Below are 72,089 nucleotides of genomic sequence, written 5' to 3' on the forward strand. Positions count from 1 at the left end.
GCCAGGCCAATCGCCCGGGAGGTTGAGTAGTGAGGCCGAAATCATCTTAAAACTTTATTATTTTATGCAACAGCCTTACATTTAAAAGGGAAACAAAAGGGCGATCATAAGCAAAAGACCCCTAGTCTAAAAGGTGTTTTATGGATTATTCTATCTTAAACTGACCAGCTATATGGTTTTCTTTCCCTTATTTATTTATTTATTTGTTTGGCTCATGTACTCGTGTGCGATCGGAAAACTAGTGTAATGACGGCATGCCATCTTTACCAGACTCGGGCAAAGTCTGCCTCTCCTTTCATTCCACCCTGAAGCCCCAGCTGGCCCTCTTTGGCCCAAGGTATTCGGCGAGCTGAAAAAGGCCGGCCGCTGGCCCTGAGGAAGCTCCGCTTTAGCCCGATCAGGCCCCCGAAGTGACAGTGGAAACGCGACCGGCCTTGGCTCACCCTGGCTCACTCGCTTTAGGTGCGATAGTGGAAGCGCGGCTATTGTAGCAATGATGCATGTTTATGTTTACTGAGACGTATCATTTTAGAACATGGGATAGTGAACTTGTCAAGGATGACGTCAAACTCTGTGTGAATATTATTGCATGTTCGTGTTTGACATGTCTTAACTGTTGTTCAGTCTGACATTTTGAAAACTGAGATCTCACCGTGTGACGTGGGAATCATGTTCATGCAGTCTGACATGCTTCAATCAATTACGATTATTAAAACTTGCAAAGCGTGAGCCGGGCTGAAGATAAAGTTTCACTTTTATCAGTGTGTGCTACTGGTCTGCTTGATTTTAAGAGAGCAATCATGCTTTTGTAAACACATTGATCATGCGGCATCAGTGACTAAAAAATATTTAATAAATTGAGATCGTGAAGTGAAGAATTGGGGGGGGGTGATGGCAAATTGAAGACGCGGGTGGAAATCGCGAAGGGAAGATCCTGGTGGAGGGGGGGTTTGGCAGAGATCGCGAAGTGAAGAACAGGGAGAGGGGGTGATCGCGAAGTGAAGACGTGGGGGGGGATATCGCAGGGAAATGATGCCTGAGGGGGTTGGGTGGGGGGGTTGGGGTGATGGAGATTGCGAAGTGAAGACGGGGATTAACAATCAGTGAACAGCCAGGGGCAGGTCACGGACATGTTCGAGGGGGTACAGGCTGGGAGGCACCCAGAGGGGCAGTGGCACTAGCCACCGGGGCACCCCTCTGTGCACGGCTCTGGTCTCAGATCCGGCCTTTTATATTGTGCAAATGTGTGCAGGCTTTTCATGTGTGAAGACAGGTGCCAGTATCCATTTTTCACCTATCTCGGTTCCTTTAAAAAATGCTGAACAAGTGCCAGCTGCCAGAGTTCTTACCAGGTCTAGAAAATTTGACAATATCACCCCTAATTTATCCTCCTTACACTGGCTGCCTGTTAAGTTTCTTATTAAATTTAAAATATTACTTCTTACCTATAAAGCTTTAAATAATCTAGCTCCTGTTTATCTAACCAACCTTTTGTCTCGCTACAATCCAACTCGCTCTTTAAGATCTCAAAACTCAGTGCTTCTGGTAGTACCTAGAATAGCAAAGTCGAGTAAAGGAGGTCGAGCCTTCTCATTTATGGCTCCTAAACTCTGGAATAGCCTTGCTGATAATGTCCGAGGCTCCGACACCCTCTCGCAGTTCAAAACTTGATTAAAGACCTATCTGTTTAGTAAAGCATACACTCACTGCATCACTAAGCGGTATGATACATGAATGTGCTCCACACAGGATTCTGCATCTCGTTTATATAGACTATGAACAGCAGCTACGCTAATTATTCTCTTTATTCTCTATTTCCACCTCGGGATACTCATCTCGAGGCCCTTAGACTATGCAGCGCCACTGATTCGATCCAAGACCAGCGACGAGATGATCCCAAGGTTTCCATATCCTGGACCAGACCGTATCCTGAGCAGCTGCTGTGGTGGTCGTGGAAGAGTGGAGAGCATGAGACTGATTCCTGTGACACTACAGGGACATTTGAGTCTTTGCTGAGGTCTAGCTTCCAGCCTCCGGCACCTAGACTGCAGCTCTGCATGAGACGTTTGGCCATAGGAGAAATGGTCATGCCCAACTTAGCCTGAGTTTCTCTCAAGGTTTTTTAATTCTTCACTTTTGCCAATTAGTGAAGTTTTTTCCTTGCCGCTGTCACCACTGGCTTGCATGTTTCGGGATATGTAGAGCTGTGCATCGATGACCTTACTCTTCAGTGTTTGGACTCTCAGTAGTGATTATTAAACAATACTGAACTGAGCTAAACTGAATTTAAACACTGAAAACAGAACTACACATTCAATTTACTATGATCTTTTATGTGAAGCTGCTTCGACACAATCTACATTGTAAAAGCGCTATACAAATAAAGGTGAATTGAATTGAATTGAACAGTTAGCTTTTAGGCTCCCAGATGCAATATTTGTTTTATTTCATTTTCTTTGTCTCTGATCTATTTATATGTTGGTATTTCACTTTGGGGACACCAATGATTGTAACACTGTTGATAGAATAGCCCAGGCAAACATAGTCATTTAAGTTTACTACTCTCAGCCATTCAAAATTTTAGCCTAGGCACATATAGTCTTGTTTACTAGAGCAGTGTTCCCCAGCCCTGTTCCTGAAAGCCCACTAACACATTTTCAACCTCTCTCTAATCAACAACATCTGAATCAACTCATCAGAACATTAGAGAAGACTCCAAAACCTGAAGAATGGAAGATAAAGGAGACTCCAGGAACAGGGTTGGGAAACACTGCACTAGAGTTGAGCTGTTCGGCAAAGTAGCCAAGGCACACATAGTCGTAGTACCTTATGGCTCTTTCCACTGAGCGGTATGGTCCGGTACAGTACAGTACAAATACCCATTTACGTCTCTTTCTGCTGTCAAAGGTAACAAAAAAACAAATTGTACCAACTGTCAGAAATGGAATGCACAGGATTGCGGGATATCAAAGGCAACAAAGGACACATTTATGCTGCCTTTAAATGTAATAAGAAGAAGGTACCGAGATGGGAAGTAAAGCAAAATTTGAATTCAGACATTTTGAATTTCTTCCTTGGAATGCTGCCTCTGAAAGTAGCATTTCAGAGCTTTTGGGAGCAGCTCTCATTTAGGAAGCTGTTTTACGCAAATATCTGTCAAAATAAAGAAAAAAGTACAATCAAGTACAACTTCCATTTCATGCTTACTTCAAAAATTGCAGCTTCAAGGACCTTCACAATAGAATTTATGCAGTGTATTACAATGGTCATTGGCTCTAACCTGCTTCGTCACAAATTGCCTCATGCCACACTTTGGGTGATGTGCATTTGAATCTGAAAAGAGTGCTATTTTATTCAGGCAGAGAGAACTTTGACTGCAATGCAATTCAATATTGTAATTTACCTCCACATTCTTTTCTAGTAATTTTTACCGTTTTTAGAAAAAGGTATGCTAGTGTTTATGAAACACATATATATACACACACACACACACACACACACACACACACACACACACACACACACACACACACACACACACACAGTTAAAGTCAGACTAATTAGCCCTCCTGAATTTTTAGCCCCCAACGGAAAGAAGATGAAAGTTAGGCTAATTAGGCAAGCTATTGTATAAAAGTGATTTGTTCTGTAGACAATCAGAAAAATATATAAATATATTGCTTAAAGGGGCTAATTATATTGACCTTTATTTGTTTACTGTTTTAATTAAATTTCCTTTTATTCTAGCCGAAATAAAACAAATAAGACTTCCTCCAGAAGAAAAAAATATATATAGGAAATTCTGTGTAAAAATCCTTGCTCTGTTAAACATCATTTGGGAAATATTTGAAATAGGGGAAAAAACACAGGAGGGCTAATAATTTTGACTTCAAATTTAAATTGATTTAAGTTGCAGTTAAGTTTTTGGGTTCTTAACTTGGGTTCTTGGGTTAAATCTTACTGCACATTATAAATCATTCATTAAGCATTAGCAAATTTCATTTTTTAACCATTAACTCTATACATTAATAAGCATTATTAAGCAGTTGTCTACAAATGCTGTATTCTTGGCTAGTAAGCACATAATGTGCTTAATGAATGTATTTTCATGCTTTGTTAAGGATTTAATTACTATATTAAGTATTTCATAATATACAAATCAGTTGTTTAAGAGTTAGTTGGTGGCTTTTAAGATCCTTAAGAACAAATAGTCACCTTAAAATTATAAGGTTCTATCTGAAATTTTTGACATATACTTATTAAATGACAACTTATTTACATTATGTGATGTTTTTTTATAAGTTGTTTACATTTTAAGACTTTTTATTTAAAAAACAAAAAAGTTTTTATCTACAAAGTTGAACTCTCGCTTGGCTCTATAAGGTTCTTTCTGTGAGCCAATCAGTATTTTTAATGCATGCACAAGGACCAATCAGGATCAGCTTTCTTTGTCATTTTGCCGGACTGCTCCATTGACAGCGGGAAACACCAGAAAGACAAAATCACACAAAATCAGAGTCGAATAAATGATGCCGCACCACACAAAATTGAGATGTGTGCAAATGTGATGATTTAGAAGCATTTCTTGACATTGAGATTCATACATTCATTAACTTTCTTTTCAGCTTAGTCCCTTTATTAATCTGGGGTCACCACAGCAGAATGAACCACAATCTTATCTAGCATATGTTTTACGCAGTTGATGCCCTTCCAGCTGTAACCCATCACTGGGAAACACCCATACACACTCATTCACACAATTACACTTTGGACAATTTAGCTCACCCAATTCACCTGTACAGCATGTCTTTGGACTTGCGGGGGAAACTGGAGCACCCGGAGGAAAGCCACATCAACACGGAGAGAACATGCAAACTCCACACAGAAACTGTGTGACTGACCCAGTCGAGGTTTAAATCAGCGACCTTCTTGCTGTGAGGCAATCGTGCTACCCACTGCGTTACCGCATCACCGACATTAAGATGAAATGTTAAATTTTACATTGTTGAAAAACGATGGATGTATGATAAAAAATGTATATATTAAATGTGAAATATATTCATTTGTTTATATATATAGTGAGTGAAACACTTTTCAGTGTTTATTAAACTCATTTGCTCATTGTCAGTTTTTTTTAAGTCTTTAAATTTAATATTAAGCCCTGAAGGGCAAATACTTGAATTAATTCATGGGCCATATAATTCAATAATTCATATAAAGCATACAATTTTATAAATATTAACATATTAATTAGATAAAATTAAAGCTGCACTGGAAAAAATATTTAGCCCAGCCTTGTATGATTAATTTGAACAAGAAAATTATTCTAAAACATGAAATAAATGTTACAGAAAACAAAAATGTAACTTTCTCAAACATCAACATATTGTTACAACACCAACTTATATATTTTTATTGTATTTCTTGCAAAGTAATGCTTCAGTTAATGATCCGCCAGATAGAACCTTATAATTCCAAGTGGAAAATTACTTTTCAGAATTAGAAGGTTCTATCTGCATTCACCGTGGTTTTTTTACTCCAATTTGCAAATGTAAGATAACTTTAATAATTTACATTTAGAGAACCTTTAGGGTCTCTATCATGTTAATGTATGAAAGAGAACTGTTACACACATGTTGTTTGCTGTATGGAATGCAAAAACTTGGAAGCTCAATATTTCAAAATCATTTAGAACGCAGATAGAACCTTATAATTCTAAGGTGACGAAATAAGTGATCAATAAACTATTCAAATGAATCTTTACACATCCTTTTCTTCAGGAATACAGTAATAGTTACTTTGAACATTAATAAATATGACCTAATCTAAATTTAGTACTATTCATGCTTTGTAAATCCCTTATAAATAACAATTAATGGCTCAGTATCAAATGAAAAATAAATCTTTGCAGTATTATCTAAAAATAAAATGACTGTACCTTCTAAACATTCCTGCATAGTAGAGGAGTCAAAATATTTTTGTACATATTTTTTACAACCAATTTCCTAAAACAACAGCTATATATTAATTTAAAAATGTAGCAATATGATAAAACATTTCAGTATTATTCAGAAATATTTAAACTGTACAATAGATTTATTGTTAGATAGGATTGCAAAGATTCATTTTTCATTTGATACAGTTTTTTTTTTATTATATATATATATATATATATATATATATATATATATATGTGTGTGTGTGTGTGTGTGTGTGTGTGTGTGTGTGTGTGTGTGTGTGTGTGTGTGTGTGTGTGTGTGTGTATGTATATATAAACTTATACATATTTTGTTCTGATTTTCTGTTGTTGATTTATATTTATATATATATATATATATATATATATATATATATATATATATATATATATATATATATATATATATATATATATATATAAATAAATAAACATATACATATATTTTTCTGAATTTCTGTCGTTTATTTATTTTTTTCTCTTTAACTGTTATGTATAAAGGATTTACAAAGCATAAATAGTCATCGCTTTTGATTAGGTCACAAATGGAAGTTGTGTTAATAAAGCATTTATTAACATACAAAGTAACTATTACTAAATGTCTGAAAAACGAGATGTATAAATGTTCATTTGAATAGTTAATTAATCATTTGCTTCATCTGAACTACTCTTGGTTTTTAAATAATGCAATCCTTGTTACAATTACAATTTTTTACAATTTAGTAATGAAAACTGCATAATTAACAAAGTATGAAAATACAATCATTAAGCACATTATATGTGCTTACAAATCAAGAATACATTTGTAGCTGTATTCAAAGGCATTCTGGTGTACTTTATTCATTTATTCATTGCTTTCTGGCTAAAATGGATTAACAGTTGTTTGAAAAATTGTACGTTCAAACTTTTTATTGAAGCATTAGGAGTCAGCTTGTTCACGAGGCTTCAGGCTGGCCACAGGGCATGGAAGAACCAATAAAGCCTCTGTTCAAATTTTGAGATGCTGCCCAGCTTGCATTACAGACTGACATTTAACAATGCTGCCATGCAAACACCTGCTACTGCAATCAGACCAACTCGCATGTCAGGGCAAAGTTATTGTATTACTTCATGGGAGCTCTGAGGTACTCTGACACAAAGGTATTAGTACATGTAGATAAAAGATGTTGCTGTTACTGTACAATGCTTTTTTTAATTATTAACATTTATTACTAGGGAATTTCTGGTGGAAATATCTCTATTAAGTAGACTGTTATTTTACAGATGTTATTTTATTTGAAAATGGAACTCAATAATAAAATCTCAAACTAAAACCACAGCAAATAATTTTTCCTGGTTTAAACACTATTGCTGCTATATTATATAACTACATTTGAACAAATACAAGAAGATATGGTGGAACAAATCTTGCTCACCCTCTCCTTTTTGTATTTTGTATTTGAAAACTATTTTATTGCATGATATGATCTAATAGGATTTGTTGTTGTTGTTAGTTTATTACATTAAAATGAATCTAATTTAAACATATTTTTAAAATTAGTTAAATATTGGTTATACCATTATTAATAAATGTAGAATTATTCATAGTATATATTTTAAGATACATAAGACTACACAAATAGCATATATATATATATATATATATATATATATATATATATATATATATATATATATATATATATATATATATATATATATATATATATGTATATATAGTTGAAATCAGAATTATTTAGCCCCCCAACTTCTGTTTAATGGAGAGATTTTTTTTTTGCACATTTCTGAACATAATAGTTTTAATAACGCATTTCTAATAACTGATTTATTTTATCTTTGCCATGATGACAGTAAATAATATTTGACTATATATTTTTCAAGACAATTCTATACAGCTTAAAGTGACATTTAAAGGCTTAACTAGGCAGGTTAGGGTAATTAGGCAAGTTATTGTATAACGATTGTTTGTTTTGTAGATTATCAAAAAATATATAGCTTAAAGAGGCTATCAATTTTGACCTTAAAATGGCTTTTAAAAAATTAAAAACTGCTTTTATTGAAGCCGAAATAAAACAAATAAGACTTTCTCCAGAAGAAAAAATATTATCAGACATACTGTGAAAATTTCCTTGCTCTGTTAAACATAATTTGGGAAATATTTAAAAAAGAAAAAAAATATTCTAAGGGGGGCTAATAATTCTGACTTCAACTATATATATATATACTATATACCAATTTACAATATGTTGAAAATAGTGTCATTTTAATGAAATATAATTTACATAAGCTCATATATAGTTTATGTAAATTATATTATGTATAATGTAAATTATTCATTTAAATATATTTGAAATTGCATTAGTACTAATAAGGCTGTTAAAATGTTGCTTGCATATTATATACCCCATAGCTTATGTAATTGTAATGTTGTTAAATAATTTTTTTTTAAATCAAAGTAAATCAAACTTTATGAGAAAATGGTTCATAAAAATAAAAAGAAAGTCTTATAAATCTTTTCCCTGTGGCCGCCAACCTGCTGCTACTGTCCTAAAAATTGTTTAAGCTGCCAGTTTGTGACTGAATAATATTTTACTCAAAACAGCTAATTGAAAACACTAAGATATGACATGTATATTATTTTCTAGTTGCTATACGCTACAGTCTAATATCAGATAGGATTTATATTACAAATTCAGATAGGTGATACTGAATATAAGTATATTTAAAAGTAATCCCTCACTAGAGCTTGTGCTCCAGTAAATTAGGTCTGGCAACCATGAATGTGACCATTTCCCTGCTCAAAATTAAATCTTCGGGTGCATTCGGGCACAGTGGTCTACCTTTAAAGGAACAAAGCTGCCATCTAGTGGCATTGTGTGGTGGAGCAGAGAAAGACAGTGGAAGATACAGTTGAAGTCAGAATTATTAACCCCCCTGAATTATTAGCCCCCTTGTTTATTTTTCCCCCAATTTCTGTTTAACGGAGAGCAGATTTTCTTCAACACATTTCTAAACATAATAGTTTTAATAACTCATTTCTAATAACTGATTTATTTTATCTTTGCCATGATGACAGTAAATAATATTTAACTAGATGTTTTTCAAGACACTTCTATGCAGCTTAAAGTGACATTTAAAGGCTTAACTAGGTTAATTAGGTTAACTAGGCAGGTTAGGTAATTAGGCAAGTTATTGTATAATGATGGTTTGTTCTGTAGACAATCCAAAAAATATATAGCTTAAAGGGGCTAATAATTTTGACCTTAAATGTTTTTTAAAAAAATAAAACTGCTTTTATTCTAGCTGAAATAAAACAAATAAGACTTTCTCTAGAAGAAAAAATATTATCAGACATACTGTGAAAATTTCCTTGCTCTATTAAACATCATTTGGGAAATATTTAAAAAAGAAAAAAATATTAAAGGGGGGCTAATAATTCTGACTTCAACTGTATGTTGGATTACTGAGATGAAACAAAATCAAATAATTTATCTTTATATTTCTCTAGTTAAGACACTTGATACAATGGAATCAGTTGAAGAGAATGTTTCTGCTCAAAAGCCCTGTTTTTTTTCTGGGTATCTTCTCATGTGTATTGATGTTTTCAATTATTATATAATAATAGTATTTATTATAATTTATTCTTATTTATTAGTAGTTATCAATATTAATAATTAGTATAATGCGCTTAATTTAATTACATACAGTTGAAGTCAGAATTATTAGCCCCCCGTTGATTTTTTTCTTTTCTTTTTTAAATATTTCCCAAATTATGTTTAACAGAGCAAGGAAATTTTCACAGTATGTCTGATAATATTTTTTCTTCTGGAGAAAGTCTTATTTGTTTTATTTCGGCTAGAATAAAAGCAGTTTTTAATTTTTAAAAAACATTTTAAGGTCAAATTATTAGCCCCTTTAAGCTATATTTTTTCGTCGACAGAACAAACCATCGTTATACAATAACTTGCCTAATTCCCCTAACCTGCTTAGTTAACCTAATTAACCTAGTTAAGCCTTTAAATGTCACTTTAAGCTGCATAGAAATGTCTTGAAAAACATCTAGTCAAATATTATTTACTGTCATCACGACAAAGATAAAATAAATCAGTAATTAGAAATGAGTTATTAAAACTATTATGCTTAGAAATGTGTTGTAAAAATCTTCTCTCCGTTAAGCAGAAATTGGGGAAAAAAAATAAACAGGGGGGCTAATAATTCTGACTTCAACTGTAACTATTATCTATGATCTTAATGTATAGTTAAATGTGTTTCGTAATTATTTTAAGCCTGAGAATGTAAACCATAGCTTAAGTATAATTCTAAGTAATATTTCTGACTTAAATAGTACACAATTTTAATTTTAAATGTAGCTTACTACGTTTTAATACCAAGTTAATTTAAAACATTGTACGTTATCATACACAAATAAGTACACTTCTTGTTAACACTTTTTGTTTTACCTTTCCCCTCTGTCACTCATGCTGACAGGCAGAAACTGATGGGCTGGGTTTGTCTCTGCCAGCAAAAGAGTGATTTACATATTTGGGGCGAGATCCTGTTTAAAGGCTAGCGATGGATAATAGATGCGCCATCGCCGCTCCAGACATTGCAATCCAGGACTAATTAAGGAGTATGCTGCGGTTTGAGGATGGGTAGACAGCTAACAACAACCATTACAACAGTCTAATTCATTTATATGGCTGGTGAGGTAGCAGAGGGTGAGATGATCACTCATTACAGCTATTAACAGCCAATCACTGCTGCAGGAAACAGCGCAGAGATTTCCCCCAAAGCATCATACTTAAAGAAGCAAAAAAAAAGGGAAGCAATTGATTTGAAATTAATTGTTTGAAAGGTTTTCTCGTTGGGAGGCATCTGTCGAAACAAGCTGAACATTAGGTACAAAATGTAATCATAATAAATTAAAGCCCTAACAAACTGCATACATCATGGTTAACGTGGGAAGACAGTACAGCAGGATATATTATGAAACAAATTAGCTCCAACAATGAAAGAAAATGACCTCACATAACTAAATATTACGCTAATTTCTGCGAGACATATTTCATAATGAATTCCCTAATTAATTTAATTCACGCGTTCTGCATAATTTGACGCGGGAAATGTCACTGGGTCAGATTTAACTATAGTCATGCTGCTTGTCGATTTCAGCATAGGTGCATTAAACATGACCTCTATGCAAATGAAAGATCAACTTTTCTAATTTTAATTCTAGGTCCCTAATTAGCATGGAATAAATACACACTGCGGGATTGTTCCACTTAACTCAAGACATGACAGGCACTGTTATTTTAGGCCTGAAAAGATTTCAATGGGCAGTCTGCATTACAGAATGTAACTCATTTTCAGGCGAAGCGTGTTTAACAATACAGCAATGTGTCTTTTAAAACCTTTAGTTTGATGTACAGGAACAAACACCGACAGGTCATTCAGGTATTGTCTGTTGCAGAAAAACAGGTTCATCTAAATTCCAGCCTTTTTAAGGATATACAGACTACAATCATACACCATTATAACAGTGTTAATATCTTTAAATTCTATACATCTTAAAAATACAATTGTGACACAATTATGGTAATTAATGTGTGGTAAATACTCTGGAACTGAAATACTTGCTGAACGACATTTATTTTACAAGACTAATTGTTGAAATTTGCTGTTTACAATGTTTTAAAAAAGTTGTCATGTGAAATCTGTTGAAAAATAATAGCATATTGTTACTCGATACTTTAAAAAAAGATCACTATTTACGCCAAGCAAACTTTGTAGCATGAAGCTTAAACCTGATTCTAAATGCACTCTCTGTCATACAGGTGAAACTGGTACGTTCTTTCACATGATTTGGGACTGTCCTGAGCTTGGTTATGTTTGGATTATGTTTAAACAAAATTTTTCTTCAATACTAAACATTTCAATCCCTCTCGCCCTCTCTTATTTTCATTTTAAATGATTTTTCTGATCTTAACAAAATTCAGAAGCGAATGTTTTTAGCTGGCTTGACAGCAGCCAAGAAAATAGTTGCAACAAGATGGAAGCCTCTACATTCTCTTAATCATCATCATTGCATTGTAACTTTATTGATATTGTGTACACTGTAAAAAAAACAGTAATTTTACAGTTTATTTCCTGCAGCCTTGGTGCTGGAAAAAACAGGAATATAAAGGCCGTTAAATTACAGATATTTACTGTAAAAAACAGAGGTTCAATTACAGAAATTTACCAGAAATTTAAGGGAATTAAATGGTTTATTGGTTAAATTTGTTATTTTACAGTAAATTTCTGTAATTTAACGGCCGTTATTTTATGGTTTATTTCCAGTACCCCAGCTGCCGGTAATAAACCATAAAATTACGGATTTGTTTTACAGTGTATCTAGAAATGTATCCTGCTCACATCCATGGTGCAAGAGAGGACACCATCAGACTTTCGGCACAAACCTTGGAAAAACTTAAAGGTTTGCTCATTTGAATCAAAGAGACATCAAAAAACAAAAAACTTCTAGTTCAAGGCCCCATACATTATTTTTTTTTTTATTATTATTAATTTATCTATTTTTCCCTCTTATTATTTTAATTTTTTCCTTCTTTACAGTTATTGTTTAAGGTTCCCTGTTTGGACTTCTCATAACTTTTCGTCATTGTCATAGACCTCTTTCAGCACGGTTTTGAATACCTTCATCTATTTGTATATTACTATTCTTTTATTTATTTATTTTTAACTGGCTTAATTTTACCCTTACTTAACCTTAAATACAGATTTGGTTTATTGACTTTTTTGGTTTGGAAATTTGTTTTATGTGTATGTATGTGTGTGTATGCATATGTGTATATGTATAACTATTTATTTATTATTTTTATTTTTTTAGTATGTCTTTGTTATTTATTCTTCAGTTTTTCCTTTTTATTGACACCATTGTTGTTGGCATTATTATTAATAGTATTATTTAACAACCTGTATAATGATATTACATGTATATGCACACTACTATGTGCTGATCGTCTACTGCATGTTTATATGTGTTCAAATAATACAAAATAAAAGAAAAATGTTATTTAAAAAAAGATCATCCTTATATTATTAGGACATTTTTTGTATTTATACGTTATAACCTATGTTCATACTTTATTTTTAGGTAGCCACTCTCACTGTAAACTACTACTTGCTACTACTTGTAATAAACTACTACTTGCTAATACTCATATCTTATTAATAGGTGATAATATAGTAATTAATAGTGAGAATTGGAACCTAAAGGGTTATATATTGTATTGTGTGTAAAATATAAGGAACAACTGTAGTTCAATCTGTTCAAATGGTACATAGCCTATTCTACATGAAGGCTATTTTTTTCCTTTGAGTCTTTTGAACCACACCTGCTCAGGAAAACATTTCTCAGCGCAAACAAAATATCGTCCCAAATTGACACGTCGTCACAAAAATGCTTACGTGTGAAACAGGGAAGGTCTGATGTGTAGGACGCCAGCAGGAACTACAAGCTTATAGGAGGATGTAAACACAGTGAAAGGCATGAGAACAAGTGAGTGCGCGCGCGTTTACGAAAAAATAGTTCAAGTGACCCATTCGGAACATCGAAACGACTGTATAAATCAGTCATTCCAGGAGACTAAAGCAGCGATTTGTGAAGCAAAAAGTTTGCGACGACTACCTCACGAGGAAGATTCACAGCTCGCGACGTAACTTCTGTAAATCGCGGAAGTTTGTCAGGAATGTAGAGTTAAGGTCATACTTTAGAAATATCCGTCGTTTATGAATTCGGCATGTTTACAGATGGACTGTTCTCAATGGCTGCGTTCACGTAGCTATTGTTTGGAACTGATATTATTTAATAACACATTTAAAAGAGTTTGTTTATTGCAGTCGCGAATGGAATGTACGTAGCCAGGTAAGCTGCAGCAATTGCTGTTGTCAACGCAATAGCCTGAATGACCGCATGACAGATGGGTTTCATTTTAATTTCGCTTTCGTCCCTTCTATGTTGTTAACACTTTTTAAACCCAAACCGCTTGTTTAGTAGGCTACACCATTTCGTCGAACACACACAAAAAGTTACTACATTCTCAAGAATATGACTCCCATTCAGTAGTAAACAGTAAGAGGTAGAAATAAAATAATAAGCTGAAAGATGAATTTTAAGAAGTATTTAAGAGGCAGTGGGAGGGTCCTGGCGTTTGTGTTTATTGCGTCCGTAATTTGGCTCATCTTTGATATCGTAGCACTTCGAATATCCTTCAGTGATGTGAATCAAGACTTTAAAGTGAGAGAAATTATTCTAAAACAAAGGAGACAAGACTACGCAGATGATTTGATCAAATATCCACTGCAAAAAGCAAACTTGCACAAGAGAAAGTCTCTTAAAAACAGGCTTGAAAGGAAAGTGGATGAGGTTTACAGAAAATGGCCAAAGCCAGAAAGCCAAAATCCACTACATGGATTGGCAAGCAAATCTTTTGTAGAACAAAAGAAGGAAATTAATAAAAATAAGAGGAGTACCAGCACTCCTGAAAAACCAACTGAGACAAAAACTATTTTTAATGTCAAAGTGAGCAATTTAACTGCAAGGATCAATAAAATAAACACTGTTTTTAATCGTCAGACAGAAGTAAAGCTGAATGTTAATGCACATCAATTTTCAAAAGCACTGGCTGCTGTCCAACAGAAAGTTTATCCTGACAACACTTCAGTTTTGTCACATTATGAAATAAATGTAGATGTGGGTTTACAAAAAAACTTGAGTAATGATTTGCTGAAACCAGCAGAGACTGATAAACGGGAAAACATTACTGACAGTAGAAAAAAACATGCCGGTACTTTCAGGAAAACAACATCAGATATTACTCGAAAACCAAGTAAATCGACAGCTCAAGACACAGCAGTAGAGGCGTTACGGGTGCTGCCCTCTACAAGCGTAAAGAGATCAGGTGGGCATCACAAAGTCAAACTCCTAGATGTGACAGACCGGCCTAGAGATCCGAATGCTGTGGGACAGTTTGGACAGCCTGCAAGAGTTCCCAAGGATGAAGAACTGGAAAGTCGAAGACGCTGGAGTGAAGGATATTTTAATGTATTCCTGAGTGAACAGATACCAATTGATAGAGCCATCCCAGACACCAGACCCCAAACGTAAGTTTCAATCATTATTTATATATTTATTTATATATTTATTTATTATATTATTATTTATTTATTATTAATTTTCATGCACTTCATATAACAGGAAAGCACACCTCTAGTAAATCTGGTCTGAACACAAGAAGACAATCTTGCACTGTAACTACCAATTACCCATGAAGAAAAACTGAGGAAATCATCATTGTATTATTAAATTCTCTGTGATTAATACTAATCACTGTGGCTAAAGAGTGTACTCACACTAGGCACAGTTGCATTAAAACCGTGCTGGGGCACGCTTGTCTCCCCTCCCCACCCTCCCGACGGCCCACACTCACACTGCATTTTACCTTCCGAGCTGGAACACACTTGCATTATTAATAATGCGACTGTTTAGTTTCACAGGAAAAGTAGTGCTCTCGCTCAGCACAGTAGAGATTGCTTTAATGATATCAATTTGTACTATTTTTAGTCATTTGGGATGCAGTGACACAGTCAAATATTTTGCCGAACAGAAAAAAAAAACTTTTGACACTCATAAATTTTCATAAAATTTAGTGAGCTGCACGTATTAGGAGCTTTGCTAAAGTTGGCAGCTGACATGCAGCGAGGTATTTGCATCTTTGATCAACTACGAGTTTGCATTCATTGAATGTTTAATAAATCCATATGAAACAGTCCCTTAAAAGTGACGTCACATCTTTAGTTTCGCGCTCAGGAACGTTTGCACTCACACTACAAGTGTACCGCACCTAAGCCCAACCGAACCGAGCTCTGGCACACCTCTTCCGGGCTAGAGCCGCCCAACCAAACCCCCAACAGAACACTCACACTTGAACCGGGAAATGAAGCCTAGAGCAGGGTTATTTAATTGGCAGCAATTTGTTCCAGCCCTCCAAATAGTGTGACCAAGACATCAAAAATAAATTTAGTTCAGTCGAAAAGCGGCCGCTATAGTTATGAAGTGACGTGCGTCTGTTCAATACAGTATGAGCTGCAGTCGAAGGCTGCACACAGCGTGAGTCACCTGACATTAAGCGAGTGAGTGGCGCGAGCAGCCGAAAAACATTTGGATGCTTAACCATCGAGGCTTCTCAACACCGCGTTTCTGTTCCACGGAACGAAACTTCTGCAACTAAACAAAGTTATGCCACCTGTGCGCTAGTTAAAAGTACCGAGCTTATACACCAAGGCTATTACGCACGCACACGGTATTAACTCAACACAGGCTCATTCTGAAAACGTAGTACCACAGACTTTTCTGGAGACCGCGAATTATGTAGCCGGGGGTACGTATGGCTGTATTTAATTTTTTTAAATCGAACGCTACGGGGCGTTGTGACGCCGTTCCTTTTTGTGCTATACCGGCTGACAGCTTACCCTGTGTGGAGGGCTTTCCCGCCACAACCAGTTTGTCCAGTCAGCTCGTCGTGTACACCGTCGGACTTGAGACGGACTTGAGACGACATGTCCATGACAATGGGGTAAAATGGGGTAAAATCCGAAAACGTGGTAAAAATCAGACGAGGGCTTTTCTTTCTCTGGACGGCTTTTGTAAATCGTTGGTTGGGTTTTAAGGTAGTAAGTGGGTGGGTGGGTCAATCGATAAAATTAGTTGGGTTTAGGGAAGGAGGAGGGTGGGTCTGTCGATTGGTCGGCCGGCCAGTCAGTCATCCAGTCATTCAGCCAGTCAGACAGATGCTCAGTCGACAGTGGCCTCTGGTGGGTTTACGCGAGAACAGCGCGGGTGCGAACGCCACTCGCGAGAGAAATTTGAGATACGAAAAAGCGCACGCAGCGGCCTCTTGTGGATTCGCGAAAACAAAAATTGCAAAAATACGTACCTCCCGGGACATATTTCGCGGTCTCCAGAAACGTCCACGGGACTACGTTTTCAGAATGAGCCAGGGTTGGATTAACTATAGCAGTGGGCCATTCACATATCGTGTCTTTTCTGCTCGCGAGTTCGTTATTTACAATGTAAGAATATATGCCAATATGTGTGCCAAGCAGAGCGATGCATCTCACGCCGTAGCGGTTAGAGTTGTGACGTGCTTTCAGTGCAATGTAAACAAAAGATATGTTAGACGAATTATTACAAATTATTAAACTGATTATGTATGTGTGTATGAACACAGATGATAACAACAGTTCATCTTAAAAATTACCTAATATAAAGCTTAAATTTACATTAGACGTGATAACCGTGAAACCATGATTATTCTTCAGACTATATATCGTACAACCAAAATTTATAATTGTTGCATCCATAATTGTAACGCAGTTTAAAACATCACAGAATGTGTCTGAATGTAGAAGAAGCCTACTTAAGCAATGCACTGCTTTGTTGTGCTCTGAAACACAACTTTTGAATGTTTGTAAAAAATAAAAAAGCCCATCGTACAATGCACTTATATTATGTAGTTTCAAAATACAATCTATATACATTTGAATGTAGAAAAATCCAACGTGGGTGTCTTAATGAGCAAAAATACAGCATATGGGCTGATATATGCTGTTGTGTCATCACTCATATTGCAAGTCATATTTCTCCAGCCCCTCATTTGGAATGCTTTTCATATACTGGCCCCCATGATAAACTAATTGAATAGCCCTGGCCTAGTGTGAGTACACCCTAATAATCACAGGACTGAAGTTATGAAGTGAGTTTAGAGTAAAAAGGTAATTTATGTGGTGTTTTCACATGCTTTCAGATGTAGCAGCATTTACTACAAAGAGTGCTAATTTATTGAGAATGAACTCAAACAGTTGTCATCATCACAAAAGAATTATCTTTAATTCATTATTGTCTAATTAAATCAATATCAATTTTGAACTTATATTTGCGTAGCTTATCAGTGGAGTACAGTTTAGTGTAGTAAATGCTAATTATTCTGAAAGGTTGGAGTTATACTTCAAATGGCTTTACTGACAAAATGTGCATGAAAATCACCTTTGCTTAATTACCCAGGTCTAAATATAACATATTGATTAAAAAAAAGATATTTTAATTAGACATGGTATGATAACCGTTTTCAATGTATAGAGCGGTTTGGAAAAGTCAAGGTTTTAAAACTCCAAAATTTTCTGCAATACCGTTCCTAAGGTATCTGCATGATTTTTTTATTTACTTTTTTAAAAATCTTTTTAGGTCAACAGTATCTCCAGCAGAAAATATATCCAAAGATGCTGTTTTAAATTGTAAAGGAATCTGTGTTTTTAAAACTATTGAAGACAGCATTAAGTCAATGATTCATTTTCATTATTTAGCCTGACATGTTTACTGCTCCAAAATATTATAAATGTTTAAATTAATAAAATCTATTGTTTTCAAATGGGAATTGTTTTTGGTTTTTTACCCACACATTTAAAAATGATATATTTAAGAGCAGTAATCAGAATACCGTGATTTTTTTTATCCAAGGTTATCATACCGTCAGAATCTTCTACCAGCCCATGCCTAATTTCAATTGTTTTTCTGCCATATATAATGTGATACAAATACAATTTCACCAGATGATTGTAATAGTTCTATTTGTAAATAATTTATAATGTTAGAATGGGAAGTGCATCAGTATAAAATATATTAAATCACAAGCTTACAAATGCAACAAAGCAAAGGTACAAATGAAGTAAGCAGTGCTTTATGGATTTTTGTTGCAAAATACACGCAAATAATAAACGTTCAAGCTATTAGGGTTAAACTTTATTAACTAATATGTACTTACACTGAACTTAATAATTCATTACAGTGACCTTATTGTCTAAGGCAGTGTTTCCCAACCCTTTTCCTGAAGGCACAGGAACACAACAGTACACATTTTCAAACCTCTCCCTAATCAAACACACCTGAATCAACTTATCATAACATCAGAAGAGACTCCAACACCTGAAGTTAATGGGTCAGAAAAGGGAGACATCCAAAATATGTACTGTTGGTGTGCCTCCAGGAACAGGGTTGGGAAACACTGGTCTAAGTATGCTTTGTTCATATGCATGCATGTAATTACATCTGTAATTGATTTCTGTAACTATATCTTTAATTACACTGTTGACCATCGCTTGCACCATAACCTACACTTAAACCAATCCATACTAGGCATGGGCTGGTATAAGATTCTGACGGTAACCTTGGATAAAAACATCAAGGTTTCACGGAATGGTGATTTCTGCTCTAAAATAATTCCTTTTTAAATGTCTGGGTAAAAACAACTACTTTTTTTCTCCTTTAAAAACAATATATTTAATTTTTTTAAAGATTTATAATATTTTAAAGCAGTAAACATGTCAGGCTAAATAATTCAAATGAATCATTGACTTCTGCTGTCTTCATTAGTTTAAAAAGATAATTTCTTTACAATTTAAAACGGCATCTTTGGATATTTTTTTCTGTTTACTGTTGTCCTAAAAAAACAACAAAAAAATGTAAATAAAAAAATCGTACACATACCTTAAGAACGGTACTACAGAAAATTTTGGCGGTTTTAAAACCTTGACTTTTCCAAACCGCGGTATACCTTGAAAACGGTTATCGTCCCATGTCTAATCCATACCACCAAACCTGTCCCTAACCCTGCTCTTATCCCACCTCAAGAGCACCAGAAGTGTTGTGCAATACATTATGAACACAATAAGTACATTGAATTTTTATTTTTATGTAAGTAAACAGTAGTTAAGGACACTTAATATAAAGCGTGGCCTAATTTTGACTGATGTGACTATTGTGAATGCACACGTTGTGATATTGATGCTGAAACGATATGTTGTGCAGCCCTAAGGAGTGATCTGGCAAACATATTTCACAATTTATTTTCAGGAAAATAACTTAGGATTTTCCACAAATCTTTGTGATATTGGTTTTGCTATTCTGCAAGCTGTCTGAGCAGTACAACCAAACTAATTTCCTTATTTTATAAACATTTTAAAACGTAACTAAAATTCAAATGAAAAAATCTTAACATAATTTACTCATCCTCAACTGGTCACTGATCCCCACCAGTGTTGGATAAGTTTCTTTGTAAGAAAAACTCATTGATTCATTTTCTTTCCTGCTTAGTCCCTTTATTAATCAGGCGGAATGAACCGCCAACTTATCCAGCATATGTTTTACGCGGCGGATGCCCCTCCAGCCGCAACCCAACATTGGGAACACCCATACACTCTTACATTCACACTCATACACAACGGCCAAGTTAGCTTATTCAGTTCACCTGCACAGCATGTCTTTGGACTGTGGGGGAAACCGGAGCACCTGGATGAAACCCACGCCAACACAGGGAACATGCAAACTTCACACAGAAATGCCAACTGACCCAGCAGGGGCTTGAACTAGTGACCTCCTTGCTGTGAGGCGATCATGCTACCCACTGCGCCAGCCCTTTGAAAAATCATGTCTAATTACTAATCACACTATTAAAATTGTATTTAAATAGCTTCTCTCATTACTTTATTTGAAACTTAATAAGTAATTCAATTACTTGACTTTTTGTTTTAAACGCGTTTTAAAATCCCTTTTAGCTGTCAAAAATGTCAAACTTTATTATTATTTTGTTTAATTAATAATTATTTGTTTAAGCATGTGAAATCATCTTAATAAATGTAGGCTTTAGTTGAAAAATAGAATTATTCTTCAAAATATATTTGTATAACAAAACGTACAATTTCTCTTCTTCACTTAATAGTTTTTTTTTTTCCAGAACTCTTGACTTTATTTAGAGTATTTAAGACAAGTACATTAATCGCAATACAGTTGAAATCAGAATTATTAGCCCCCCCTTTGATTTTTGATTTTTTTTCCCCAAATGATGCTTAACAGAGCAAGGAAATTTTCACAGTATGTCTGATAATATTTTTTCTTCTGGAGAAAGTCTTATTTGTTTTATTTCAGCTAGAATAAAAGCAGTTTTTAATTTTTTAAAAACCAATTTTAAGGTCAAAATAATTAGCCCCTTTAAGCTATATATTTTTTTCGATAGTCTACAGAACAAACCATCGTTATAATACAACTGCCTAAGTAACCTGCCTAGTTAACGTATTTAAGCTAGTTAAGCCTTTAAGGCCCAATCCCAATTCTACCCCTTCCCCTTACCCCTACCCCTCGTTTTGCGCGTTCACGTCAAGGGGTAGGGGTGTCCCAATTCTCTTTAGCTTGAAGGCGTAGGGCTAAGGGGAAGGGGTGAATAGCCCTTCAAGTGAAGATTTTTCAGGATCACATTCGAAACCAAGGGGTACGAAAATTTCCCAGAATACACCAGCAACAACAGCAGTATTGCTGAACCCGGAAGTAAGGAGATCCACAAAGTAGTATTATTTAGTCATTATTACGAGTATTTACAACAAACAAACACATGTTTTAATATATTCATACCCACTTTCGTGTTTTACGGTCATGCTTTAAAAAAAAAAACACTAAAATAAAAAATGCTAAATTTCGCTATCTATAATCCATAATCATAACTCCTGTACAGCAGTCCCACAACATTCTGTCACTCGATGACACTCGAGTACCCTGTCGGAAAAGTCTAGTGGCTAAGAATGAGCTTTTTACAGTGTCTGCTATAATGTTAATGTTGTTTTCGTGTGTTGACATAGATGAAAATGGCCACTGTGTTAAATGCACAGTATGCTACGATCTTATTACCACATTATATCGTTATGATAACATAATATATGCCTTCAGTGATTTCTTGAAGATAAATACCAAAAAATAACACAACTGGAATAACTACAGCAGTCGCCATCGTCTGATCTCATATGAAGCAAGAGATGACGATGACATATGATGACGTATTCTGTAGTGCTGTCCCATTTCTTAGGGGTAAATTTTGAAGCCCTTCGCCCTCACACTTTTTAAGGGGCAAAGGGGTAGGGGTAGGGGTACAAAAATAGAATTGGGATTTGGCCCAAATATCTAACTATAAGCTGTATAGTAGTGTCTTGAAAAATATCTAGTCAAATATTATTTACTGTCATCATGGCAAAAATAAAATAAATCAGTTATTAGAAATGAGTTATTAAACTATTTGGTTTAGAAATTTGTTGAAAAAATCTTCTCGATGTTAAACAGAAATTGGGGAAGAAAATATACTGGGGGCTAATAATTCAGGGGGTTTAATAATTCTGATTTCAAGTGTACCTTTATACCTTTAATACATTTATGAGTGGAAGATTAATTTATTTACAGTGACTAGTTACTTTTTAACTAATTACACCCAACACTTGCATCCCAACACTTCCAATCATCGCCACTGACATTAATAGTAGTTTCCCTACTAAATCCAGCAACTGTTTGGTCACTCACATTCTTTAATACATCTTATTTTGTGTTCAACACAAAAAAAAATAAAAATTAAAAAATGAGACATCATCAGAATGAGCAAATATTGACAGAAGAGGCAGCATGCTTAGTCATGTTATATGCGATAACCAACTGTACAATATATCTTATGTAGTGTTGACCGTTTTGGTGTGATCAGTTGTAATCTAGTCCTGTAATGAGGCACAGGCGTGGTAGTTTGTGACTCTATACTATGTTCCTGCTTAACTGGGGAGACAGGAATGCATTTCAAGGACCCTCTGCATTACTACTGTAGGACCCTGTTGTTCTTGATGGTTGGCTTAAGGGCTAGGTGTGGGTTAGGGCCATAAAATATGTGAAGTTGAGCCCATGTCAAGTATGGATTTACCCATAGAATTTGATCCTCCACTATAAACCGACACATCTTGAGTGAGGAGTAAAAGCACACACACTAACACACACAGTGAGAGTACATCCAGAGCAGTGGGCACCTATTGCTCCCAGTGCCCGGGGAGTGATTAGAGGTTAGGTGACTCACTCAGGGGCAGACAGTGCAGTTCATTCACTCCCCAACCTCAATTCCTACTGGTACCGGGGAAAGTCCAACTCACTAAGCATCAGGCCAGAGCTGCCACCAGAGTCTTAGGAATGCGGTTAGGGTTATGCCTAGTTGACAGTGCATGATTTTATATATTGGTATGCCGTTCAGACTACATGACTTGATTTTGTGTCTTTAAATCACTGTGGTACTTAACTGGTTTGAAGGTATACCGCGATTTGGAATAGTCAAGGTTTTAAAACTACCAACATTTTCTGCTATATCGTTCCTAGGGTATGTGTAAGATTTTTTTATTTATGTTTTTTTTAAGGACAACAGTATCTCCAGAAAATATATGCAAAAATACAGTTTTAAATCGAAAATTAGGAGTTTTAAAAGAAATTAGGAGTTTTTGAAATTAATGAAGACAGCAGAAGTAAATGATTCATTTGAATTATTTAGCCTGACATGTTTACTGCTCTAAAATATTTAAAGTTTTTCTCAAAATAAAATATATTGTGTTTTTGTTTTTTACTCAGACAGGTTAAAAGAATATATTTTAGAGCAATAATCACAATTTCGTCAAACTGTGATATTTTTTATCCAAGGTTATCATACCATCAGAGTCTGGTTTAGAAAAGTCAAGGTTTTAAAACTCCAACATTTTCTGCAATACCATTCCTAAGGTATGTGCACGATTTTTTTATTGACTTTTTTTATTTGTTTTTTTAGGACAACAGTATCTTCAGCTGGAAATATGTCTGAAGATGCCATTTAAATAAATAAAAAAATCTGTTTTTAAAACAAATGAAGACAGCAGAAGTCAATAATTAATTCAGCCTGACATGTTTACTCTTAAAATATTCTAAATGTTTCTCAAAATTAAATATATTGTGTTAAAAAGGGGAAAAATGTTTTGTTTTTAACCCAGATATTTAAGAATAATATATTTTAGAGCAGTAATCACAATACTGTGATATTTTTATCCAATGTAATCATACCGTCAGAATCTTGCCTCTGATGTAGGAATTAAAGTCTAATAATTTTTTATTTTTTTTATTTTTTACTTTTTAGTAAGTTTTTAGGGAAATGTTGTAATATTGCAACATTGGGCCTAGTCATGAGCAGAATTTCTGTATTTGTACTCATTTTGTCTGAACAGATATACAGAGCATTTTTAGCATTTATTTGCAGGGCTATTCACTTACTTAGCCCCATAGCAGTATATATCATAAGTAGTGATGGGCCGTTATCGGCATTAACGTGCTGCGTTAATGCGAGACTCTTATCTGGCGATAAAAAAAAATATCACCGTTAATCTAATCTATTCTAAGTTGGGTTGGGAGCTGGGTCAAGTCTACGCAAGCTATAATGACTTTTACCTTGATATTTTTGCGTGGATGTATACCTGATCGGTGAGCTGTCTGACAAAAAAAGTGCCCTTCTGAATCAAATCAGCAGCATGCTGGATCTTTCACTTACTTCGAAGACACTACTGACTACGCTTACATGGACATCTGTAATCTAGTTATTTGCCCTAATAGACAATAATATAATTAATGTGTTTACGTGAAGTGCTTTCATGTAAGAGTTTCCTGTAATTTTGGGTGACTTTAACTGTAGTTCGTCAGTTTCACATTCACTCATGTACATTTCATTTATGCCCCCATGACAGACTGGGGTATTAGACACAAATAAGGTGTAAGGACTGGTGAGAGTGTTATGGAATTTAATAACGCACGCCAAATGGAAAGAAAAAAAACTTCTGCATTTCGCGATGTGTGTGTGTGTGTGTGTCCTTTACTGACAACCGTGTGTGTGGATCTTGTCAGAAAATATGGCGAAAAGTCCTACATGACGGTAAAAGTTTGATTGCGGTGTTTACTTCAATAATTCCACTAATATATGCATAGTCCACATCTTAATTCCATTTCTGTTTAGTTCAGTTATGACTTTAGTCTGATTAAGGTAATTAATAAAAAAAAAAAAAAAAAAAAAAAAAAAAATCGCTGTTTGGAGCTTATGTATGCCTACAGTTCAAAATTCATGTTTAACTGAATAAACAGTTAGTAAACACAAGTACATCTTATTGAACATCATTTATTTTCATCAACATTTATTATAGTAGAACAGTTTCTCAAGCAGTTTATAATGCATTTTGCATTTTGATGTCATTATTTGAGTGGCCCACATATTCTGAATGCCTTCGGTAAAAGTCAAATGAGCCATTTTAATCTAGATGAATGTAGATTAATTCCAAGATTACAGTGAGATTAATCTAGATTAAAAAAAATTATCTTTGCCCACCTATAATCATAAGTATTAGTCACACAACACTCAAATGTTTTATGAATAAGCATTTATTAATAAAAATATTCAGAAAATGGATTTGGTCACAATCAGTGTGGATTGAGTGTGTTTTTCCCTAAGACAGTTCTTTTCATCTGAAAAGCACAAGTGAAGTAGTTGTCTGCGTAAATCTTGTAGTTTTGGCCCTCTGGAAGTGTGGAGGAGTGCTTCATCACAACATCACCTGACAGCCCAAGTTCAGAATTGGCTTGTGGTGTTCCATCTACACTCCCTTGGTACACATCAAAATCACAGAGCATGCCAGAGCTTCCAGTTCTCACCCACAGTTTGAAGCTCCATGGGTGTGGCTTGCCACAGTCTGAGTTTCCAAAGTTTGTCCTTCTTTTTCATTTCTGACACAGTCAAGTTGTTTATAAAGTGTAATGAAATCAACAGAGATTGGAATCTGTTGTGGCACATCACATTAGAAATGGGTGTACATACGAACTCCATACTTTTGCATTAGGCCCATCTATGGACACATGCTAAGCATCTTCTCCATTTCCTTATTGTTAATGTTTATTGGTGGGAAGCGTGCATAATCGCCATATCGCACTGCTACGAGTGTGATATTGCATTTACACAAGAGTTTGATGGCATAATCGTGTATATAAAAAAGAAAATCAAACACAGAGCGTCTAAAAACCCTTTTGTATGAGGACCTACTATCTTCAGCTATTCATTCACATCTGTAGCTGGCTTCAGAAAAGCAGAAACCGTCAATGTCACTTTAGAGATTTTAGATGTATTTCAATGATTCTCTAGCATAATGTCTAAAGTGATGACAAACAGGTGATTTTGTTCACATTTTAGGATTATCAGGCTGAACGGCATGAAATGCCATCAGTCTATAGAGATTTTCCAGTATTTCTCTGTTGCAATCCGGAGATCACAATAATTAACCCCAAAAAAGCTAAATCAGTGCAAACACTACCAGATTACTGTTGTGTTTTTGTTAATGAAAAACGCTAAACACATGTGGGCATTTCTTCTTTCTTTCATTTTGCTGAACTAGTCTACAGTAACGAAACAGGGGACGCATTAGAAACAAACAGATGGTCAAACAAAAAGTAACTCAGAGTTTATACAGAGAGTGGCCAACAATATATACATCCATTCCTAATATGCGGGTCCCATCTCACACTCAACACACTACAATTACCATGGTATAAATCCAGCACTGCAACATAAGAAGAGAGAGATCGACTTAGTAAAATCACCAGTTTTATCATGATTTGATCAGCTGTAGTTTAAAATTACACTGGGTTTTTCTCCTCTAAGGGCTTTTTATGCAGTCACTGTCACCCTCTTGTGAATGACATTGTATCTCCGAAATTATAAATATTTAAAATAGACACTATCCTTATAAGTAAACTGCTTAGTTGCAATCGAAACAACTACATTCTGGCTAAAAAAAGCCTCTAAAGTACATTATGGTGTCCAACAGCTGCAATATTTGTCAAACTGTAGCGTGTTTATTAATCTGTCACTATATGTGGGCGGAGTAATGCTGAAGTGTGAGGAGGCTGTAGGAATTCTGATATTGCAGAATGTCGCACTACTATCAGCCAATCAGATTCGAGAACAAGACAGAACTGTTGTGTGTATATATATATATATATATATATATATATATATATATATATATATATATATATATATATATATATATATATATATATATATATATATATATGAGCAATTCCATGCAAATGTCAACCTTGCCATAAAAAAAATAGGTTTTCACCAAAATACGGAAACCGATTCTAAGTTTTTTGTGTAAGCAAGTATTTTACAGTACTTTAGAGATACGCAAAAATATATCTGTCAATGTTTTGAGACTATTATATTTTAATAACCAAAGTCACACAGGTAGCAATTTCACCGCGGTCACATCCATAACGGAAAGCTGTCACATCCTTAAAGACACATTTTCCTCATAAATGGAAAAATGTAAAGTAAAATAAAATCAATCATTTTTATTCTGTAGAGAGCCAACTCTTATCCTTTTGATTATCATTATTTCCTTTGGGGTGGTCAGTTTAATTCACAAAATTTCTACAAAGTATGTTGTATACGGCAAACTCGCATACTTTTTTTGTCACATCCATAACGCAGGTTTATTTTCCTCATTTAAAGTACAAAACATGTTTACAGATTGAAATTTTTCAGGTCCCTTTAACTCTGTGGTCAGTTATTCTGGAAAATATAAACAAATGTTTCAATATAATGTTAACGTATACTTTCTCTGTGAATTTATGTTTTGAGTTTTTACTGCAAATGTCACATCCATAATGCTGGAATTGCTCATATATATATATAAAACTTAATAATTTAATAATTTAACTTGTTTAAACGATAAAACACACCTCTTCTGGTGCACGGAGTGCTCAAATTCACTTACTCGTTTCATTCACTTCTTCAAGTGGACTGTATTAGTAAACTAATGTAGGGAATCGTAAATGAGGACATTGGGGTGATTTCAGATAAATCAAGTGTTACATTGCAATTTCTTTTTATTTAACATGACTTTTAAGAAAATTGCAGTTTAAAGTGAATGCTCAACCCATCAGAGTGGGTGTCTGAAATCAGCTTAAATCTACCCGCATTTGCTGGGTTGGCAGGTGTTAATGTCAAGCCCTAAACACAATGGGCTCTATTTTAACCATCTAGGCGCAAAGGTGCAAAGAGAGTGTCCGAATCCACTTTTGCTATTTTAAAGATGGAAAAATACGGTTTGTGCCGCGGCACATGGTCTAACAGGGTTGTGCTTATTCTCTAAATGAGTTATGGGTGTGTTTTAAGCATAACGTGCATTAAACCAATCAGAGTCTCATCTCCCATTCCCTTTAATGGCCATGGCCACAAACAATCTGCACCAAGGATATAGAACGAGCCCCGGTCATTCGACCTCTTTACTTTCTCTTTACTTTACTTTTACTCTTTATTTTACTCCTTTATATTCGTGGATAAGGAAACGGTGTTGTTAAGCGCAAAGGTTTGTTTCAGAACTATTTCTAAATTCAATTCTAATTTCCAGCAAACGAATAAAAGAATGATAATAATGAAGTGTGGAGTTATATCCAAACACATGTCCTATGCCCCATATGGTCCAAAACCCGACAGGTGGACAAATCTAAACTAGTTTTTATTAAAACAAATAAAAATATGACAATTTGCTTTTGTATTATATTATTATTATTATTAGGAGTAGTAGTAGTATTTATTAAATGCATGAGTAAACTGAAAAAAGCCCCTAAGATGAAGAAGGCATGGAGTCTGTGTTTTTTATGTAGGAAATATTTCATTCGTTCGATTTCTTGTATACATGGAGCTACTGTAATGCGAAAACTGTCAGTATCTGGCATTCAGCTTTTGATGTTGTGTTATCCTTTTTAAAATCTTTGTACATTTTCTTTGTAAAAATCATTTTATTGGTTTGTTTATTTTTATTTATTCATCTTTTGAAGTTTACCAGGGGTTGGATGGGCGGGAGTAGGTTTGCAATTTGTTAGGTTTTTGTTTTCTTGTTTCCTGAAAAACTCAATAAACAGTTGTTAACAAAAAAAGAAAGAAAATAATTCATTCATTTATTTTCTTTTCGGCTTAGTCCCTTTATTAATCAGAGGTCGCCACAGCAGAATGAACCGTTAACTTATACAGCATATGTTTTACGCGGCGGATCCCCTTCCAGCTGTAACCCATCACTGGGAAACATCCATACACATTCATTCACATACATACACTACAGACAATTTAGTTTACCCAATTCACCTATAGTGCATGTCTTTGGACTGTGGGGGAAACCGGAGCACCCGGAGGAAACCTACACTGAACAAAAAGTATTCAAAGATGATTCCTTGGATTTACTCAATTTTTTTATGTTAAGTGGTTGTAAACAAATTACTTGGGCTGAATTTAAACAAACAAATTAAGTTGAACATTGCTCAATTTTATTTGTTTGTTTAAATTCAACACAAATAAATTGTTTGCAACAGTTTTGCATGCAACAGTTTTTTCACTGTATACGCGAACACGGAGAGAACATGCAAACTCCACACAGAAATTCTGACCCAGCCGAGGCTAGAACCAGCGACCTTCTTGCTGTGAGGCGATCATGCTACCCACTGCACCACCGTGATGCCCCTGTAGAAACTATTTATTATATATATTAAATAAGATTTTTTTATAATATTTTAATCTTTTTTATTTGTAAAGATAAATGTATAAAAAATGTATAAAACATACATTTTGAAAAAAATACACCTGTATGTCCTGTGGAGTTATGCCAGTTAAAATTGTAAACGGTGTTAAATTAATTATATTTTTTATCCTAAAGATGTTTGGTGAGCCCACATTTGTGTTAAAAAGAATACATGTGAAATAAATATGGTAAAATCTGTTACATTCACTGATAAATGTATAAAAATGGTTTGCTGGGCAACATATACACAGTGTATGTAATATCTACTACATCAACTTGTGTCATTTAGATGTTCAGAAAGCCTCGTTCATGATGACCTGCCCAGCACCAGTGTGATCTTCTGCTTTGTGGATGAGGTTTGGTCTACTCTGCTGCGCTCGGTACACAGTGTGCTCAATAGGTCTCCTCCACAGCTGCTGAAGGAGATCATTCTCGTGGATGACTGCAGCACCAAAGGTCTCATTTGTTCTTATTTTAAAGAAATCATTTGCATCAGCTCAGGGTTGGGCAGCATTTATGATACAAGTACTTCAAATCCGTATTTTAAATACAAAATGGTATTTTGTAATTTGTATTTGAAAGGGTTTATGAAAATGGCTTAACATTCTGTAGCAAAATACTTTATTGTGTTGTATTTTTGTACTTTTAAAATACTGTAAAGTACTTTGTAAGGAGTCTACATGATGACATCATAAAAATAAGGCCTTTAATAATGCTGTTTTCTCAGTTATTTGCCAAGACTTGAGATCGAACTAGAAAATTGATTAATAGGAGTTGATCAATTATTGGAGTATGGATGGAAATTATGCATCACATTTAGTTGAAGTCAGAATTATTAGCCCTCCTGAATTATTAGCCCCCCCTGTTGTTTTCCCCCCAATTTCTGTTTAACGGACAGACGATTTCTTCAACACATTTCTAATCATAATAGTTTTAATAACTCATTTCTAATAACTAATTTATTTTATCTTTGCCATGATGACAGTAAATAATATTTGACTAGATATTTTTCAAGACACTTCTATACAGCTTAAAGTGAATTTTAAAGGCCTAACTAGGTTAATTAGGTTAACTAGGCAGGTTAGGGTAATTAGGAAAATTATTGTATAACGATGGTTTGTTCTGTAGACTATTGAAAATATAAACAGCTTAAAGGGGCTAATAATTTTGTCCTTAACATGGTTTTTAAAAAATTTAAAACTGCTTTTATTCTAGCCAAAATAAAACAAATAAGACTTTCTCCAGAAGAAAAAATATTATCAGACATTCTGTGAAAATTTTCTTGCTCTGTTAAAGATCATTTAGGAAATATTTTAAAAAGAAAAAAAAAAAAAAAAAAAAAAAAAAAAAAAAAAAAAAAAAAAAAAATCAATGGTGGGCTAATAATTCTGACTATATAAATAAAGGAGCAGACAAATAGGAGTAAGTTTTGGAGCAGGTCAAAATCAGATTCTATACAAGATATGAAAACAGAAAAATTACAGGCATTTTTTAAATTAGTTTTTATAGATTTTTTTAGGAACATATAAGCAGTGGGAACAAAACAAAAAAATAATAATACATTTATACATATATATACATATATAGGCAAATACATCCATTCCACACATGTATATCCACATACATACAAGTATAAACATATTAATTAACCTCATCAAAATAAATAAATAAAATAAGTATAAAATAGAATAAAATAAAAGGTTGCCAGACATATTTTCATAATGATGTATAACCTCTAAAATTATGTAAATGTTCAATTATAAATAATTATACTGTCGTTGTGGAGAAAATCCAGCTATTTACTCCATTTCTTTTCAAAGATCTCTAATTGTAATCGAAGTGCATGTGTCATTTTTTCCATTACCTCAACTTCTGCTATAATTTTGAACTATTCATCTTTAGTTGGTGGGTCTTCTTTGTACCATTTCTGGATTTAGCTTTTTAACTTGTTGCCAAAAATATCTTAACTAGATATCCATCTTCCTTTTTAAGTTAATAGGAGTATCACCATTTCCCAAAAACTGTTCATTCTTGAGCACTGCCAGAATATATGCGCATGATGTGCCTCTTTTATTACAGGCATTTTCAACAACATATTAATACATTTTCAGGTGCTGTAAAGATTATAATTGTAAATACAGTATAAATGCCTTATGAATTGTAAATCTGATTAGTTCTTACCTTCTTTAGACTACCTGAAAGAACAGTTGGATGTTTATATGTCTCAGTTCCCTAAAGTACGAATCATTCATCTGAAAGAGCGACAAGGCCTCATCAGAGCCAGAATGGCAGGAGCCGCTGCCGCTACAGGTACTGTACACTTGATAGATTTATTTAATAATTTTATGATGAATATTATTTATTTAATAAACAATGCATGTTGTTTTAGTGTTTGGATATATTGTCTGCTTCATCTGCAGGTGAAGTGCTGACTTTCCTGGACTCTCACATTGAGAGTAACGTAGGATGGCTCGAGCCACTGTTAGAAAGAATTTACCTGGACCGCAAAAAAGTGGCCTGTCCTGTTATTGATGTTATCAATGATAAAGACATGAGGTAATCAAATATAAACTCAGTTGTGCAGTTAAAGTAATGTTAAGTTTTTTGTGTGCAAAGCACTTTAAAATAAATACCAATGCCAGATACCAGAGTATACTGTAAGTTCATGATGTCAGGAGACTCCAGAGCCCTGTCCAATAGTCCACCACTGTTAAACTGTGTACATGTATGTAATTATTCATCTGTTTGACTGTTTGTTTGCTTTGTCAACACAGTTACATGCTTGTGGATAACTTCCAAAGAGGCATTTTCAAGTGGCCGCTTGTTTTTGGCTGGAGTGCCCTATCTGAGGAATATATTCAAAAGAACCAGATTAAGGATTCAGATCCCATCAGGTAACATCAATGCAATGCTAGTTATATACTTACAGAAAGCTGACTAACAGAATTATTTAATGTATCCCTGAAGTTTCTCTTTTTTTTATACTTGCCTATATTTGTGAGGTGTGTTTTTGATCAGTTATATATTTACAATGTTTGTGTCTCTGAACTGAACTAATCTAAACTTAAACTCTGAAAACTAAACTACTGTTTCAATTCACTATAATCTTCTATGTGAAGCTGCTTTGACACAATCTGCATTGTAAAAGCGCTATACAAATAAAGATTAATTGAATTTAATAATCATTACATCTACTTTACAGACATATTTGATTGTTTTACAATAATGATAAGTTTGTAATTAAAATAAATTCATTCACCAAAATGATTCGCTGAGATTTGCTTTTAATTTCCTGTACTTTTACAGATGACAAACACAACTGTTTATCTTAAATGAGTTAGTTGTGATTCACTAAATCATTAGCCACATTTTCATCCCAATATAAAGCAAACATTTTCCGCATTCAAAAAAATAAATCAGAATCAGAAAGAGCTTTATTGCCAGGTATGTTCAAACATACGAGGAATTTGTTTTCGTGACAGAGCTTCTACAGTGCAACAGGATAACAGAGACAGGACAAAAAACAGATAATAAATATATTTTAAAAAATACAAGTAGTGAATGCAAATATACATATTGACAAGTGTATGTAGAGCCATATTACTATATACGTTATATGTGCAAAAGACATACAAGTTAAAAGTTAAAAGTTATATTGAGAAAAAGACTCAAATGTGAATTAGATGTTTTCATCAAATTGATTGAACCAACTGAATGATATTGGTAACCTGTCGACTGTAAATAAAACAAGGCAATCATAATGGAGAATGGACTGCTAATCATAATAATTGGGCACATTATAAATGTCCTAGTCTTTTTTAAAGATAAAGAAAACGTCCTTATATTTTAAGGTATATATCATACATGAAATGCTCTGAAACTCTTGTAAAGTGTTCTTCTTACCCTTACAGTTTTAAAGTGTTTGTATTGATGAGAATCAACCACAAGGTGGTGCTGTAAGGAAAGGAACATTTTTGGAACTCTGGAACTAAAGTTCTTGTAGCAACTCATAACGTAATAACGACATGTAATGTAAAAGCTGAACATAAAAATACAACATTATAATCATAATAAACAGTTCATAATGTAATAATTTTCATAAAAGGTATTGAAATCTTAAGGTAATTTATTGAAATCATAATGTAATAATATATTTTAATCTAATAACACTTTTCACATGTAAATGTATACAGTTGAAGTCAGAATTATTAGCCCCTCTTTTCATTTTTTTTCTTTTTTAAATATTTTCCATATTATGTTTAACAGAGCAAGGACATTTTTACAGTATGTTTGATAATATTTTTTCTTCTGGAGAAAGTCTTATTTGTTTTATTTCGGCTAAAATAAAAGCAGTTTTAAAAAAATTTTCGGAACCCTTTTAAGGTCAAAATTATTAGCCCCTTTAACTTATTTTTTTCCCCGAATGTCTAGAGAACAAACCATCGTTATAAAATAACTTGCCTAATTACTCTAATCTGCCTAGTTAACCTAATTAACCTAGTTAAGCATTTAAATGTCACTTTAAGCTGTATAGAAGTGTCTTGAAAAATATCTAGTCAAATATTATTTACTGTCATCATGGCAAAGATAAAATAATTAAGTTATTAAAACAATCATGTTTAGAAATGTGTTGAAGAAATATTCGTTAAGCAGAAATTGGTGAAAAAATAAACCGGGGGCTAATAATTCTGGGGGGGTTAATAATTCTGACTTCAACTGTACATAATGGGCTATTGTTTAAGAAATTTTTTAAAAAATAAAATACTGTGCTGACTTTATCTAATCACAGATCATGTAATATTAGCAGATAATTTAAAATAGTGTTATATTTCATTTTCAATATATTAAATGGTACATCAGGACCAAGCTTTTGCATTGATGGTGTTTGAGCCATGCATTTAAATAAATACGTGGTTTTGTGTTCTCTTTTGCCAGGTTACAAATTTTTCATGTACTTAATTATTATAGTTTATTTGATAAAGTCCTCAATAGTCTCATCATTAAATAAGCCTTAAACATGGGCCTATAACTTAGGCACTCAACCTGTTTACAGCCCACCTCCTTCTCTGGTTAATTTTGCAGGCCCCCCATGCCTGCTTTTTCTTCTTATACTGTACTTTCGCAGCATAAAGAAAAGTATTTTTTTTTTTATTCACCAAAACTATTACTTAATCATTCTTCTACTGCGTGTTATAAAAAACTCAATTCAAACAAACTTTAACTTAAAATAAAACCCCCTGCTCAATTAAAAACTGCTTAATAATGATATGCGTATATGCAGATTCAAAGCTACTGAATTCTTTACTTCAGGCATGCTTTACAACTTCAGTTCTTAAATAAGTGAAACTGCCATCTAAAATAAGTGAAACTGCCATACCAAACAGGACAGCAGGGAGATGCCACAGGTCCACCAAACCTGTTGCTTGAACTAGAATGACTGAATATAGAGTTGAAGTCAGAATTATTAGCCCCGCTTTGAATTTTTTCTCTTCTTTAAATATTTCCCAAATGATGTTTAACAGAGCAAGGAAATTTTCACAGTATGTCTGATAATATTTTTTCTTCTGGAGAAAGTCTTATTTGTTTTATTTCGGCTAGAATAAAAGCAGTTTTACATTTTTTAAAAACCATTTTAAGGTCAAAATTATAAGCCCCTTTAAGCTGATTTTTTTCGATTGTCTACAGAACAAACTATCGTTATACAATAACTTGCCTAATTACCCTAACCTGCTTAGTTAACCTAATTAACCTAGTTAAGCCTTTAAATGTCACTTTAAGCTGTATAGAAGTGTCTTGAAAAATATCAAGTCAAATATTATTTACTGTCATCATGGCAAAGATAAAATAAATTTATTATAAATTATATATAAATAAAGTTATTAGAAATTAGTTATTAAAAATATTATGCTTAGAAATGTGCTAAAAAATCTGCTCTCCGTTAAACAGAAATTGGGGGAGAAATAAACAGGGGGGCTAATAATTCAGGGGGGCTAATAATTCTGACTTTCACCGTATATCTTTACTTTCCATTACAAAACAAACATAGAATCGTAAAATACAATAAATACATTCTAAATCTATTGAAATACATCAATCTAAAGGACAACGTTGCAGGGCATTGATTTAGAAACTATGCAAAACTTTAGTGACCCCTTGTGGTGGTCATGACCAAAGGCTTGCAAACAGCAAACCACTGTTTTTTAAAAGCATTTCATTGAAGAAAATGACAAAATGCAGACCTGTTTTGACTGTGTCATAGATCATTCTTGATCCAGGTCCCTCCCAGAAAAATTGTTAAGAGCTGAAATATTTCTAATTGACATGAATATGTTGCTGTTCAGTTCTACAGGCAATATTGGTTTACAGTACTATATGAACAAAACTATATTCAAAGTCATTGATTCACTAATGAATAAAAATGTATTCATTTTACATATTTTTTGTATTATTTTATTGTGTTCTTTTAAAATAAGTGGCATTTGTTATATGTGGTGTCATTTTATTTGCATAGGTGTCCTGTTATGGCGGGGGGTCTGTTCTCTATTGATAAGAGCTATTTCTACGAGTTGGGGGCATATGACCCAGGCCTGGATGTCTGGGGTGGAGAAAACATGGAAATCTCTTTCAAGGTAAATTACTATGTAGTTAATAGAGTCGAATGATTTTTTTTAATCAGACATTTTAAGGAATCATATTTTTAAGATTTATTGCACTTTTTTTGTGATCAAATTTTTATAGAACAGTTGAAAATAATCTTGCATACATAGTTATAGACAAGGATACCAACCAACTGCATTTTCTATTATTACCCCACCCCACCCCACCCACCCCCCACGAAAGTAATAAATAATAAACAAAAAAGGAAAGAAATCAGAGCAAAAAAACACAGAGAAAAATAATAATACTAATAAAAAATAATAATAATAATAATAAATAAATAAATAACTGTATGTAAATAAATACATTAACCTCTGAATTTAACTTCATACAAGAACACTATTAACAAAGGTAGATACATTGGACTTTTACACAATAGCATATCTTTTATCTTAGTTATTGCACACATCTCTGAAGTAATAGTTTTTGTAGAGACGCCATGCATCCTTGCCACAGACAGTTCCATATTTCCATATTTGTTCCATATGTTCAAGAACATATACATCGTGTTTTTGGTCCAGGGAGGGTGGAGGCTGCCAACGTAAACCTAACGTTTTATTTAGCTGCTGTTAGAGCAGAGAATTTTTTTTTTCTTAAATAAAGAAAAGTCAAAGGAGGAATCATCAATTAAAAGGGAGGGTTAAGGACAACATGGTATGTCTGATTGCAGTATGTCCTTCAGGGTCAGTGACACATTATCCAAGATTAATTGTACATTTGACTGTAAATAAAAGTGTAACTTTGTTCCTTTATGCGCAAAGTTTTGGCTGCATTCTCAAAAGCAGATCATTATTAAGGCCAGTACACACCACATCGACGCCAAACAACTAGCACGAAACCCAACTGTGTTTTTGCCTTGTGTCTGGTTCCATCTAGACCAATGGTCTCAAACTCAATTCCTGGAGAGCTGCAGTTTAGCTCAAACCACCTCCAACTCGCACCTGCTTAATAGTCTCTAGTAGTCTTGAACACCTTGAATATTCGGATCAGCATGTTTGATTATGGTTGGAGCAAAACTGCAGAACTGCGGCACTTCAGGAATCGAGTTTGAGACCTATGATCTAGACCAAAAAGCTGCCCCTGAACACACACCAAATGGACAAAAGCCAACTGAAACGAGAGAGCGCATTCTGCGTCTGTGTGAGAGGATGTGCCTTTCTGCACCTGCAGGGGGCAGTGGTCTGTTTTCTTGTTCAGGGGTGCGTTTCCCAAACAACGACGTAACTCGCAGCCGAACTATCATAGTACGATGCATCGTTTAGGAAAAGAATGATGTAGTAATGAGTGTTTCCCAAAACCTGTAGTTTCTCTGTCGCAGATTCATCGTTCGAACCACGTAAGTTATAACGTAAAATGCCCATAATGATGCTCTAAACAGGGTGGTAACAACTTCTTTAGAGAAGAACCTTATCATTTCTTTGTACAAAATATATTGTTTTACACACACATGCATTTAAAAAAAGCATTTGTTTTCCATATTAATTAAAATAATTGTAAATGGCATAAATATGGTAAATATAGAGCCTGTTTTCATTACAAATATTTTTGAGAACATTCCATATTCTATTCTAAAACATAAAATCACTTACAAAATCTAACACGTATTCTAATATCATATATAAATAAATAATGATGCTATTTATTAAGAAATGAAATGTAATATTTATTAGGAAATTAAAAAAAACATACTTTAATACTACTATGATGATTTTATTATTATTATTATTATTATTATTATTATTAAGTAGGATATTGTTTATTTTATATATTTTCTAAAAAGTCTACTTTTACAATTTGACACATGTAAACCACTTCATAAATGTTCTAACCAACAGGCCCATGTCATATCCAGTACAGATACTTAATAAATAACCTACTTTAAATTAAAAGCATTAACGTATGCTATGTTTTTTGTTTTCACAAGCTTTGTAAACGTAACATTAAATCCGCTTTTAAACAACAGGTCACCTATAGCTTTCGCCATGAGCCACGGCTGTGCCATATGGCATCAATGTTTTCAAAGTGCACTGCGCAGGGAGCGCAATAGTAAACATGAAAACCGCTAAAACTGAACTGTAAAAATACTTTGAAAGCAAATTACACCAAAGAGAGATGACTTTAATGAGTTTTTATTTTAAATAACTCCAAGTTTGAATGTTAGAATGTTCTAAACGAATAGAGCATGGGGGGATAAGTGGGAACAGCACACAGCCAGTAACTGTTTCTAACTACAGCTCCAGAGGTGTAGTTGCAAGCATAGAAGTTTGCGACGCAGTTCGCAAATGTTCGTTGGAATGACGGATTTGGGAGACACCAAATCAAAAAACTATGTTTGTAACGACAACTTGCGACCTTAGTTGGCTAACGATGGTTTTCGGAAACGCACCCCAAAACAGCTGAATTTAGTATTATTTTTAGGGTAAGTGTCACTCACCACGGAGGGATTCACTCTAGCAAATATGTCTGATAATCTAATAATCCATATCATTTGCAAATATTTGAGAAATGTAGCAAAATTACAGCTGGATATGTCACTTGACATCACACTTGCCTTCTGATTTGTTTCTGAATAACCATCGATTCAGAGCGCTCTTCTCAGCAGACGGCCTGGTGCTGTTTCAACATTTTGAATAGGGTCACTGCGATCTGATGTTAACCATGCGAGAGCCTAGCTTGGTGTGTCCCAGCCCTTAGGCTTTTCTTTAACTTGCAGTGTTTTAGGACAAACAAAATAGTGCCTCACCTATTTATTGAAAGGTTTTGGTTGCTTTTTTGCATTGTAACTGGAATTGTTAAGCACAGTCTTGAAGATTATTGGACTTTTAATAAAAAACAGAACTATAACATTAAATAAGATATGTTAAATTGAATACACGTTCTTTTATACACAGCAATATATTACATAATAATAGAAAGAAATTCTCAGTGGCGACAGTTAACGTGCTTTTGTTTGTTCTTCAGATCTGGATGTGTGGTGGTGAGATTGAAATAATCCCCTGCTCTCGCGTTGGCCACATCTTCCGCAGCGATAACCCTTACAAGTTTACGAAAGACCGTGTAAAGACAGTGGAGAGAAACTTAGCCAGAGTTGCAGAGGTGTGGCTGGATGAATATAAAGAGGTCTTTTACGGTCATGGCTATCAGCACCTACTGGATAAAAATGTGATCGATATAGGGAATCTGACAGAACAGATTCAATTGAGAGAAAAACTCAAGTGTAAAAGCTTTAAATGGTACTTGGAAAATGTCTATCCAGATCTGGACACCCCTCTGGTCAAAGCTGAAGGACTGGTAGGTAGAAAATTCAACCAGTCTCACTAAAAGAGGATATTTTATTCACTCAGAGCACTTATTGTATTTGTTTTCCCTTTCAGATTTTCAATGTTGGAACCAGAAAATGTTTGACATTTCAAAACGAAAGCTTCTCTTTAGCTAAATGTGATCTCACAAATAAGGTAGATCCAAATAAGACTTATCAGTTTTTATGTTTAGCTGTATGATCTTGCGGTGTATGAGCACCGTTCATTTCTGCTTTCTCATGCCTTGCAGAGTCAACATTTTACCTACACCTGGTTAAGGTTGCTTCGACAGAACACTTCCTGTTTGGCTCCTCAGGAAACCCAGCTAACCATGGAACCATGTGACAACACTAAGCCACATCTTCGCTGGATTCACAAGTCTGGTAAAGCTTTGGTAAGTATTATCGCATTAGTGAATTAACACTGACAAAACTATTTTAGTTCATTTCTCACTGTCTCAACCAATGAGAGGATTTGAGGTGAACCTGAGACTGCTGCAGCGCTCACTGGAGTACTAGCGATAAATGAAAAAAGGTATATATGGCATTGATTTGATAACCAAAGTAATTCATAACCACGCCGATGATGAATTGTATTATTATAATTTAATATTTTATTTAAAGCTTTTCACATAAAAAAAAAAAAAAAAAAACACACACCCTAAACCCACCCACCCCATGTCACCAAAAGAAAAATTAAATGTGTACAATGCAGGCCTGTAGCCAGCCTGGTTAAAGGGGTGGTTCTTTTTTCTTAAAAAGTGGTATTATTTGCAGTTATTAACCTCATTTTTCGATTTAATTATGAGGTTTGAATACTGCATTTTAGTGACATTTTAAGCACGATTTTTAGCTAGATTAGCTTATCGGATGGGAAAATGTACCAAAAATATTCATTCATTCATTTTCCTTCAGGTTAGTCCTCCAGTATCAAAAATATCTCCTAAAGATTTAGAATAAAGAAATATGAATAAAAACTTATTTTTTTAAATACAAATTTATTACATCATCTATTTTTAGGAAAAAAATAGGAAACTGTAGCCTATTGTCATTTATTAGGCAAATAACCGGCCTGCACACTCAACTTTCTTCAGTCAGATCTTGGCCATTCAAATAAAAAAAATTTAAACTTAATAATAATAATAATAATAAAAATATAGAGCTTCACAAACCCTTGTCAGTGTCAGTCCTTGTCAATCCTTGTCAGTGACGGGTGGGTCTTTAGAACTACCCGAACCTCCCTTGGCTACAGGCCAGCAATGCAATGATACAAACGCAAATGTACACACTTGTACAAACATACAACTCCATGAACCTTTCATACATGCAGATAATACCGAAGGCATGTATAATAAATACAGAAGGAAAATAAAAAATGAATAAAATAAAAATATTTAGACTATACCAATAAGTTCCAAATTATGACATTGCTATTTTATTCTCATTGCTGCACTTAAAGGGCCATTAAACTCTTACTTTCGGTTCATGTCTACCTCAGAATTTTTTTTTAAAAAAAGCCATCATAATGGGTGTGGAGCTCTGCGAGCAGAGGCAGGAGTGGGCGTGGCCAGCAGAGCAGGGGAGAAGGAGGGGAGCGAACAACTGTTGTCAGTTGGCTCACAAAATGAGACACAAACCCAGAGGAGACCCATGATTTTATAGTTTACAAAGTTAAAATGCAAAGAAATAAACAGTAATTTAACACCCAGCTACATTTGTTATCCATAATATCATATAAACACAACCACAATTTATATCATTATATAAGTTAATTATAAAAATAATTTATATAATCACTATAAATGAGGACTTCTTCCTTAATCCCCAGGTCTGAATTCAGACTCAGTGCAGCAGGTCTCTTCCCCTGCCTATTTCAACCATTAGCCCTACTGTTAATCTGGAGGATTTAGGCGAACACAGCAGCACGGCGATGTGTCTAAATGTGAACGAACTCCTGATAAAAGACAACGTCCGCCATTGTCCAATTCTCGTACTGCTCTCCCGACAAAAACGCTTGCAGCACACATACAGCTTTGCTGTATCGTCCCTGAAAGGATCACGGGGAAAAACATGCAACAAACCCCGTGGATCATGGATACAAACACATACTTCATGAACGGCTAAATACTGTGTGCAGTGGGTCCGTGGACGCGGTCTCACCCAGTCATTAACATAGGGTTTCACAGCTTGGCACTGGCAGGTCTGTCTTGCCTTCGAAAAGGATGCGCAGTCATGAATATTTGAGAAGCAGGCTCTTCTCGTAGGATAAGAAAACTCCGCTATGAATAATAAGAAAACGATACGTCATCACTTCACTTGCAGTTTTGCGCTACGTCACCGATTTTGATCCCGCCCCAAAAATCGTTTTAAACACGGAAGATGAAATTAGCTGACAAAAGCTCAAAATTATCCAGTTTTCCCCACAATGAAAGCTAATAGGTGCTATCATTGTCCTAACTGATCCTCAACACACACAAATCTGTTAAAATCTCAAAAAAGTACTCAAGGGTTTCTTGAACCTTTAATGAAATCTTTAAAATACTCAAAGAAGCATTTTCAAGTCATCAAGAATCTATTTGGTTTAAGTACAGAATAATCTCTTATGTAATATTTTATATGTGTAACATATCTCATATAACACAGATATCATCTCATATTTGAGTGATGTCTCAAATTTAGGTGTAAATTCTTTGTTCCGCATCAATAAGATTATGGGCTCTATTTTGACGATCCATGCGCAAAGTGCAAAGCACAGGGTGCAAACGCATTAAGGGCGTGTCAGAATCCACTTTTGCTATTTTAAGGATGGAAAAATCCACTTTGCGTCATGGCGCATGGTCTAACGGGGTTGAGCTTATCTCTCTTAATGAGTTATAGGTGTGTTTTAATAAACCAATCAGAGTCTCATCTCATCTCCATGGCGCATTTGCTATTTACCTGGCAGACTTTGTAAGTGGAAAAACCGAACCCTTCACCAGCAATAAAACAGTTAAACAGAGCATCTACAGTGCGAGAATAAGAGATGAGCCTCATCATTCTTTACTTTTGCTTTCAAATTTCTAAATTCAGTTCTAAATTCCAGAAAACGAATAAATGAACAATAATAACGAAGTGTGGTCAATAAACTGAGTTATATCCAAATACACGTGCTATGCCCCATATGGTCTAAAACCTGACAGGTGGACAAATCTAAGCTTGTTTTTAATAAAACAAATATAAATATGCATATAATAAATAATACTACTACTACTAATAATGACTTTTTATGACCCCCCCCCATTGAGAAACAGCCTCTGTCCTGGAGGGCAGTTTAGCAACTCTAATTAGACACACCTTAACCAGCTAATCAAGCTCTTACTAGGCATACCAAGGGCCTAAACTTTCTGAAAACTCTGGCCAGGGTGAATAGTTTTCAGAACTCTGGGTACAGTGTGGTCATGTGGACACTACAATTGGAGTTTTTTTTTTTTTTGAAATTACGGGAGTTTTCCAGGATAAATTATAAAATAGGAGGGTGGCGGGAGATGGGTCTGAAATACAGGAGACTCCCGGGAAAAACAGGAGTGTTGGCAGGTGTGCTCACACATACACTAAGCACTCTGACTACATTAATATTGTTGATAAGTCTCGTGCTGAACGCTGTAGACCAATCACAATAGACTGCCATCGGTCCAATCAGCGCAGATTAGCTTCACGCTAAAGAGGGATTTGGGAACAAATGAATCATTGAACGATTCATATGGGAGTCGCTAGGATAATTAGGTAAAAATAAATGCAGATTATAAGACAATGAAAGTGTTTTTTGACCTCGCACGAATATCAGCCTGTTGTTGGAGACCCTTAAACCCAAAATATGAGCCTTTTTAATGTATAATATTAACTTTAATTCCCCATTTGGTGTGAACACAGCATAAAGATCATCAGAAATTTCGGTCTGCCTTTGTAAGGGAACCGCACAATAGAATCAGAGCTATGATCCAAATGAGTTGAACTCGGTGTTTGTGCCCTTATTGCACCTGTGCAAAAGAAAAACATACACACACACTTCTGGGCTCTTGGGGAACAAAGATGCAATATATTTTGTTAATCATTTTTATTCTTTGTTATTTTATTTTCTTATACTTGTCTCTTTTACATACCATTGTGTATGAAATAAATGTGCTATATAAATAAACTTGCCCTGCCAATATTAAAGGATATATTTCAGAACATACAGAAACAATTCATATTATATGATATTCTGTTCATATATTTGCAAGATACAGATCTAATTGGGGAAAAACTAATTTGTTGTTTCATTTCTTTCATTTAAATTCTCCCTCCCTTTAGTTGTCATAAATACATTATATAGTGGTTTGCCAACCACTATGAAACAAAAAAGAATAAGAAGCGGGTGTTATGTGTTGATTTGATACGCACAGTGTGAGCAGTCAAGCTGCTACTAAACAATCTGACCGTATAGTGCAAGAACAAGAATTGTGAGCTTTACATCGCTTGCGATCTTCCAGTAAAGTATGAGCTGGTACCATGCTGAAATATTGCCTGGGAAAAAATATTGGCTTGAAAACGCAGTCATGCAGTGTATGGCCCTCCAGGACAGAGTTTGTGCATCCCTGCTATACAGTATCAAGATTTAGGTTTGTTGTGTTTACATAGTTTATTTATTTAATGCCACATCAGCAACTTATGGCTATTTCGTGGCCAAATAGATATACATTTAAATATTACATGATAAAAACAAATTCGTATTATACTAAAAAAAAGTTACTTAAACATATAAAATATAAATAGATAAAATTCACACAAAAATTTATTAAAAATTAAATATGATTTTTCAGTTCTATTTTTGATTAAAAAAAAAAAAAAAAAAAAAAAAAAAAAAAAAAAAAAAAGTAAAACTCTTCCTGGTGGTACCTTTTTAAAAGTTTCCATCTAAGTACTCTCCTTATAAAAATTTTGTCTAATGAAATTTAAACTTCTACATTCTAACAAAATATGTTCGATGGTAAGAGCAGTCTGGCAGTTATTCTTATTCTTCGTTATTTAATAATATGAATGTGTCAACCTAGAATGTCCAATTCGACATCTGGTATAGACCATATGATCATACCTGGTCTCAAAATTATAATTTGCTAAATGTCTTTCATTTATTTTTGGGTTAATTTCATGTCATTTGTTGTTGATGTAGTTGTGCCATTCTCTTTGCCATGTTTCGTTTATGTACAAATTGATGGTGGGAGGAATTAAACATAAGGTCACATTCAAGGAGATAGCCTTTTTTGAGTTTCATCTGCCAGTTCATTTCCACGTAGTCCCATATGACCTGGAATTCAACAGAAGATAATGTTGAACTTCTGATTTTCTAGTGTTGTCATTTTCTTTAAAATCATGGACATTATGGGGCGATCACACTTAAAAGCTTCAAGTGCTTGAAGACAGGATTTGGAATCTGTGCAGATTAAAAAGTTACAAAGCTGTGTCCTTTCCATTCGATCTGAAGCCATATTTATTGCATAAGCTTCTGCTGTTTACATTTAACTAAATCTATCTTATATGTGTATACGTAGACGGAGCACGTGATGGCAGAGGTTCATTCTCAACCCATTTGTCTGGAAGCTGGAATTAAGGCTGATGGTGTCTTCCTTAAAGGCTGTGATCGCTTCAGTGCTTTTCAGAAATGGCAGTTTACACATTACAATGAATGAGGGAATATTTTTAAATGTGCTTTGAGGAAATGTTTTTGGACCTCTTCATGTCTAGTTATTTTGTGCAATGCAAATGGAGTGTTGCTGTTTACTTCCGTCATTGTGAATTATAAATGTTTGGGGAGACCATCAGGAATTCCACTCGCTTTTTTCAAATGTTGGTTAATGATATTTAAGGGTTTATGTGAGATATGGGTTATGGGATATGGTTTACAATTACTGTACAAACATTTTGCACAACCAGGAACATTTGAAAGTACCCTCATGATGATTTTCAAAATAAAGTTCTAAAAGTTTCTACACACTGTCAAAGATTTCATTTTTCATGTCTTGTTGAGGTTGGTATGAAATTATTTAGTTTTGTACAGTGTGTCTAGGTGAAACAGCTTATTAAAGAATAAGAACTGTTCAAGTGACAGTTTTATATCTCTGAAGTAAAAAAATCTATTTATAAAACTGACTTAATTTTATTACCATTTGTGAAAATGAACAGTTTACTTTTTTTTTTTTAAACAATTAAAAATAAAATGTCTGTTTGGTTTAAATGCTATATGTAGTTAAAGTCAAAATTATTAGCCCTTCTCTGAATTTTTTTAATTCTTTTAATTTTTCCAAGTGATGTTGAGCAAAGTAATGCCACGATCACACTAGTGTTTGAGCTAGGGAAATTCCCTCGCACAATGCTGTAGAAAGGGGTGGGATTAAACAAGATGATTAGATGAAAAAGTGAGTGATTAGTCCATATTTTAAATATCTGTAAGTAAAGGTCATGTTTTGATTGTCGATTGGTCTCACACAATCACGTGAATCGATTTTGCAGGTCAGACTTCATCAAGCTTGAACATTGCAACAAAGGGAACTGCGAAGCTTGTCGCACAAGCTTGCGTTTCCAGACAGGCGCATTCGTGTGTGCATGAATTTAAGTGTATGGGGCGAAATGTGCAGTTTAACCGCAGCTTAATGCAGCAGTCACACTAGAGTTTGAGCTTGCACAATTCTGTCGTACGGCTCTGCGAAAAGGGGCGGGATTAAACAAGATGGTTAGACAATAAAATTGGGCGATTGGTCCATATTTTGAATTTCTGTACATAGGTCATGTTTTGATTTTCAATTGGTCTCACAAAATCACGTGAAGCGATTTCGCAGGTCAGAGTTCTCCAAGTTTAAACGTTTCAATGCAGCGGACTGCGAAACTTGGCCCACGAGCTTACGTTTCTGGTCTGCCACATTTGCATGCATGTGAATGGAAGTGTATGGGGATAAAAGTGGAGTGTAACCGCAACTTAATGAAATTTTCATAGTATTTCCTATATGTTTACCTCTGCATTTTTTTTATTTTTTTTTTAAAAACAAACGTAAGGTCAATATTATTACCCACCTTAATTTTTTCTTCTTTTTTTGTCTATGGAACAAACCACTGTCATCCAAAAACTTGCCTAATTATCCTAACTTGCCTAATTAACATAACAACCTAGTCACACTAGAGTTTGAGCTTGCGAAAGTCTGTCGTACGGCACTGCGAAAAGAGGCGGGATTAAACAAGATAATTAGACATTTAAAAAAGCGAGCGATTGGTCCATATTTTAAATTTCCATTCAGAGAGGTCATGTTTTGATCCTTGATTGGTCTTACACAGTCAAGTGATGCAATTTCGCAGGTCAGAGTTCACCAAGCTTGAACTTTGCAATGCAGCGAACTGCGAAATATGTCGCACAAGCTTGTGTTTCAGGTCTGACACATTTACGTGCGTATGAATGGAAGTCTATGGGGAGAAAAGTGCAGTGTGACTGCAGCTTTATTGTCACAGCCAAGCCAGGTTCTCCCCACTCTCAATCACCCTGATCATTGTCACCTGATTATTAATCAGCTTCACACCTGCATGTCATTCCCATTCATCACGTCAGCACCATAAGAACCCTCACCAGCCCTTCCTCAGTGTCAGGCCTCTGAGAATATGAAGGACTGCACTCTCCCTATGGCCAGTGTTATTTACTCTAGTTCCAAGTTTACTGACCTCTCGTTCCCTGTGATCTCCATTGTCTGCATCTCTTCTTCCTAGTGTGGTTTCTCCTGGTCCCTCCTCTGATTGTCATCAATTCCCTATCCGTATATCTGTGTGCGTGGCTTCTCTGCATAATCCTCTGATCCATCTCGTCATCCATCTCCATCCTGCAAACCAGTTTCATAAAATTCTGCAAAGTTACTTGCAAAGTTTTACTGATGCTTGTAATGTGGACTTCAAATGACAAGTTTCTATCAAATATTACCCCCAAATGTTTAACAGATGATGAGGACTGAACTGAAAATCCATCAAGGCTTACACAGTATTCTAGGTTTTTTGCATGAGAGGTTTTTGGGTCCAATAAGCAAGTCCTCAGTTTTATAAGAATTTAATAATAAAAAGTTAGTAGTCATCCAATTTTTATAACAAGCTGTTTATTTAGTGAATTGGTACTATTTAACTGTGAATTTGTCGTGTATTTTGGGATAATATTAGGACTCTATTTTAACAATCTACAGTAGGTGCAAAGTCAAAAGCGCAATAGCATTAAGGTCATGTCCGAATCCACTTTTGCTATTTTAAAGACCATAAAATACACTCTGCGCCACGGTGCACGGTCTAACAGGGTTGAGCTTATTTTAATGAGTTCTGGGTGTGTTTTCAGAATAAACCAATCAGAGTCTCCTCTCCCATTCCCTTTAAGAGTCAGTTGCGTCACGTCATGGCACATTTGCTATTTACATTGCAACACCTCCTCTCCTCGATTTGGTATCACCCTGAGGGGGTTCTACAGAATTTGGCTATACTGATTAACACTCTCTTGAAACAAAATTATATCAATTGTAAACTATTTTATTTTACACGCATGCTTGGATTTATTACCAAATAAACAAAAAAAAAAACATCAATCACAACAAAGTCAGAAACTAAATAGTCTTTCTGAAAAAAAAAAAGGTCACTTATCACTTAGAGCGATGCAATAAATCACTTATGATGTCCTGTGACTCCTTAGAAGAGAGGTGGTTGTTTGTAGAAAAACAGTCAATTTGCCTTGTTTAAGTGAGTTTTGTGTTGCTCCCCAAGAAATTGGATAAACTTGGTATATCCCAGTGAGAACGGCAAACCAGAGGCACAAGGATAGCAACATATAAACAGTCCTTTCTAAAACAAGCAAACAAAAATGACATAAATAACTGTTTACACATAACACATCAAATAAAAGACACATGTACTCACAATTGAGCGATAACTTCAATAGTTCTCAAAACATTGGACTGAATTAGAAGGCCGGTAGCAAAAGGGATGCATGTGGTGTCCACTCTACCAAACACTCCTCCTTACTCTATGGTAAGTGGCTCTTTATAAGGGTGCAAATCAACCTAGTGCCCCTGGAGGTCGGAAGCAGTATTGCATGTCAACATGCCAGACAATACACCATGAAATAAAAAATAAATAAATAAAATAATAATAGTAACATTTAACATGTTACAACATGGCGGAGTTTGTTAGTGGAAAAACTGAACAGTTAAACAGACCATCTGCAGCACAAGGATAAAGAATGCCTTCACGTTCTCTTTCTTTATTTTGTGAATAAGGAAACGGTGTTGTACGCACTCCACTGTAGACATCCAATAGCCTACATAATTTAGTTTGTCAAGCACAAAGATTTGTTTCAAAACTATTTCTAAATCAGTTCTAACTTCCAGCAAATGAATAAATGAGCAATAAAAACGAAGTGTGGTCAAAAAAACTGAGTTATATCCAAACACACGTCCTATGCCCTAATATGGTCCAAAACTCGAGAGGTGGACAAATCTAAGCTTGTTTTAATAAAACAAATATAAATATGCATATAATAAATAATACTAATAATAATAATTATTTTTATTACTGCTGCTTTTAGCTGGTCTATTGCACACTTTATTTTAGTTCCTCAAAAAAGCAGCGTGCCAACAATGCGCCCTAACACTCTTTTCTAGACCAGAACACCCTTGAGTGCACAAAGTAGTGAAAATGGATTTGCTATTTAAACAATGTGGTGGAAAATGGTAAAATTAAGGTTGCGCTGGTCTGAAAATAGCAACACGTCAAGGCAAACACGTCTTGCACCTTATTGCGCTGGGTGTATGATAGGGCCCCATGTGTTTTGATGATATCACCTAGCAGTAACATATAATGAAAAAAGTAAGGGACAAAGAACTGATCCATGTGGTACCCCATGGTGTCCGTTTGATTGGTATGATTCCACTTAATTAACTGATGCATATTTATAACATTCAGATAGGACCTGAATCAAGCAAACTGCAGCTAAAGTACAGACAAGCCAATTGTTCAAGCCAATTGAGAATGTTATGATCAATAGTATCAAAAGCAGCACTTAGTTCCAACAACACTAACAGAGAAATGCAGCCACGATTAGGCAATAAAAGCAAGTCAGTTGTACCTATAGGAGTGGTGTTTCAGTGCTATGAAAGGCTTCTCTGAATCCTGTTTGGGATTTCTTGCAAATGTTTTTTCTCTTTAAGAATGTACAGGCTTTCCCCTTATTGTTCTAGGAAAAGATTTGAAGCTTCAAAGGTGTCAAGAACAGCCCCGCTTAGAGCTTATTTGAAATATATCAGCCAGAAGCCTGTGTCAATATCTGTCAAATTAAGAAACCACCTCACACACGTACACAATGTTTTTTAGTATTACATGTACAAATAAATGCCTTACCTATTTGTGTTTAATTTTCCATTTAAATTGATTATTATGCATTAAGTGTGAGAATAACATATATTTTGTGCATATATGATTCAATAGGATCTAAGGGCTATTCTACACACATATAGTGAATAAGAACATTGTGTTAAAAAAAGCATTGACAGATAAATAATGGTTATTTAAAAATATAATACACTGATTAACTTGGGAAGTGCTGATTGTGCATCAAACCCAAGAATCAGAGCCAACAAACACTCACTAAGCAAAATTTGGTATTGGAATCTTCTAACAAGCAGAGTGAAATGCACATGTGATTGGACAGAAAGGGAGGCTTTATTTGTCATCGATCACGTGACTCATGGAAACCAATACATTCGCAGATACAGGGCTTCCCTAGAAATTCTGTTGAATGCATAATACACATTAAAGCTTCAGTGTCATCAATAAGAACACTAACTCATTGTGCTTATTTTACAGTATATTATAGGAAACATACAAGTATCACTGCAGCTGCTGAAGGGCAATACTATCAAATAAATAAGAATATGTATACATCTTCCAGTTCAAAATTGTATACGCCCTTGCAGTGCATTGTATTTCTTTGTTGACTATCAGAGAATGTTTTCACTTTGTTGTGTTTGAGTCCCTCTGCGGTTGTCCTTTGAGTGAAAAGATCAGGGCTGGAGTGGGACTCCTTTTCAGCCCTGGAGTTTCAAGCCTTAGACCGGCCCACTTGAGTTCACGAATGATTATATTGAAATAACATAATTTCCAATTCAGAGCAAATACAGTAGCTTAAGTCTTGCTTCCCGGTGAAGATTTTTTTTGAACAGTTAACACAATGTGATGTTTAACAGTATCAGAATCCATTTTCTGAAAGAATTAGTAACATCCAATAAATATAAAATAAATACAAATATAATGTATGTCAAGAAAATGTATGTAACTTTCTAATATGACACCAAACAGCTGCCTTATAACTTCACATATTTTAAGTATTGCACTGGTATCTGCAAGACTTTTTTTAACCACAATATTACTTTCTAATGATGGCTTTCTGATCAAGTTAAGTCGGATTTATTAATGTAGTTAATCATCTGATTTCATTAATTGTCTCAGGTCATTTTTGCATTAAGCAGGTGTAATATTCATTAATATTAATTATGTTAATTCTTATATTCACTTATCGACAATCCTACCCGCCCATTGCTTACGTTTTGGCCCCAACGGCCTTCCATAGATTCGTGTGTTGGGCTAATGACAGGTGCATAGTAACCAGTGTTGGATTAAAAAGTAACATTACAATTTTACGTCTACCTTATCTCTTTAAAAAATTAGTTTTTATTTAATTTTTAGTTTTTATTAACGTTTTTTTAAGTTACTACAGATTGTAATATATAATTTTTTTCCTTACACTGTTGGTAACGTTACAGGGCCTGGCTCATCACTGTTAGCAGCAAACTGGACTAGAGGCTGTTGCTGCTGAAGAGCTACAGTACAAGTAAAAGTTCGATACATAAACATGAACGGTGGTTTGCAGACATCGTTGTTTTGCACTACTCCTAACTAGCTTAACGTTAACTTACCAACCGTTTCATCGTCTTCATGTGTTGTAACGTTACTCTCGAGTCGCTGCCGCTGGTTTTAACGAAAAATGTACTCAGCTTAGTACATTTGGCCGCGTCAGACACTTCTTTTGTTTACTCTGGCCTTTTCAGTGCCACCTTTGCGCTTTTTATTATCCATTTCCCATCTCTTTCTGCTCGCGTATCTCTTAACAACTGTGTCTGAGGAGTCGAATGCTAATTACGTCATCATTAATCTGCGGGCTGCGAGAGAAAAAAAAGATTAAAATCGATAGTAAAATTTGCACTAATAAACATTTAAGACAAATTATTATCCAATGTTGCTTCCCTTATCAAGTATTAAGAAATAAATTATTTAATTTATTGGATAAAAATACTGTTAAACATTTTAGAACGACAAATCTTAAATTCTCCCCAAGGAAAAAGAAGACCAATTTCAAATATTAAATGATATATACCCTTCTAAATGGTTTTTACACTTTAAAACTTTAATTTTAAAATTCACCATGGTGTTTATATGACATTCTTCAACTACGGGCACTTTTAGCCTTGTGAAGTTGAGAGAAAAAAAACTTTTTTTTAAAGTTTTAAGATCTGTAAGAGAACAAACTTAGATAAGAAGAGAAACATTTTTTTTTCCATTGTGAACTGAACAAATGTCAACTCCACCACATCTCAATACAGCTTTTATTTCAAAATGAAATATAAAGTATGGCAGTCAAACATTGTCTAAGATCATTTTTGTATCTAGTTTAACCAATCTTTCCACAATATATATAATAATTCTACATTTATCAATGATATAAATTAGTTGTATGCTGAATTGTACACCTGTCACATGCTTATTAGAAAATAAATAAACTAAATTTGTATATTAAATAGAGCATGATCTTATACATTGTAAATACACTTTAAATGTGTGATGAGAACTTTTAAAATATCTTTTTAAAAATGTGTGTGGTGCTGGAAATGAAAGTGGTGGAAATGACATTTCAACAGTTTATTGTGAAAAAATGAAAAATAGCTTCACTGATTAGCTTTGAATTGATACTAGCCTTTCATGTATACAAACTCTTATCTACCTTAATTTTGTTTGGTTTTTAAAAACATCTTTGAAGGTACAACATGTTTGGAAATGACGTAGAATAAATGTATTTCCTTATCAAGCAATATTTACCTTGATTTTTCTTCATGTGTTGTTGATAAAAATTTTAATTCCCTCTATCTTGAACACGTTCTCAGATGGCACTATTCATTTTCATAGAAACCACCTAAATAATCTTTCACACAAACTTTTTAAAGCAATATTACAGTGTTGTGGTGGAAATGACACTGATACTGTGCGACAGCTATATTTTGTATATAAAATAATATTGATAATAGTCTTACATTAATAACTATAAAATATTAAAATTATTTCACTAGTGCTTAATTAAGATACATTAATAGTTACCAGGTAAATAATATTTTAGAATGTTATTTTCATTGTTGAAGTTTAAAACTCTGGGTGTGCGACAAGGTGAAAACAGTGATTTTGACACCTAAAAGGTTGAATAATATGAAAGAAATATAATAGAAAGGTAGTAATTTTTTTAAAGTAGGTTTTATTGTTAGTTTCACAAAGAAAGAGGAATTTGAACAAAATTATATATATTTTTGGATATATGATCAAAGGACATAAAAGTGACCATAGTTGAAAAATTACCCTTATGTAAACATTTCATTGAAGACACAGAACACATATTGTTTTACTTGCAGCTCCGTTCAATCGTTTTGGAAAAAAGTGCAAGACTGGTTGATAATGAATGTGGATGCTGAAGGTTTGCTTTCACATTACAAGATGCACTATATGGAATTACTAAAGATTGTTCTGTTTTGCATGATTTGATATATATTATCATTGTATTAGAAAAATATTTTATTCATACTGTTTATGCAGACACAGTGTTTTTATAAAAGAACTTAAAACCGTTTTGGATGCCCTGGCTAAAAAAAAAATAGCCTTAAAAAATATTTAATTTATTTGTATCATATAACTTGCCATAGCCGATATCAGTTTTATATAGGTCTCTTTTTTCACTCTTAATTTTATTTTAGTTTGGATGATTTTTTTGTATATTATTTTGTGTTGAGCCTTCCATGTGTGATACATAATTTGTAAAGTTGAATGACATTTTGTTGTATTTGGATTGTGTATTTCCAATAATAAAAAAATGGGCTGCGAGAAAATAAATTAGAGTGGAGCTGCGGTAATATAAAGAGTGAGGCTGTGGTAAAAAAAAAATAAAATTCTAATAATTAATCAATTAAACAAATGAATAAAAAGTGTGACTGCTGTGAATGCAGACAGCTATAGGGACACCGGACCCCGCAGCCAAAAAACTGACCGTCTCCTAGTTCTCCCGATTAGCCAATCCGGGCCTGGAAAAGATTAATATCAAACTCTGTCAGTCATGATTGTAAAGTGAAGATGCTGTAAACTTTATAATATATATGCCAGAGTTGGAGACTTTTTTTTAAGCAGCAGATGGCTAAACAGATAAGAACTCTTAAATGGACTCATTAACGGTCTATTTAAACATGTATGTGTGGTGGCGCAGTCAGTAGCACGATCGCCTCACAGCAAGAAGGTCGCTGGTTTAAGTCCTAGCTTGGTCAGTTGGCATTTCTGTGCTCCGGTTTCCCCCTACAAGTTAAAATAAGCTAAATGTAAGAGTGTACAAATGTTTCCCAGTGATGGGTTGCAGCTGGAAGGGCATCCGCTGTGCAAAACATATGCTGGGTAAGTTGGCGGTTCATTCCGCTGTGGCAACCCCAGATTAATAAAGGGACTAAGCTGAAAAGAAAATGAATGAATGGAACATGCATTTACATTGTAGCCTTTAGCTAATCGTAATGTTTAGGATTTACCATGACTTTTCAAAAATGTGATAATCATTCACAGTTTACTATATATATATATATATATATATATATATATATATATATATATATATATATATATATATATATATATATATATATATATATATATATATATATATATATTTGGTCACACTTTATTTTGATGGTTAGTTTGTTGAATTTAAGTTACATCGCAGAATTTTCATTAGATTATCAGTAGACTGTTGGGGTTAGGGTTAGTGTAAGTTGACATGTACTTGCAAAGTTTCTTATAGTCAGTTAAATGTCTGTTAAATGTCTGTATCAACAGATATTAAGCAGACAGTCTACTAATACTCAAATGGACCATCTAAATAAAGTGTTACCATTTTATTTTTTCTTTGTCTGCCATCATGCAGAGCATCTGCAGGAGAGTCCACTTAAATGTCTCAGCCAGGTTCCCCTGAAAGTGATATGAATACTTTCTGGAGAGACTTCAGCCAGCTGTTGGATTTTGAAAAGGCTCATTTTCAAACTTCTTGCCCTGATTGTGATGAAACTTCCCTGGGACCAAGCCAGACCAAGGAATGTAGTCATTAAACAACTGTTCAGCCACTGTCCATCTGTCTTTTTTAGGGAAAACATGAGCAAATTGTGTAAATTGATCCACAACTCCTAGTACAGTGGTTTCCTAAAGTAGGGGAATGCTAAATTTAAATTAGCATATTTTATAAATAAATAACAACTGATAAAAATAGAAGTTAATATTTATATTTAAAAATAATAATAATAAAATGCCATCAGCCTTTCAATTTTTTTAATTAATTTATTATTATTATTATTATTATTATTATTATTATTGTTGTTGTTGTTGTTGTTGTTGTTGAAAATGCATCCCCTGGGGTTGTTACGTCATATTAATCACAACAACAGCGTCAGTTTAGGCAGTTCTGTTTTATGGGGCCAAGTTAGGCATTCTGACATGTGCATGTCGGTGATATTTTTGCTTTAGGCTTAAGCCATTATCCAATGTTTCAGTCATTTTCCTTCAGCTTAGTCCCTTTATTAATCAGGGGTCGCCACAGCGGAATGAACCGCCAACTTATCCAGCATATGTTTTACACAGCAGATGCCCTTCCAGCCTCAATCCAGTTCAATCCAACTCTACGGCCAATTTAGTTTTTCTATTCCCCTATAGCGCATGTCTTTGGACTGTGGGGGAAAGCGAAGAACCTGGAGGAAACCCACGCCAACACGGGGAAAACATGCACACTCCACACAGAAATGCCAACTGACTCAGCTGGGACTCGAATCATTGACCTGTAAGGTGACAGTGTTAACCACTGAGCCACTGTGTTTCCATCCAATGTTTCATTTTAACAAAAATAATATCTACCAAATATGCACGGAGATGAACCTCCATCAGAAAAGCCTTTGAACTCACACAGTACAGATAAAGCCTGGACTATGCTTAAAGAGGAAATTAATACGCAGTTGGATCAGCCTTATTCTAAGTGTTGAAAGTATCTAGGGGAATTTATCCAATATTGTAAGTAATGTGTATTTATATATTGCATTTATCGTGTATGGCTATACACCCAATGCGCTTCACAATCATGAGAGGGGGTCTCTCCACACCACCACCAGTGTGCAGCATCCACTTGGATAATGCGACGGCAGCCACAGGACAATAGACCACACACTAGCTATTGGTGGAGTCGAGAGACAGTACTACAGCCAATTCGATAGATAGGGAAGATTGTAAGGGCAGATGGAGGGAATTTGGCCAGGACACCGAGGTTACACCCCTCCTCCTTACGAGAAGAGCCATGGGATTTTTAATAACCACAGAGAGTCAGGACCTCGGTTTAACGTCTCATCCGAAAGACGGCGCCCACTGACAGTTTGGTGTCCCCTTCACTTTTTACTGGGGCATTAGGACTCACACAGACCACAAGTTGAGTGCCCCCTTCTGGCCTAACTAACACCACTTCCAAACACAACCTAGTTTTCCCATGTGATCTCCTATCCAGGTACTGACCAGGCTCAGCCCTGCTTCGCGTCAGTGATGGATATGGATTCATATGTGTCATTGTTATAGGGCATCAACTGTTTAAATTAGCCCACTATAGGGAATTCAAGATGTGTCTGCATCATAAACTCTTTATATCATCAATAAAGTGCATCATCCCTAATGTACCCTGAGGTGCTTGCACATGGAAGTCTAAAACCTGTAAACATGCTATGATACTTGAAAAACCAGCACCCCCCCTTTCTGCTAAATCAGTAGATTTTCTTCTTGATAAAGGAGCAAGGGTAACAAGAACAAAAGGAAGTCCTAAATAAACAAACTACAATCAACTCAGCAGTCATCATATGAGGTGGCATATTTAATTGCACAGGCAAAAGAGCACAATCGGGGAAATCCTCATTAAACACACTGCTATGCCAAGCTCTTGCACCAGTTTCTCCATGCACTCTGTAACGTATTTCTCCATATCAAGACGAAACCGTGACAGTGTATCTGCATAAATGTTTGTTTTTCCAGGTCAATTTTTCATGTCTAACAAAAATACGACAAATCTCCCACCCAATGATGGCCTATGTCATTAAATTTGGCAGTTGCTCATAATGTAGGTTAAAGGTTTTTTTTTTTTTTTGTATAGATGGTAAAGTGAGGGGCCTACAAAAAAATCTCTGAACCTCTCACATATTTCCCACATCAGTGCAAGAAATTATGAACAGGAAGGTTGGTTATTGTGTCATACAGCTGTGTGCATCCAATAAGCAAATATTGGGCATCCAGTGTTCTCTTTGTAGAGTTGGTAAAAAAGAAAGTGAAGTCGACAGTGAGTGAATGCGAGAATAACTTACTGACAGGAAGTCTAAAAGGAAAAAGGAAGAGAAACTGTATTCCATGCTGTACCTTTGCAGCAATGTTGATGCCATCGTCAGCTGTGAAAGTGCTGTATTTTACTGTTTTCTGTGGCAGTAAGGACAGAATCAGTGAGCTGAATGTAAATGAGGTGCTCTTACATCAGTTCACTAGTCAATATAAATCTCCAAACCCGCTAATACACTGACAGAGGTGCAATCAGTTGTTACAATCACAGTACAAACACTGACAGTAACAAACCAGGCAGGCTGGAACGCAACACAGTATCAAAACTCACCCTCTATCACTAAATAATTAGCAAACCGCTATGCTACTGTACCTGCCCCTCAACTTGTAGCTGCTGCCGGCACTCACAGGAAGGGGATACAGAACATGCCTCATGACAGGCTACAGCCACTCAGCTTTAAATAAGGGAGTACTCTGTGCTGACTGGTTATTGTATATAAATCACAACTCTTACTTTATGCATTTGTTCACAATCCACTCCCAGATTCTGCACTGTTGCCTTGGCGGTGAACTAGAATGACAATGTTAAGGACAAGCTACCTTCAGTCCCAAGGACAAAACAAAGCCACCAATGTACTACCCACTATGCCAGACACTGTACCTGCGCCAGCTGACCACGGCGATGCACATTAGAATGATGTCCCGAATCTCTTCTTCCAGTCCTCCTCACCATATCCTCACCTATCACTAACGTATCTACTGGAGGAACCTTTGAGGCATCTGCCTCCACTTCAGGAATTTCCACGATTCCCTGAGTTCCACTGGGCTTCTGAGGGACAGATTGAGCAACATTTAAAGATGCCTGTCTCCTACTAACCTGAGCCATTTCCGGCACCAAGACAAGCAAATTCTCCTCTACCTCCTCTCCCTGGGGGGAGGGGGGTGCACTGTTTCTACCACAGGGACGTCTTACAAAGCGGGGGAGCTGTCCCTACTAACCTGAGGTTTTATTAAGCATCGGTGTACATGTTTCAGCTTTCCTAAATCTGTGCTGGGGGCAATTGTGTAGACTTCACCCCCTTCCTTTGGAGCTTTCAGTATACGGTACACCACAGAGCTCCACCAGTCATGGATTTTGTGTCTACCTCTCACACTATGATTGTGGAGGTATACCAACTGACCCTCATTCAGTGGTGACAGCCGTACCTGTACATCATGCCTGACCATCCGCCAAGCAGCAGCATCCCCCAATACATTCACGGACACCCTCAAATTCTACCCGGAACTGCTCTTGATGCTCAAAGATCCATCGATGCACACTACCTGCCTGTGGTTTTTCTTCACTCTTCCCAGCATAAAATCAACTGGGAGCCTAAACATTAAATTTTATTTTTATGTTGTAGGCAAACAGTACCTGAGAGAGACATGAGAGCCAATCCCCCTTCTTTACCACTGGAAGGCTGTGCGAAAGATCTTGCAAAGTATGATTAAATCATTCACACTGACCATTTCCAGCAGGGTGATAGGTAGTGGTGCGTGACTTACCTGGGTCACTGTCTCGGCTCGTTGGTCTCTATAGTAGACACAGCCAGAGTGTACTTGGTGAAAATGTCAGTCATGACTACCAAATTCTCCAAACCAAAGACTCTAACATAGTGAAATCCAATGCCATGAATTCATTCGGCTGAGCAGCCAACACCAGGAAAATCCCTTAGTGCACTGACACCTTACATATATTCAGCACCAATGGGCAATATCAGAGGTCATGTTCCACACCCTGTTGGTACACACCACACCTTGTGCCCATGCTGCTAGTAAACATTCAGCTCTCCCTCCAAGACATCTGTTCAATCGTACAGGCAAGTGGAACCATAAGAGCACTCTTGACAGCACATTGGTCCTTTGGAAAGTTAGACCTCACACACAGAATCTCAGCCAATATCTACATATGCTGTTCTCACAAAGAATTAATATATTATAAAAACTAGAAAAACTTGCATCTACTCAACTGTTACTACCTACAGAGAACATTTCATCGCACAGAAACAGCAAATGACCTACTCATATCGTCCAATCATGGTTGCTTTTCTCTGTTTGTGGTTTTGGACCTCAGTGCTGCTTTTAATACTATTGATCATAACATTCACCTTGATAGGCTTGAAGATTATGTTGATATTACTGAAACCACATTGGCTTGTTTCAGGTCTTATCTTTCTTAACCTATCAATTTGTATCAGTAAATGAAGAGGCATCATATCAATGAAAAGTTGAATGACTAAAATTTCTTATTACTAAATTCAGATAAAATTGATGTCTTGTTATTGGACTCAAAAGCTTCACATGCAAAAAGCTAGAATGCTGTTTAACCCTTAGCAGTTCAGTCCTCGTTTTCAGTCAAAAACTTGTGAGGGATTTTTGACAGCAAACTGTTGTTTAAAGGCCAGATTTCAAGCATCTGTAAAACTGTATTTTTTTCATCTTAAAAATGTTGCCAAACTTCAGCATATGCTATCAATGATTACGTTTACATGGACATCATTAATCGAATTATTTGCCTTAATCTAATTAAGACATTAATAACACTAAGGCATTTACATGAGCTGCTTTTTGAATGTTCCTTTCATGATTCCGTTTTACATGTTATAGCGCATAATTCAAGTAACGTCATTGCGTCACCACGCTATCCACATTTCCTCTGGAGTTTCATGTAATTTCGAGTGTTTCATTTTTAATTTGTCGACTTTAACTGCAGTTTGGCACTTTCATTTTCAGTCAGGAACATTTCATGCATGCCCCCCGTGACAAACGAGATATTGGATGCAATTATGAACTGCTGAAAGAGTGTTGATTCAATGGAAGTTCATACCGCATGCTGAATGAAAGAAAAAAAAATAAACCTCCGCATTTCACGATGCAGGTGTCTGTGGCCTTCATTGACTCAGTAGGTGCAAAGAGTGTCAAACAATCGCGTGTGGGTGTGTGTGTGGACTATCCTGTCACAAGACGCGGCGAAAAGTCCTAAATGACGGTAATAGTTCGATTAAGGTGTTTACATATCTGTACTGCACTTAAATAATGCGACTAAAATCGGCATACTCCACATCTTAATTCTTCATTTCTCTTTAGTTCGATTATGACCTTAATCTGATTAAATTAATAAAAAATAGCTGTTTACATGGTAGACTCTTAATCAGAGTATTGTCCTAATCGCATTAAAATTAAATTATTGGTGTCCATGTAAACGTACTCACTGTCTGACGTGGAAAAGCTTATTCATGCTTTCATGACCTCTCAGTTAGACTAATGTAATGCATTAGCCAGTTGCCTTGTAGGCAAAAAACAAACTTCAGTTGGTTCAAAATGCAGCTACTATAGTGCTTTCTAGAACAGCAATCTACAGAGCACCACCAGGAATGAAATTCAGCGTCTGGTGATGTCTATGCGTTCCAGACTTCAAAGGACTGCAAAGGATTTGCAACCAAGTATTAAAAAGTGAACTTACTTTTGGATCCTTAACAAGTGGGAGGCACATTTGCAAAGTGTTGTAATTCCTACAGCATTAATCTGATTTGGATGTACATACCCTTAAATTAAAGCTGACAGTGGGCGGTTAAAGCACATCTTTTTCGTTTCATTTCAAATCAATTGTGCTGCTGTATAGAGCCAAAACTTACAATTGTGTTGATGTCCAAATATTTAAGGACCTAACTGTATCTCAAACCCTAATTCATTCTCCCAAGCTTGCTTAACTTTGATTTCATCTACAACTTCCTGTCTCGACAAGATGCTATAGAAATATGACACAGGCTACTCGGTGTATAGGATTAAACCTGTTTTTTGTTTTCAAGCACATTGTGACACATTTTATAAAAATATTAAATAGCATGAAACAAATATGAAAATCTGAATGCATATTATATTGCTAATTCTTTAGTCCCCTGCTAAATTAAGACTGTGTACATGTGTCACGCACATATACTTCCTGTAATTGTATGGAGGTGACTAGAAGACAAGGGAACTTTTTTCAGGTAGCGTTTTCTTTCCAGCATGCACATTAAAAAAAGCAAGAAAGAAAGAATGACATACCAAGCACTTTTACTTATGTTTTTACATTTCATAAAACTGTCCGTTACAGGCATCACTCAAGAAAGCAAAAAAAAAGTAGTTGGTAGTACCTCAGACCACATCCTGTTATGAACCTTTCTATACTTTCTGTGGTTTGGTGCTCTGTCACTCATCAGCTCTTAACTTTCATATCACACACACTGCTAAGATCAGTACTTTTTCATGATTTAAACTATCAGATTAATTTACTCTTAGCATTTAACTACATTTAAATCACAGTGAAACCCTAGCCTGCATCTAAACCTACAGTACCTGTAAAATCTGGTTGATTTGATAGCACTTGGACACTGAAACACAGGTATTCTCACAGACAACCTGAAAACATGTAACTTTCCTACACATTACATTGTTTCCTAGCACTGCTAAAGTACAAGAATGTTCCATGCCACTGCTCTCTACAGCCATACATGTTATGCGTTTGTCAATATCACAAACCAACACCTCATTTGCATGCTACAGCATATGATCTTGATTAGTTACATAAAAGATCAAGTTGGAAATAGACACATTTAGAAGCTTCCAAGACTCAAAGAATCAAGCTAGAAATAGAAACATTTAGACAAGTCTCAAGTGCTAACCACTGTATTAGAGCAGTGGAAGTAATGTTCACATTATTTTCTTAATGTTCACAATATTTTCTCAATGCAGTTTCCATTTAGAATGCACGTTGGTAATGTTCAATTAATGCCAGTTGTTTGTTTCAGTACTGAATCTCAAAAAGGCTTTGAAAAAAATTCTTTGATCCACTGACAAAAAAGTACCTTACATAGAGATTGATGATATCCAGTCTATAATGCTCACGTGGGACTCCATTTTGGTTTTCAACAAGACTTAAAGATGTAAAGTCAAGTTCTTGTATAACATGAATATAGAAGAGATCCTTCAACTGCTTATGGTCCTTAATTAATCAGATCGACAGTCTTTCAGCTGCACTCCTCTTCCTCAACAGAATGATTAAGTCCAGGTATGAACTTCAGAAGGTGCTTTCGGACACTACCTCTTCTGCTTCTTCTTGGAAGAGTGCCAAACATGGATGAAGGTGAAGTTTCCCAGCCTGGGGAGAGTGAACTGTTACTGCTGGTCAGGCTAATGCTGCGTGTTCTTGTTAGGGGTCGCAATGCCCCCACTTCCAGCTGGAAGAAGCTTTCGCTTGACTCAATTGGGCTTAATGGACTTGAGTCATCAAATACTGATGACATGAAGGCACCATCCTCGCTGTCATCTGTCATTATGCTGCGACAACTGCTGTCACTGGAAAAGCGTTGCCCAGAGCGACCGATTGGAGATGAGAGAGACATTACGGAGTCAACAGACAGATACTGAGCACTCTCATTTAGATTACCTGGAACACAAAAAGAGACGCTTTTAATCCTAATGGTCAAATCCTTCAGCATGAGCTAAAACAGAAGCCTGTTAGTATCAGACAATGGACACAAATGGACAAAATGAAGGTTTCAGAACAACTTTGTCAAATAAAAGCTATAGCGAAACATCTTCACTACTCAAAGTCTTAAAGTCTGTGTGTATTTGACATTTACAATGTTTATTACCCAACCATCATAGTTATTAGCGTCTATACCTACCACAACCCTAAACCAAACCATCATAATTTTTGACGTCTACACCTTCCCCAAATCAAACCCAACCATCATAGTTATTAATGTCTACAACTACCCTAACCCTTAACCCAACCAACACGGTTATTAATGTCTACACCTTCCCCAACCCTAAATCCAACTATCACAGTTAATAATATACAGCTGCGAGACGCGGAGGCTTTCATATTTGACATGCTCACCATTGTACTGTTATTTGCAACCACAGGGGGCGACAGCTAGTAGGCTGACTGTCATGAAAAAATGGATGAAGAAGTCAGTGAGCGGAGTTGCTAAATGAATTGATATAATAATATATCAAACAAATTATTTGTGGATAAATTTGCATAAAACTCATGAAAACATTTGGTGAAAATGTTCTCTGTTTCGCCATCTTGCCAACACATAGTGTTCCGTTCCGCCATCTTGCCAACACATAGTGTTCTGTTCCGCCATCTTGCCAACACATAGTGTTCTGTTCCGCCATCTTGCCAACACATAGTGTTCTGTTCCGCCATCTTGCCAACACAACTCACATAGTTCACTGGAATCTCGATGACCATACCTGCCAACATTTGACTCTGAAAATCCGGCATGCAGGGGGTGGGGGTTGGGTGAGGCAGAGGCGGAAGGGTGGGTGAAGAGTGGCATGCTAGAAATTAAGAATATATGGAGTTGTTTATGCACCAGGTTTCACAGGCAGCCACCTGTGCGATCGGACATTACACCGGCGATCTGGGGTGTTATAGACTGTACCAAAAAGCTGAGGAAATTCCAGGAGACAGAACAAAACGGGAGATGGGTCTGAACTACGGGAGACTCCCAGGAAAAACGGGAGTGTTGGCAGGTATGTCGATAACTGGAAGTTACACCTCTCTAACTTACTACAAGTTATGTCCCTTCATGTTATGCCTCTGTCTTGCAGTCCACTAACAGATACACTTCAGTTTGAAGGCTTCGATCACAGCAGGGGTGCCCAAACTCAGTCCTGAAGACCCAGTGTCCTGCAAAGTTTAGTTCCAACCAAAATCAGACACACCTGGGCTAGCTAATCAAGCTCTTACTAGGGCTATTTCTCAATATGCGTTCTTCAGCGGTCTTCTGTTCTCGTGTAATGCCATCATCAGCTGCCAAAGTTCAGTTCCAGTACTCAAGACCGCATGAATGGAGGAAACTTCCCGGATGTGTTCTTGATATCGAGGATGCACCAATGCAGACTTGCGCACCGATCTCGCTCTAGAAGTCCCAGAAGTCATTGCGACTGGAGATGGGAAGCGCAGCATTTTATTTAGATTCATTACTAAAGTTCAAAGATATAACTTATTTACCTCAGGAGTTTCCCTAAATGAAACGGTAAAAGTAAACATTACCATGGACATCTTAATAAAGGAACAAACATACTAAGGGTGTTTGTTTGATGTAATTTGTATTAAAATCAGTTTTATTTATATTGGGCAACGTATATTTATAATGTTTTTATGCATAGTATATATTTTAAAATGGTGAAAAACAATAAAACGTTGTATGAATGCTCTAATGTTTAAATAATTTTCCATTAAAAAACACGTGGTCACATGACCATCAGGAAGAACGCAGGCTTTCATTTCTCAAAGGACGCGTTCTCTATCCTTGCAGTCTTCCGAGTTCGTTCTTCCGAGGACACCTGGCAAGACCGGTCTCCACAAGTCCGTTCTCTGCGTTCTAGGAATTGAGAAACAGCCCAAGCTTTCTAGAAACATCCTTGAAGGTGTGTTGAGGCAAGTTGGAGCTAAAATCTGCAGGACACCGGCCCTCTAGGCGCAAGTTTGGACACCCCTAAGGTACAGTATTCTTAATCACAACCCTCTTATCATTAGTTTGCTATGAGAGAATGATGTGCAAAAAGAAAGCCCCACCCCCTGCTCAATATTCTGTTTCAGTTGGAAGCACATCAACATGCAGTCTCGGCAACTTCCAGTTCAGCCAAACTTTAATGTTTACAATGGAAACTCTTATCTTGTCACTGTTGCATATTTAGCCAGGTAGGAAATGGTTAGATATGAAGGGAAAGCGGATACAATTATGAGACCATGGCTGCGTTCGAAATCACATACCTCCATGCTATATAGTGTGCAAGCGGAGTGGTATGTCAGAATTCATGGAATTCAAAAAACAGTATGTAAGAAGCCCCGGATGACCTACTACTTCCAGCAAGATTGTGAAGTGCGCATCGGATGGATGCTACGCTATCCCATGATGCATTACAAGCGAACTTATGAATGGGAGTGAAGTGACGCAACTGACGCTGTGATGATGACAAAATGGCGGATGTAGTGCATCTGAGTTCCATTCATGAAGTTTTTTCGGTGTTTATGCCTGTATGCTCTAATGATTGCTAACTGTTCAGCTAAAATAATGCATGATGTGGACAATCCCCTATTTTAATAATAATTTTATCCCCTATCTACATACAGCTCCTTAAATTAAAGACAAAAATGTGTCACACTGTAGACAATGAGGTACCTGTTGAGGTACCTGACTCACAAGTTCACATGTTTATAACATCTTTTAGATAAACATGAGGCTTCAAGGCATGTGATGTAGGCAGCTTCAGAGTTTGCTTAAAAATTACTTCAAATGTTTTTTGTATGAAATCTACTAACGTTCTCAGATGAGGCGATCGCTAGCTGTATTTTTTTTCTCACCTTGAGTAAGACGTTTTTCTTTGAGTGTGAGAGATTGCAGTTCCACCCATTTCTCACGAAGAGTTTGCTGTATGGAGGGAAAACGCAGAAACGAGATCAACATCTATGAGTCATTCTGGTAAATCACTTTGCCTATCTGCATTTATCTTGATCCCTCAGCACTGATGGTAACACATACTCTGCATTCATTCATTCTGGTAAATTAGCACGCTTATACAGTGCTCAGCTAAATGAGGACACCCCTTTTGAATTTTTTTTTTTTCAAGGCATTAATTGTTTTAATCGATTTTATTAAACAGTTAAAGCCATTAAATAACAGTTTGGTCACCTAATATCTTTAGCAGTAGAAAGATAACACATTTAAATTCAAATTAGTTGTTGCAAAACCAAAAAAATATATATAATAATAATAAAAAAAAAAACTAAAAAAAACAAAACAAAACACAATTTTAACTTAAAAAAGATGTTTTTCTTTATTTTTTTTATTTTTTATTTTATTAAAATTCTATTTAACATTTTCCCCAACATATTAATTTGGGTAAACTAATCTTTGCGCTGTGATCTTAAACTTGTTTTTAGATTAGTTGCAGTTTTGGATTTGGCACTGACTAATCTACTGTATATGCAAACTATATATACAAACATATTATTATAAAGCATTCGATACAAAAATATATATAAAGTTAAAGTCAGAATTATTAGCCCCCTTTGATATTTTTTTATTCCTTTTTCAATATTTCCCAAATGATGTTTAACACAGCAGGGAAATTTTCACAGTATGTCTGATAATATTTTTTCTTCTGGAGAAAGTCTTATTTTTTTATTTCGGCTAGAATAAAAAGAGTTTTAAAAATTTTTATTAAGCATTTTAAGGACAAAATTATTTTATAGCCCCTTTAAGCTATATATTTTTATCGACAGTCTACAGACCAAACTATCTTTATACAATAACTTGCCTAATTATCCTAACCTGCTTAGTTAACCTAATTAACCCAATTAACCTAGTTAAGCCTTTAAATGTCACTTTAAGCTGTATAGAAGTGTGAAGTAAAATATTATTTACTGTCATCATGGCAAAGATAAAATAAATCAGTTATTAGAAATGAGTTATTAAAACTATTATGTTTAGAAATGTGTTGAAAAAATCTTCTCTGTTAAACTGAAATTGGGGAAAAAAATAAACAGGGGGCCTTATAATTCAGGGGGGCTAATAATTCTGACTTCAACTGTATATATTTAAAAGAGAGATCTGTGAGGGGTTTACTCATTTATGCTGAGCACTGCATATAGTTTTTGTGAGTGCTAAACAGGTTGCCTGGAGTTTGTCAGTTATGTTGTGTCTTTCTGAGTAAGATTCAAGCTCTGTCTAAACACACAGACACACACAAAAAAACAATCCAAAAACACACACCTTAAGATAGTGCATCTTTTTCTCTAATTCAATTCTCTTCATGACACTCCCACTGACGGTTTCCAACCTTTATACAAACATACACAAGAGGAAAGATAGACAATGTAAATACATGACATTTATTTTATTTAAGAAATAAGTTGGTTAAAATTTGACTAATTATGGTAAAACAATACCAGTCATTCATAACTTCTTACTTTAACTGTAACATAAAATCTACACTTTGAATCCTTTAAGATGGGGTTTTATGTATTGTAAAAATGCTGGGTTGATATTTTCCATCTTTAGGTTTTAACTAAACTACAAAGCTAACTTGTCTTGTAACTTTAGGCAAGAGAATGACTGGTTCCCAAACTGAGTCTGTTATTTTATGTTTATATCACATGATATCTAGTGTATAAAATGACATTAAATCTTATTAGACAACTACTCTAAGGCAGAATGTAGCAAGTGGACAGTTGCACACAGGGGCGTAGCAAACGGGGGGTGGGGGGGGATTGGGGGACGGATCCGTCCCCCTCACTTTTAGAGACAGACAATTTAGAAACAGGTGATTAATAATTATATGAACATATGATCTCATTTCAAATCACAGAAATCATAATTCTGATACTTACTTCAGCGTGTTAGAGGATTCTCGAATCAACTCAATGATGTCCTGGTGTGTGGAACCCTCAATACTCACACCATTTACTGACAATATGATGTCACCTATCAAAGAAATGAGAATTAAAATTCATTACAAAGAGCTGGCAATTAAAACACACACATGCAGACACAGAATAACAAGAAAACTATTCGTCTGTAAAAGGGTACTTTAAAAAATGTTCATGTATTAACAGCTTTTTATTTAGCGATGTGTTCAAAGTTTCTAATGGAGACTATCCTCGATCTCACAGGTTGCCTAAAATGTCTATAAGGATGTGGCATTTGTTCATGCCCTGAGAACCTTGCCTCTCTTTCACTCTCTAACAGCATGTTAGCTTCCTAATGTTTGCTAAGAGATTGAAAACTCCAAAAACTTTGTATAAAGCATTATGGTAACACTTTATTTTGATGGTCTATTTGAGTATTAGTATACTGTCTGCTTAATATCTGTTGATACTGCTCCTTCTACAGACATTTAACTGACTGTAAGAAACTTTGCACAAGTACATGTCAATTCACACTAATCCCAACCCCAACCTAACAGTTTACTTATAATCTAATGAGAATTAGTTGGCATGTAGATGCAATGTAACCTAAATTCAACAAACGAACCATCAAAATAAAGTGTGACCAACATGATGAGCATTATATAGACATTAACAACATTATACTAAAAAAATGAATGCACATAAATGGCATGATGGTGCTTTTCATTGAAAAAACATTTAAATAACATCCCCAAAGAGAGCATTGCAGTTTGGTTTAGTGTTTACTGAGAAAACGCAATGTAAATAGGTCAGGTTAAAAGGGTGGAGTGTGAAGAGACACATTTACAAGAGGAAGTGGACGACCTGCTCACCAGCAGTCAAACCTGCAGTTTCCGCTGCACTGCCATCCTGGACCCTGCACACGAAAGTGCACATCTCTACCATACTGGTGTTTTTCACCTTTAAACCATATGTCTGCACAGAAAGTCACACACACACACAATTAAAAACAATATAGATGTGAATGTATATGCAACATGACAAAGGAAATTTCATGTATTGCATCTTATAAAAATAGTTGTGTAATGCTGGTTCATTCAAATATTAGAATCAATGGGAACACACACACACACACACACACACCATCATTAATGCAACATCACCGCTGAAACACACACACACACACACCATCATTAACGCAACATCACCACTTAAACACACACACACACACACACACCATCAACGCAACATCACCGCTGAAACACACACACACACACATCATCATTAACGCAACATCACCGCTGAAACACACACACACACACACACACACACACACACACACACACACATCATCATCATTAACGCAACATCACCACTGAAACACACACACACACACACACACACATCATCATTAATGCAACATCACCGCTGAAACACACACACACACACACACACACATCATCATTAACGCAACATCACTGCTGAAACACACACACACACACACACACACACAGACACACACACACACACACACATCATCATCATTAACGCAACATCACCACTTAAACACACACACACACACACACACACACCATCAACGCAACATCACCACTTAAACACACACACACACACATCATCATTAACGCAACATCACCGCTGAAACACACACACACACACACACACACACACACACACACACACACATCATCATCATTAACGCAACATCACCACTGAAACACACACACACACACACACACATCATCATTAATGCAACATCACCGCTGAAACACACACACACACACACACACACACACATCATCATTAACGCAACATCACTGCTGAAACACACACACACACACACACACACAGACACACACACACACACACACATCATCATCATTAACGCAACATCACCGCTGAAACACACACACACACACACACACGCACACACACACATCATCATTAACGCAACATCACCGCTGAAACACACACACACACACACACACACACTCTATGTGAGTAAAGTTGGTACAATGTGATGTTGTACCTGCATGTTTTAAGCATTGGTTATTAGAACTAAAATACTAATTTAAACTTACTTGAACTTCGAATCCAAACACTTCATTGTCTTGTTTCTCCAGTATAACCATTGTTCTGTAGAAACAAAAACACATGAAATATATTAAAATTTTTGCATAGTTTACTGCACCGCAATTCATTCCAAATCATCATTATCTCTATAGTGTTTTAATATTTCACATTGTGTCAAAGCAGCCTAACAAAAATGAAGAAAAGAGAATAAAAGAAAGCATGACAATATTTCAAATCGTGAAAAATCCCAGCAAATCAGGTGGTAACACTTTATTTTGATGGTCCATTTGAGTATTAGTAGACTCTCTGCTTAATATTTGCTGATACTGCTGCTAAGCAGACATTTAATTGACTATAAGAAACTTTGCAAGTACATGTCAACTAACACCAACCCTAACCCCAACCTAACAGTCTACTTGTAATCTAATGAGAATTAGTTGGCATGTAGATGCAATGTTACTTAAATTCAACAAACGGATCATCAAAATAAAGCACGACCAATGAGGTAAACAGGAAAGTAGTTGTTGAATGCTGGTGTTGTTCTAGTTGTTTCAGTTCACTTTCATGCAAATGAAGTTCAGTTCAGTTTAGCATTAGACATTCATAATGAAGTGTATCGTTACCTCTGAGGATCAGTGTAATCCACAAGTGAATTTGAGTGTGTTCTGCTCAACTGAAAAAAAAAAAATCCCAGATGAATTCAAGCTGCAATATTAATATACTAATATAAAATTCACTGATCTAAACCATCTAAAAATAAAATAAAAAGTAAACACAAAATATTTTTTTTTTATTTGTGCAAAATAAATTAAGAACGACATTTGTTAATTATAAGTTAACCGCTTAAGACCCAAGGTGTTTTTTACATGCATTTTTTAATTTATCTTTGCTATTTAGGCTTATTGGAACCTAATTAGAATAAAAATCTAAGTATCATCTTTTGATATAATGTACTTTTAGAGAAAAATGATGTCCAAATTTACATAAAACACTTTTTCCTGAATGCTTTAATGCATATTTAAAATAGAAACTTTTTTTGAACTTGCTTTGACTATCAGAGAGTAAAAACAAAATTTTTGTCAATTTTGGACAGTTAAGAATAGGCTTTGGGACATTTCATATGCTGCAAAACAGTTGCAGGATGACACTGTATGTCTGTAACAAAATCTAAAACATTCAAAGTATTTTAAACAGCCACTTAAGAAATAAAATGTGCTGTCCACATATATAGACACTCAAGCCCTAGGAGGTTAAAACTTGTTGCATTCTTATTGTCATGAACGTAGCTAAATACTGTATTTAGTTCATCCCACCTGACTCTGTGACAATGTCCTGCCTTTCATCCCTTCAGTGTTCAGATTTTTGGGACTGCTGAAAGAGCGCTGTCGCCACAGTATGCTTTTCTTCTTTTGAGAGCTGTCGATTATGTAGCTGTCCAGGCTGCTCATCTGTTTCAAAGGCATTTTAAAGTTCCTATTGGATGTCATCATGCCTCATTCACAGAACCGCTGCACACAACTGCAGGCGTCAGTGTGAATTCACACGACTGCAGTATACAGCGGATATAGCCGCATCACGTGAATTTCAGAAACTAAAGACATCTGCCAGTTTCCTTTTTAAGCATTTCGCTCTTGTGAAGTTGCAGTAGTCTGAGAACAAACATGCAGGCGGAGTTTTGTCAAATCTTTCTCACACTCAGGAAGGCTTTGAGCCTAAATGTTTGTGTCTACTGTATCTTTTCCAAGTAACTCATGTAAAATAAGACATAACAATAAACAAATGCTTTATTGAGTGCAGGTCACATTTTCTTTTATTAAATCTTTCCTTTTTCTCATTAAATCTTGATTTTATTTTGGAGTTCAAATATAAATACAAAGGAGTGCGGATCCAAATGCAGGTTTATTAAACGGAATGGTCAGGCAAGCAACAGTCAACCCTGGAGCAAACAGATACAGGCAATCCAGAGTCATGGTCGATATACAGGCAGATGATCAAAAATGCAGGCAGCGGACAGACAAACATACAAACAAAACAAAGCAAGGTCCAAACAAGGAAGGCAAGGAAACCATGTCATAATGTTCACTAACAGTATAACAAGACTCAGCAACTAGTGTGCGTGTCTGTGCTGCTTAAACAGTCCATGTTATCAGGCTTTGACAATCCTTGTGTGTATGCAATCAGTCAGGATTAAGAACTGCTGTGTGTGGGGTGCATGACTGGAGCTTGTAGTACATGAAATGGTGGATTTGTAGTCTTTTAGCAATCCATGTGAATACCAGTGATCTGCATAGGCTGGATCGCTGGTGACCGTGACAGTGACATTTTTGGTTGCAAATTTTCAGCTGTTTCAGTGCCAT

The 72,089-nt window shown here is 35.3% G+C and overlaps 2 protein-coding genes across 2 annotated transcripts; one reads left to right on the plus strand and one right to left on the minus strand.

The window, feature by feature from the left end:
• The first annotated feature begins 13,457 nt into the window (after positions 1-13,457).
• Positions 13,458-45,487, plus strand: LOC130234480 (polypeptide N-acetylgalactosaminyltransferase 5). The gene is made up of 10 exons (XM_056464694.1): positions 13,458-15,139; positions 29,805-29,971; positions 31,706-31,825; positions 31,936-32,071; positions 32,290-32,409; positions 36,027-36,144; positions 39,134-39,463; positions 39,547-39,627; positions 39,722-39,865; positions 45,038-45,487. The coding sequence occupies exons 1-10, from the start codon at positions 14,142-14,144 to the stop codon at positions 45,173-45,175; spliced, it is 2,352 nt and encodes a 783-aa protein (XP_056320669.1). The 5' UTR covers positions 13,458-14,141; the 3' UTR covers positions 45,176-45,487.
• A 15,782-nt stretch (positions 45,488-61,269) lies between these two features.
• On the minus strand, positions 61,270-71,312 carry cytip (cytohesin 1 interacting protein). The gene is made up of 8 exons (XM_056464898.1): positions 71,046-71,312; positions 70,356-70,405; positions 69,741-69,795; positions 68,514-68,616; positions 67,624-67,717; positions 67,007-67,073; positions 65,596-65,662; positions 61,270-62,658 (listed from the first exon to the last, which is right to left on the minus strand). Exons 1-8 carry the CDS (start codon positions 71,220-71,222, stop codon positions 62,240-62,242), a joined length of 1,032 nt encoding a protein of 343 aa, XP_056320873.1. The 5' UTR covers positions 71,223-71,312; the 3' UTR covers positions 61,270-62,239.
• Between the last annotated feature and the right edge of the window lie 777 nt (positions 71,313-72,089).

The sequence above is a fragment of the Danio aesculapii genome, chromosome 9 (genome assembly GCF_903798145.1).
Source record: "Danio aesculapii chromosome 9, fDanAes4.1, whole genome shotgun sequence".
NCBI lineage: Eukaryota > Metazoa > Chordata > Actinopteri > Cypriniformes > Danionidae > Danio > Danio aesculapii.

Bases quoted from the DNA above. Each gene is read 5' to 3' on its own strand.
- LOC130234480 (XM_056464694.1), top strand. From the start codon at position 14,142: ATGAATTTTAAGAAGTATTTAAGAGGCAGTGGGAGGGTCCTGGCGTTT. The intron at 29,972-31,705 runs GTCTCATTTGTT...TACCTTCTTTAG, and splicing joins GGATGACTGCAGCACCAAAG to ACTACCTGAAAGAACAGTTG. The intron at 31,826-31,935 runs GTACTGTACACT...CTTCATCTGCAG, and splicing joins AGGAGCCGCTGCCGCTACAG to GTGAAGTGCTGACTTTCCTG.
- cytip (XM_056464898.1), bottom strand. From the start codon at position 71,222: ATGATGACATCCAATAGGAACTTTAAAATGCCTTTGAAACAGATGAGC. The intron at 69,796-70,355 runs GTAACGATACAC...TTGTTTCTACAG, and splicing joins GATTACACTGATCCTCAGAG to AACAATGGTTATACTGGAGA. The intron at 67,074-67,623 runs GTAAGTATCAGA...GTTTGTATAAAG, and splicing joins GAATCCTCTAACACGCTGAA to GTTGGAAACCGTCAGTGGGA.